At 34.8% G+C, this 72,089-nt stretch overlaps 1 protein-coding gene, 1 long non-coding RNA gene and 1 pseudogene across 3 annotated transcripts; all 3 read left to right on the top strand.

Moving 5' to 3' along the window:
- The first annotated feature begins 13,063 nt into the window (after positions 1 to 13,063).
- On the top strand, positions 13,064 to 33,842 carry LOC120166331 (hexokinase-1-like). 2 transcript variants are annotated; one of them, XM_039175609.1, is made up of 11 exons: positions 13,064 to 13,335; positions 14,242 to 14,392; positions 14,480 to 14,662; positions 15,105 to 15,179; positions 15,304 to 15,459; positions 15,581 to 15,679; positions 15,764 to 15,894; positions 16,293 to 16,374; positions 16,546 to 16,904; positions 28,437 to 28,443; positions 33,832 to 33,842. In XM_039175609.1, exons 1-9 carry the CDS (start codon positions 13,064 to 13,066, stop codon positions 16,891 to 16,893), a joined length of 1,497 nt encoding a protein of 498 aa, XP_039031540.1. In that variant the 3' UTR covers positions 16,894 to 16,904; positions 28,437 to 28,443; positions 33,832 to 33,842. The 2 variants fall into 2 exon arrangements, with proteins under 2 accessions (XP_039031540.1, XP_039031541.1); XM_039175610.1 differs by lacking the exons at positions 28,437 to 28,443; positions 33,832 to 33,842 and having other exon boundaries at positions 16,546 to 16,972.
- On the top strand, positions 17,069 to 52,174 carry LOC120166332 (annotated as a pseudogene).
- A 3,204-nt stretch (positions 52,175 to 55,378) lies between these two features.
- LOC120166277 lies at positions 55,379 to 70,463 on the top strand. Its single transcript, XR_005519911.1, has 4 exons — positions 55,379 to 55,537; positions 59,713 to 59,723; positions 68,978 to 68,983; positions 70,452 to 70,463. It is a non-coding gene; the product is annotated as an uncharacterized LOC120166277 (long non-coding RNA).
- Positions 70,464 to 72,089: the final 1,626 nt, after the last annotated feature.

The following is a 72,089-nucleotide window of genomic DNA, read 5'->3' as shown; positions in this document are numbered from 1 at the left end:
TAGCCATAATTTTTCAGCACCTAGAACCCCTCAACAAAATGGAGTTGTTGAGAGGAAAAATCGAACTTTAAAAGAAATAACTAGAACCATGCTTTGTGAAAACAATTTGCCAAAATATTTTTAGGCGAAAGCCACAAATACCGCTTGTTATGTTATTAATCGAGTAATGATTAGTCCTATTTTAAAGAAAAATCCATATGAACTTTTTAAAACTAAAAAGCCTAACATTAGTTATTTTCATCCTTTTGGATGTAAATGTTTTGTTTTAAACAACGGTAAAGACAATCTTGACAAATTTGATGCTAAAAGTGATTAAGGAATTTTTCTGGGCTATTCCTTAAATTCTAAAGCTTATCGAGTATTTAATAAAAGAACTTTGGTTGTAGAAGAATCTATACATGTTGTTTTCGATGATATTCTCCTTCCGAGAAAGGATTCTTGTTTGAATGATGATGTAGGTGTTATAAATACAAATGATGTTAGACATGACGTTGGAGAACCATCATCAAAGGAAGAAACGAAAGATGAGGAAACCCATGATCCTCTCGAGAATCCAACCATTGAAAAAAGGGAAGTATCTTACCCAAGAGAGTACAATTATGTCAAGGATGGTGAAATTATTGGTGATCCATCCAAAGGGGTAACAATTCGATCTTCTCTTAGAAATATTTGTAATTATGTTGAATTTATCTCATGCATAGAGCCTAAGAATATTAAAGAAGCATTAAAAGATGAACATTGGATTATGGCTATACAAGAAGAGTTAAATCAATTTGAGAGAAGTAAAGTTTGGACATTAGTTAAAAGACCTAGTAATAAATCTACTGTAGGTACTAGATGGGTATTTAGGAATAATCTTGATTAGAGTGGTAATATAGTGAGAAACAAGGCTAGACTTGTTGCTCAAGGGTATACTCAAGAAGAGGGCATAGACTATGATGAAACATACGCTCCTGTAGCTAGGATGGAAGCAATTAGAATGTTATTAGCATTTTCATGCTTTCATGAATTTAAATTATATTAAATGGATGTTAAAAGTGCATTTTTAAATGTTTTTATAAAAGAAGAAGTGTATGTGGAACAACCTCTAGGTTTTGAAGATTTAAAATTTCCAGATCATGTTCTTAAATTGACAAAAGCGCTTTACGGTTTAAAACAAGCTCCTAGAGCTTGGTATGAAAGATTGTCAAACTTTTTAATTGAAAAAGGTTTTTCAAAATGGAAGGCTGACACTATATTGTTTTTAAAGCATAAAGGTAAATATTTATTAGTAGTTCAAATTTATGTTGATAATATAATATTTGGTTCTACTAATGATGTTCTTTGCCAAGAATTTTCTATGCTAATGCAAAGTGAATTCGAGATGAGCATGATGGGGGAGCTCTCATTTTTCTTGGGACTCCAAATCAAGCAAAGAAAAGATGGCATCTCTATCAATCAAGCTAAGTACGTCAAAGACATGCTCAAGAAGTTTGGACTGGAAAATGGGAAACCGCATGACACTCCAATGAGCTCATCAACAAAGCTTGACATAGATGAATGAGGTAAATGTGTGGATGTTAAATTATATAGGTCAATGATTGGTTCTTTGCTTTATCTAACTGCAAGTAGACCAGACATTATGTTTAGTGTTTGCTTATGTGCTAGATTTCAATCATGCCCTAAGGAATCACATTTACTAGTTGTTAATAGAATCTTTAGATGCCTTAAGGACACTCCTAATTTGTGACTTTGGTAGCTTTAGCTTGCATGCCTTCTCTGATGCGGATTATGGAGGATGCAAATTAGATAGGAAAAGCACCTCCGGTACTTGCCAATTCCTTAGAAATATGTTGATTTCTTGGTTTTTAAAGAAACAAAATTGTGTTGCATTATCTACCACTGAAGCGGAATATATTTTAGCCAGTAGTTGTTATGCACAAGTTTTATGGATGAAACAACAACTTTTTGATTATGGAATTAAAGTAGGTACCATTCCTATCAAGTGTGAGAACACTAGTGCTATTTGTCTCACTAAAAATCCCATCCAACACTCTAGAACTAAGCATATTGAAATAAGACATCACTTCATTAGAGACCATGTTGCTAAAGAAGATGTAGTTCTAGAATTTGTTTATACTTTGCATCAATTAGAGAATATCTTTACAAAACCTTTAGACAAAGAAAGATTTTGGACACTTAGCAGAGAATTAGGTTTAACTGACCTATCTTCACTTAGTGTTTAAAATAATTTTAACATTTTTAAGAATAAATGAAAAATGCTTATAATAGTAATTTTTTATTGCATTCATTGCTATTAGTTAGGGGGAGTTTATGTTCTTTGGTGAAAATTAATTTTATGTTCAAATGTTGTTTAAGGATTAATTTGATTGATTGAACATGATTAATTTTCAATATATGAGTTGCCAATACCACTAGAGCTAATTAATTTAGCATTTTTGAGTGTTTAAAATGGATTTTTATCATTTTGTGCTTCATGCATCGATACACTTAACAGTGCATCGATGCATCCCTTTGAATGTGCATCGATACACCATGAAGGTGCACCGATACACGCCTTGAATGTGCATCGATGTACAAGGCCATGCATCGATGCATCCATCGGGTTTTGTTTAAAAAAACCCTGATTCTCTTCTTTGTTTCAAAACCCTCAAAAACACTCCATTGCCGCCTCTCTCTCTCTAAATCTCCATTTGCTCAAAATCAACGAAAATTTGTCAGAATCTTAGAGCTTTTCATCTCTATATCCTTCTACTATCATTAAATCGTGCAACACAACATCTCATTCTCATCAGTCCAAAATTTTCAAGGTATTTTTCTAAAAACTTCTAGTTTATCATATTTTGATATGAGGACTAGTCTTAATTAGTTCTAGGATGAAAATTATATCGGGCATTGATTGTTTGATAATTTCAAACTAGATTTTACAACCAATTTCATCAAAAATTCACAAATTTTCAAAGATTTTTTGAATTTTCGAAATTAAAAAAAATTGAAAATCTGAATTTAATTTTTAAAATTGATGTTTTTGATTTAATTATGTTGTTTTCATGAAAACTATACATATTATGATTTTTCAAAAATTATATTCAAATAGTTTTCAAAACCTTGCCCATTAGGATTCGGTTTAGAGAACCTTGAATTATTGAGGACTTAGTTGAGTTTTGGGATTGATTATTGTGCATACATGTGTTTCAAATTGTAGGTTTCATTCCTTTTCAGATTTATAAATCATGTCTAATCCCAAACGCCCTAGAACTTCATCGAGTCGTTCTCGTTCAAACCAACCTCCTAATCCCGTTCCTCCTCCACCTACATCTCTTATAAGATCCTGTTTTAATATGCCTGAACGTCATAGAGACGACTTGTACTCTAGGTACATAAATTCTTTCCAATCCTATAGAATCCAGGAAGAGCGTATTCCTTCTCTTCAAGCCATGATAGATATTGACTTTGAATACCTTCCGATTCCTAAAACTTGGAAGTTTGATAAAATGTTTCACCTCAAACCTATCGTCTATCATCAGTTAGTCCTCATTTTTTACTCCAATGCGGTATGCATTCAAAACCAAACTCAATGTGGGACTATAGCAATTAGATCATATCTTTTAGGCCAATATATTAATATTGACCCTGAGACTATAGCTTTCCGTTTTGGGTTAGATGAAGAAGGTTTATTTAATGAGAATGAAACTATGGATTATCCTTATGTTCCAAACGCTAGTGTTAGTACTTTACGTTCTCATCACGATCGTTTTCTTCATTTGATGATCTCTTAGTGGTTTAGACCATCCGGAGGTAGGTACTCCACTCTTCGTGCTAGGGATTTATGGTGGATGCACTATCTCAAGAATAAAAACAAAATAAATATGCCCCACATTATATTTATTCAACTAGTGGATATCATAAACATTGTTCCTTCAAAACATGTTGAAACATTAGTTTATGGATGTCTTCTTAGTAACCTTTTTATCAAACTTGGTCTAAACGACTCTCTTGACAATCCAATTCCTCTCTAAAACCCAATCAATCTCATCTCGTTGAAGAAAGCCGATTGGAAACAAGACGAGGTAACCGATCTTTGGGTCTTTGGACCTGATAAGCAAACTCCGGGAGCGAGTTCTTCACGAACTACTCCTAGCTCTTCTCGTGCTCCTCCTCCTCTGGCACCGGCTACTGACGATGATCCATAATTTCAGTAGCTCATGTAAGATATCGACGATCACGTACCAGACGATAAGCCTGTACCGAAACCAACACGACAAGAAGATCAAACGCCACCATATTTTCGATCTTTCTTAGAGTCGTTTGATATGAGGTTTGCCTCAATGGAGTATCAGATTACTGAGTTTCAGCGGGAGATGCATGAACGAATGGACGCTCTCACTCTTGAAGTTCGAGCTCATTATCCTCCTCATCCCGATCCTCCGATGGAGTAGATTTGTTTCCTTTTTATGCTTTCTTGGTTTTCTAAAACTTGGATTGATTTTGATGTTTCAGGATTATTTATTTTGGATCCTTAAATGTTTGAATTTGTCAGGAGTTATGTTTTGGATGCTTGGGTGACTAAACTTATTATATATATTTGGTTTGGTTTTAACTTTATTATTTTGAGCTTAATGTTTCTTAATTTTTGCATCAAATTAGTTCATTATGACCAATTATGCCATTTCACATTTGATTATGAAACTAATGGTTAATCTCTCTTTTGATCTTTGATCTTAGCAGCTTAAGCTATATATATATCAATTGGCTATGTTTTTCAAAACCTTGTTTAAATCGATTTTTATGTCTTTTTGATTTAACAAAAAGGGGGAGAAATGTTAAAGTGTTAAAATGTTTTAAAGGGGAGAAGTGTTAAAGTAAGGGGGAGTAATTTCAAACTTAATTTTTCAAAATTTATTTTCAAAGAAAATCTTAAAATTACACACATGTTTTGTTATATCAAAAAGGGGGAGATTGTTGAAAACATTTTGATGTTTCGATATAACAAATTAAGTATAAATAAATTTTAAGATTTTACAAATGATTTTCTAAGTATATTCGATTTAATTACTCGAATATCAAATTAATACTCCAAGTCTTCAAGATCAATTTCAAACCTTACTAAATGTGTAAAATTGTGTTTTATACTTAATATATTTTTGAAACAATTTTCACAAAGTATTTTGAACCAAAATCAAGCCTAAAATCACTTTTTCATAGTGATGCACCAATCCATGCATCGATGCACCATGGAATAAATTGAACATCGAATGCATTTCATGCACCAATGAACATACTATGCATCGATGCACTCAGAGTTTTATGAAAACATCGAATGCATTTGATGCATCGATGCATCAGCCATGCATCGATGCATCAGCCATGCATCGATGCACTCAGGCTATTTTGAAACATCGAATGCATTTTATACATCGATGCATTCTTAGTGCACCGATGCACTAAGGGTCCAACGGTCAAAATATTTGAATTTTACACTTGATGCACCGATGCACCTAGTGTATGCATCTATGCACTGACGCTCCCAACTGATTTTATTAATTGTTTTCACACTTAAACTGCTATTTTGACTCCACTAACCATCACCAACGTTCAGAATCATTTAAAGGAGTATTTAAACAAGTTCTGAAGTCATTGATCAACAAAAATAAAGAAGAAATCATAGAGAAACAAGAGAGAAAGCATCAAACATCAAGTTTGTGCAATTCAAGCCAAATTTCCTTTCAATATTCATTTTGCTTTCAAGAACACAATTTGTGCTCATTTGTAATTATCTTTGAGTGTTCTTATCTTGTTCTAGAATTGTGAAAACATATTGCCTTGTTAGGTTTTCCTTGTAAGTTTGCAAATTTGTGTATTTCTCTTTGAAAAGGAGTGTGCTCAAGAATTGGGGTATAATTCTTGAGGGAGTTGTAAGGTTACTCTTTGTCCTCAAAAGAAAGAACAAATTAGTGAATTTGTTGGAAAATCCTTAGTGTAGATAGCTAAGGTAATGGACGTAGACTTGGTTGAGAAAGTCGAACCACTCTAAATCGTTGTGAAATTACTTTCAATTTTCTGTAAAAGCTTCCACCAACTTTTTAATTGACAATTCACCCCCTCTTGGCCGATTCCTTCGATCGATTAACTCAACACTATGTGCCTATGTGAAGATGTGAAATGATATAACAGATAATGCCCATGTCATGTGTTATGAGAGATATAGTTAGAGTTGACATGCCAAGAGTCGAGGGTTCTACGTGGTCCTTCAGGACATATTTGTTCTATGTGGTCCTTCGGGGCATAGTGGTCCTTCGGGACATAGTGGTCCTTCGGGACAAATTTCTACGCGCCCCTAGTGGGATATATACGAGCTGTGGAGACAACATTGAGAACAACCTCTATGTACTCACATACCTTCAGTTCTCAAAAGAATACATAGGCTCTAAAGAAATAAATAACTTGCTATGATAATATATGTTCTCTTTTGTGAAATGATATGTGTGTTATTGGACGTATACAAATGATAAGTTGGATATCATATGATAATAGGAATGAAGATAATAATAATGAGTGCATATGTGTAGTTGCAATATGAAGTAATATGTGTAATATATGATAGTAAGAAGGTTAAGTGTATGAATAGATAACTAAGAGGTAGGAATAAAGATAATATGGATAATGATATGAGGTTATTGATAATAATAACAAGATTTGTATAGGTGTACTTTTGATTATATGTAATGTTATATTGTTTTGTGTGATAGTATGGTATGATGTTGTGTTAGATGAGATATATATATACATATATATATACATGAATTTGTTAGTTTACTTTAGGTATTTACATGTCTCACTAAGTCTATGACTTAGCATGTAAGTGTCTTACACGTAGGTGTGGATAAGTCAGAAGATCAAGCTTCGATTCAGCAGAGCAGCATATCTCCGCTCAAAGTTTAGATCAGAAATATTTGTAAAGTATGTTCTGTTATGTAAATTAGTATGTTGGCATGTAAACCAAGTTATTATATATGTACGCTCTGATGGAGTTTGATAATGTTTAAACTTGTTTAGGTAAAATATTAACTTTATAGAAAGGAAGTTTTAAATTTTCTATGGTTTTTATAAAAGTACATGCTTTGACTAGTCAATGTGACACCTCAAATTCGTATCCGGGTCGGATACGGGTTGGGGGTGTTATATTTAATGGTATCATAGCTAAGGTTTAGTCGATTCTAGGCTTAAACCGAAGTTAAAAGTATTTTGAAAAGGTATACATGCCAACATAAAGTGAAAGTTTCTGATCTGATAGAGTCATGAGTATGCTGTCTTCTAATAAAGTTACATGGTTATGTAATAAATGTCTGATCATGAGAGTCGTCGCAGTGAAAGAAGAAGTAATAGACTTGAGGGTAGTAGAATTTCACCTACCCTGGCCAGGCATGGTGAAGATCGAACACCTCCAATAGTACTAATGAGAGATCAAGGGTTATTTTTCGGGACGTTAAACGATGTTCTGTCATGTTTTCAACCCTCTGCGCCATCAGCTCCTCGAATGAATATAGCTAAGGAATTAAAAGGTTTAAGAGCACCTGAGTTTAAGGGTGAAGCTGAGAAAGATCCGGTTGCTGCAGATCTTTGGTTAAACGATGTCAAGATTATGTTGGATGGGCTCCACTGTTCTGATGTGGAGAAATTAGATGGAATAGTTTCTCTGTTAAGGGGTCAAGCTAGAATATAGTGGACAAATGTCACCATGAGATTAAGAAGTGATCAAGTGACTTGGTTATTTTTCTTGGAAGAATTCAAGCATAAGTACATTGGTGACCAATATATTAGATAGATGAAACAAGAATTTCTGAATTTGAAATAAGGGAATTATACAGTGTATGAATATGAATATGAATTTAATAAGTTAAGTCGTTTTGCTGCTGAGCTTATTCTGACTGAGAAGGATGTATGTGATTGGTTTGTGGAGGGTTTGCGCCCTAGGCTAAGAGAGTTGTTTATAGCCTTGAATTTTTCATCTTTTCAAGAAGTGGTTAATCGAGCTAAAGCTCTAGAAATAGCTCAGAGTGAAAGATTTAAAGAACAGAAGGTTCAGAAGTCCAAAAAAATGGGTGCTTCATCGAGTTCTTCGCCATAAAAGAAAAATAGAGAATGAGATTCTCTAACTCAGGATATGTTGGAATTAGATGTTTTTACTGATAGAAGATCAAATTTCAGTCAAGTCAGGCAATGTTCATATTGTGGAAAGAATCATACAGGGGTATGTAGAGTAATCTCAAGAGCTTGTTTTAGATGTGGGGATGTTGGACATTTTATTTGAGATTATCCAGTTATGACTGAGGAGACAGTATGGAGAGAAAGATCTATTGCGGTATCTCAAAGAAATAGAGGTAGAGGTCGTAGAAGAAATCAATCGGAGTCATTCACTCAATATGAGATGCAACTAACTGCACAAGTTTATAATTTAAGGATCGATGAATATGTTGAGGATCCAGAGATTCTTGCAGGTAAATCTCAACATTATGGTAAAATAGTTAGTTTTAATAGATTTGGAAATCAACATAGTAGTTGGTAAGTGGCAATTAGAAAGATAATTGAAATATTTGATTTGAAGCAATAAGTAATGAATTGTTAGAGATAAATAGGATATTGTTTCCAAGTGAATATGTTGTGTTAAGTTTGTATATAGTATGAGTAAAAGAAATATGTATAGAGTAATATATATGAGTATAAGGTTAATAGTAAGGGTAAGATAAGAATTGCTAAGTATTATAAAAGATTGCTTCATCTCATGGTGAAATGAAAATTCGAGGATAAATTTTCTTTAAAGAATGGGAGATTCGTAACATCCTGAAATTCGGGTCAGTGATTAAATGAATTTTTTTTGAAATTTAGGGATCAATTTAAGAAAATTGAAAAGTTCAAGGATTTAAATAGGAATATTTCAGTATTGGATTAAAGGGTTAATATGAAAGGATTATAAGGGTGGTATGGTAATTTAACTTGTAGGATATTTTTTATCTCCATATTTAGGGAGATAACACGATGGAGAGAGGAAAAAGCTCCAGAAGCTTATTTTCTTTCTTTCTTTCTTCTTCATTTCGTGGCTCCATCTCCCAAAGGTAATTTGATTTTAAATGGTTAATTTCTTAAATTTATAGGTTGGGTTGGAGTAATTGGGTATTATATAAGCTTAAAACACCAAGAAGAGAATTAAAAATGAATTTCTATTAAGAGTTTAGAAATGAACTTTTGATATAGAAAAGTTTTTGAAGTTCTAATGATGAATTTGACTTGTCAAGGTTATAATTAAAAAGGTAGAGGTGATAGAAATGAATTTATAACACATGGAAAATTTGATGAAATTCTTTGATCCAAGAATTATTTTTAGTTATGAGAAATGGTGAAGTGTTATAGTGTTATAAGAAGGTTTAAATATGTATATATAAGTTTTAAGGCATAAGAAGGGCTTAACAAGTAAAATTGGGGGTAAAGTGTTGAATTTTCGGGTTGAAAATGACCATTTTGGGCCTAGTGTATCGGTACCTTTGGGAGAGGTATCGATACCTTATGAGTTGAATATGCGTATTTATATGAATGTGTATCGGGACACTGAGGAGTGTATTGATACCCTCAAAACATCGAATGTAATTAGTGTATCGATACATAAGCAGTGTACCGATACACTAGTGAAGGGATGTATCGATACCCTATAGTGCTTATCGATACACTTCAAAGGGAAACTAGAAATGAATCTTTCTTTTAATCCAAGAAATGATAGATTAAAGTATATCAATTGGATACTGATAAGTATTAATACATGATTGTGTAGAAATTGATCGAAAGTAAAGTTCAGATAGGTCGGCAAAGTAAGATACGCAAGAAAAAATAAGATCTTGGTAGTGTTCATTGTGACCAGGTGAGTACATGATATTAAGTGTACGTTATGTTAGGGAATTAAGATTTACGATGAGTCTAATTCCGATATTATGTGATATGAGTACTGAAGCATAAACATGTAGTGATACGGTGCTAGATATATTGTATATGGGTAAATGCATATGTCTAATTGTCGAATGCATCTTTATATTTGAACTATGTAAATGCATGTATATGTGATAATAAGCTATGTGATCATAAGAGATAAGATATATGATAAAATATATATGAAAGTAATATGACTCATATGTGTTCTATTAGAATGTTACATGATATGCTATGTATGTTAAGTGAGAGATGTTTATACATGTTAGTGTAATAAGCTAGGTTAAATGTTATAATTGAATAAAGGGATTGTATGAGAACATGTATATGTGTTAATATATGTTATGAGATAAAAATCATAACTATAAGCTATGTGAAAAAGAAAACAAGTAAAAGTGAATAGTTATATGATACGTGAATGTGAATTACATGGAAATATGCTACATGAAAGTAAACTATGTGCCTATGTGAAGATGTGAAATGATATAACAGATAATGCCCATGTCATGTGTTATGAGAGCTATAGGTATAGTTGGCATGCCAAGAGTCGAGGGTTCTACGTGGTCCTTCGGGACATATTTGTTCTATGTGGTCCTTCGGGATATATTGGTCCTTTGGGACATAGTGGTCCTACGGGACAAATTTCTACGCACCCCTAGTGGGATTTATACGAGCTGTGGTGACAGCATTGTGCACAACCTCTATGTACTCATATACCTTCAGTTCTCAAAAGTATACATGGGCTCTAAAGAAATAAATAACTTGCTATGATAATATGTGTGATCTTTTGTGAAATGATATATGTGTTATTGGGCGTATACAAATGATAAGTTGGATATCATATGATAATAGGAATGAGGATAATAATAATGAGTGCATATGTATAGTTGCAATATGAAGTAATATGTGTAATATATGCTAGTAAGAATGTTAAGTGTAAGAATAGATAACTAAGAGGTAGGAATAAAGATAATATGGATAATGATATGAGGTTATTAATAATAATAACAGGATCTGTATAGGTGTACTTTTCATTATATGTAATGTTATATTGTTTTGTGTGATAGTATGGTATGATGTTGTGTTACATGATATATATATATATATATATATATATATATATATATATATATATATATATATACATATACATGCATTTGTTAGTTTACTTTAGGTATTTACATGTCTCACTAAGTCTATGACTTAGCGTGTAATTGTCTTACACTTAGGTGTGGATAAGTCAGAAGATCAAGCTTCGGTTCAGCAGAGCAACATATCTCCGCTCAAAGTTCAGATCAGAAATATTTGTAAAGTATGTTCTGTTATATAAATTAGTATGTTGGCATGTAAACCAAGTTACTATGAATGTACGCTCTGATGGAGTTTGATAATGGTTAAACTTGTTTAGGTAAAATATTAACTTTATAGAAAGGAAGTTTTAAATTTTCTATGGTTTTTTATACAAGTACATGCTTTGACTAGTCAATGTGACACCTCAGATTCGTATCCGGGTCAGATACGGGTTGGGGGTGTTACACCCTTGATTTTCTCAGGGGTAGGGCATGGTGAGAGTTAGCAACTTTGGTGCCAAAGGTTTGACCATAGAAAGCTTCCATGAACCTTCAGCTTGTCCCGCGGCCAAAGGGCTCCCCATGAACTTGCTACTTCTTCTCAATGTTGTAGGTGATGTCTTTGATAGGTTCCTAAACTCTAGCAATAGAGAAAACAACCTTGAATATCATGCCTTCCTGGCATCCCGTGCTAATGATGGTTTGTCAATTGTACAATTGTTGACACCAAAAGTAGACCTATAGAGTGGTGTTGTCGTGTGTGAATCCGATCGGAGGGTAGTGATGGATACTCGCCTTTTAGGCTGAATGAATTGAGTATTGGATGTTAGAGGTTTGATGGCAATGGAAGAACGCCTTGGTTTCAAAAGGTTTTTTCTATTTGTCTTTGCGGTTTCAGAGTGGTTTTCTTTTTCGTTTGACGATGCTACCATTGACATTCTCGATGTCTTTCTGTTGGTGGCCAAAGGTGATGCCGGGGGTATGAACATTGCTTTCGATAGGCCGAGTGTTTAGAGAGGTGGGAGAAAAAAGAAGAAGAATAAGAAGAAAGAGAAGAAGAAGAACATAGTTAAGGGTAGGTTACATGCCACATCAGCAAAAACTAAAGGAAGGAACCAATGAGACTTTACGGAAAATGAACTAAAAGTTCGATGACTATATTGCAAGTTTTAAATGTTGGGTGACCAAAATGCAAGCACCCTAAAAGTTTGGGGACTATTTATATACTTTACCCTAATTAAAATACAATACTATAAAAGAATACGATAAAGCGAATACACGTAAAATAGGGCTTCCTCGCCCAAATAGAGCGTTAGAATTTTTTTCCTGGTATAGAGCTCTCACCAAATTATTTCCTAAACTATGGTGTTTTCTACAGTATCAAGGCAATGACACATGATAATCCATGCGATTTCATTTTTTTCACTTTGTAGAGAAAAAAAAATTTGGGAGAAGGAGAATTGGGTGAAAACGCGAGATAATCTTAGAGTTTTCTCTAAATTACGGTTAAAAACACCCTAATTTAAAAAATAATTACTTAAATGGACTATTTAAAGAATTTTTTTCTTCAACACATTATCTCAGCCATATACGTTTATCAAAAATAAACACAAACAAAAATGATGTGTAAATCCAGAAAACCAAACCAAAAATGTGCACGTGCAAATCTGCCGATACCGAACCGCTGTCGCTCCTCCGAACTCTCAGAACTGAAGGGCCATTCTCGTAATTTGAAGTCAAACCCACGTCCAGTTTCCCAATGCCTCACTTTTAAATATCTCCTTTTCTTTCTTACGGATGCATCCGCCTCCAGGGTCAAGACAAGATTCCTTTCTCGCAGATTAATAGCCAAATTTAATTTAATTTATATTTCATAAATATATTACCAATCTCTTCGCTTTTCTCAAGAAAGCTGATCCGTTTAATTGCTGAAGTGAACGCTATATAATATAACCCAATTTGTTTTTTTTTTTTCATTTCTGTTTGATTTGTAATTGCGGATTTTAGTCGTTGCTGCGATGGGAAAAGTAGCAGTGGGGGCGGCGGTGGCATGCGCGGCGGCCGTGTGTGCTGCGGCGGCACTTGTGGTGCGTCACAGGATGAAGAGTTCGGGGAAGTGGGCTCAGGCTATATCTATACTGAAAGAGTTCGAGGAGAAATGCGGAACCAATATTTCGAAGCTGAAACAGGTGGCGGATGCTATGACTGTGGAGATGCACGCCGGGCTCGCATCGGAAGGCGGCAGCAAGCTCAAGATGATCATCAGCTATGTTGATAATCTCCCCACTGGGTAAATCAACCAAACGACTCAATGAACTGACTTTTCCCCCTTTCCAAACTTAGCTTCCATTACTTTTGGAACGATCTGTTTCTTTTAAACGTTTCAATTGATTCCATAAAGACGGTCCATTCATTGATTACAGAAGCTAACTAAATTACAATAAGATGCTTTGGAGATTAATGTTTTTTCTGTTTTAATTAAGACGGTAGATCTTATAGTTTTCATAATATTTTATATTTATATTAATTTTTGCGGAATAGAATCAAATGTATATTATAGATGTTTATAAAAATATTTATAAAAAAATCAAATGATAAGTTTTTAAACTCTTATAATTAAGAAATTATACTTTTAAAATAAAAAATAGCTATGAACCTTTTCTTTAGTTATATTAGCATTATCTCGTATCTAATTGTTCAATCTTATGAACTTTATGCTTGATTTGTTCTTCCATTGAAGTGGATGGTTTATCGATTAAGCTTGTGGAGAAATTATTTTTACATAAGACTTTACAGATTGCTGAACCAAGTGTGACGGTGATGGGATTCGAACTTGTTCTTACAAGCTCAAATTCCTGAATCCCAACCACTTGTGCCAACACTCGTTGGCTGCATGTAAGGGGTATATTCCCTTCTATGTTGACTTTATCTTATGATATCTTCAATGTGAAAGAATTTGCTTGATGATCAGTAAATTCTGCTTTAAAATTAACTTTTTCTTTAGATTACAATATTCTAAACCATCTTTATCAACATTCAACTGAAAAGAGGTGGTAATTTTAATAATGGATAACCTTAAACATAATTCTCGACTGTCCATTTTTGCAGGGTTGCCAAAGATTCTAATTTTCTAAATTCTTACTTTGGTAGAAAGCTCAACTAATATCTTTCATTTTTTATGTTTTTAACTTTCCAGTGATGAGAAAGGGCTGTTTTATGCTCTTGATCTTGGTGGCACAAATTTTCGTGTGCTACGTGTACACTTGGGTGGTAAAGAACACCGTGTTGTTAAGCAGGATTTTGAGGAAGTTTCAATTCCTCCACATTTGATGACAGGATCTTCCGATGTGAGACCCTTCTCTATCCGACTTGGTAGTATTTTATCTGCTCTATGATACTTATTCTCTCTGAAAATCTCAATGATGTGATTGCAGGCATTGTTCGATTTTATTGCTTCAGCTCTTGCAAAATTTGTTGCTACAGAGAATGAAGGTTTACATTTTTCACCTGATAAACAAAGGGAGCTGGGGTTTACTTTCTCGTTTCCTGTTCGGCAGACATCAGTATCGTCTGGGACTCTTATAAAATGGACAAAGGGCTTCTCAATAGATGATACAGTTAGTTCTAGTAACCTTGACTCCAGTTCTGCACCATTTTTTAGTAGTTTTGATATTGGGTCGCTAATTTTCTTTATTTCCTTTTGTCCACATTTCATGGAATTTGAACCTCATCCTTGCCATTATTATTCTAATTTTTTCTTTTGCGAGTTGAAGGCATGATGATATTATTTTTCCACTTTTCCTCCTTAAAATCTTAGAATGTTTTGCTACTAGGCTATGTTTGTGCAACTAAGATGTTCACAATTTGTACGGACAGATAAACTTATAGACATTTAACTTTTTAGTGAACAACCTGATCGAGGACAAATTCTTCTTATAGATGGTCTGGATGGCATACAAGTGATATTCAGAATTTTGTATCGCAATGACCCTTTTCTATATATTATCTCTTGGAGTGTCTATTGATGATCTTAATGTTCCTTCCGGATGGTACTTGTAGGTTGGTCAAGATGTTGTTGGAGAATTGACGAAAGCCATGGAAAGGATTGGCCTCGATATGCGTGTGACAGCTTTGGTAAGCCTAATTTGTTTCTACTGTTGGGTGTGCTTTTCTCATTTCTCATAGAGTGATGAGACTGGTTCTTCTACTTGGATGATGGTTTTAGTTTGTGTTCCGAATTCTCTTGTGGAATATGTAGGTAAATGATACGATCGGCACGCTGGCTGGTGGAAGATACAACAACCCAGATGTTGTTGCTGCTGTGATATTGGGTACGGGAACAAATGCAGCTTATGTAGAGCGAGCCCATGCAATTCCCAAGTGGCACGGTCTTCTACCTAAATCAGGGGACATGGTAAGCGGTGTTAAGATATATGCTCTCCACTTCTGTCAAAATCTGATACACACTTGACTCTTAATAGCAACCTAACTATTACCTTGTGTTGAGTTATGAATCGTTTTCTTCGGTTTTGCAGGTAATCAACATGGAGTGGGGTAACTTTCGGTCTTCACACCTTCCAATTACGGAATACGACCAAGCTCTAGATGCTGACAGTCTAAACCCTGGAGAACAGGTCACTTTCTTCAGCCCAAGTTTCTATTTCCGACTTCTTATATTTTTATACTCTAGATGTGACTTTATTAACTACTGTTTCCAGATCTTCGAAAAAATTATCTCTGGTATGTATTTGGGAGAGATTGTACGTAGAGTTCTGTGCAAGATGGCTGAAGAAGCTGCATTTTTTGGTGATACTGTTCCGGCGAAACTGAAAATTCCATTCATACTAAGGTATGTCTTTATTACTTTCACCGGTTAGAATTCACTAGGTGTGCAGTACTGTAATTTTTCCATGTGTTTTGCAATGGAACTTAGATTCATGTAGCTTACTATCTCATCTACACTCAAATATGAGCCTTTGGTTGCAAACGCATCATTGGCTGACTGGTAGACCCTCATACTTGGAAGATAATAACAAGTAGAGCCGTAACCTGACCCAATCTCAGTCTGATCTAATCCAGTTTGGTCACTGAATTTTTGGAAGCTTATATGTATTGGACCATGGTGCTTGTTTGTGTTCAATTTGAATCAGTAATATAATCGTTTACAATATTTAGTATAGCAATCTTCGACTTTTGGATGTGATGAGAACTATGAGATTGCTTAACATTTATTTGTTGATTCCGCAGAACTCCGCACATGTCTGCAATGCATCATGACACTTCTCCGGATCTGAAAATTGTCGCGGCAAATCTAAAGGACACCTTGGAGGTAGAATGCAGTAGATGTTTTACAAATATATAAATTCTATAAATCATTTCCGTCGCTTTGCTTTGAGTTTCTTGAAGGATAGAGATTTTCCATGTGATTTTATCATGTTGATTAACGTCTTTAATAGGGTTTTCTTGTATTTTTGTTATCTTTCCTTTGTTTTGATTTCAGATATCAAATACTTCCCTGAAAATGAGGAAAGTAATTGTTGAGCTATGCGACATTGTTGCTTCTCGTGGTGCCCGCCTATCTGCTGCAGGAATTGTCGGCATCCTCAAGAAAATCGGAAGAGACACTGTGAAAGATGGTGAAAAGCAGAAGTCGGTGGTATCCCTAGATGGTGGTTTGTATGAACACTACACTAAATTCCGAACCTGCATGGAGGACACCCTCGTGGAGTTGCTAGGTGAAGAAGTCTCCGACAACATCATCATCGAGCATTCCAATGATGGCTCCGGCATTGGGTCAGCACTCCTAGCAGCCTCTCACTCGCAATACACTGAGGCTGACGAATCTTAAAGACAGCCAAAGTATATCAAGGTTTTGCAAACTATTGTGATTTTGTATATTTTCAGCTTTTGCAAACTAATTGCTCTGTGCATCTACCAATCCAAGGTTCGTCCCGCCGAATCCTTAAGTTATGCTCATTTGGAGTGTATAATCGGGTAATGGATCAAATATCATGAGTGGTTGTAGCAGGAAGCTGGTGGCTCCAGCTTATCACTCGACTCGATTCATTCACGGTGTTGGACGATCAATATCGTTTTGTGCAAGTACTGGCCTCCTAGATAATAAGGTAGTATAACAAGGGAACACAAATTCCTCTTTTGAGTTTTTGAGGATCGAGAATAAGAAGTAACCTAATATTTTAAATGGTCATTTTTTTCGTCTGAATTATTTGCGTTGATTGAGTTTAGTGGGTGTTGAAATGGTAAACTAGATGTTACAATACCCAATAGTTTGAAAATCAAAATATATATGGACATAGATATTTCTAGCAACGATATTTCCATGGACAGCGGATCAACTAAATACCATGTTGTCGCTTCTAGTAACGATGTTTCAGTTCCTTCCGCTCACCAATTCGATCTCCGTGATGTTATGACAATGCCGGAAAATAGGCATCAAACTGTTGTCCGTTTGGTCTCTTGACATGCCGGTGGTTGATCATTCAACCGGTAATTGCTCGATCTGCATGGTAAGTTTGTTGCAGTCCGAGGGAGCTGCTTCGAGGTGAATTTTGTGTGGCCATGTTCATCACCATGATTAGGGGTGCTTATCGAACGAGTCAATCGCGAGTTGGGCAATACTCGACTCGTGCTCGTTAAAAAATTTTGCTGCTCGAATGGAATTGTTGCTCGTTAAGCTCGTTAAAATTGTTCTCGACTCGTGCTCGTTAAAAAAAGTATTGTTAAACTCAACTTGTTGCTCGTTAAACTTAACTCGTTGCTCATTAACTTCAACTCGTTGCTCGTTAAACTCATTAAAAAAAATTACCTTATTTTTTTTTTAACTAAAACTAAAATTTATTAATACTATATGAGGATATTAGGGTTGGTTTTTTTTGGTATTAAAATAATATTATTAATTAATAATATTTTATTATTTATTAAAAAATAATAGATTAGTTAACTTATTATTTTTTATTTTTTTATTATTTATTAATAAATTAATAATTATTATTTAGATTTATTTTTTGAATGAAATAATTTTGAAGTAATTACTAAAAATATATTTTAAAAAATTAATGAGCTGCTCGCGAACTTAACGAGTCCAGTTAGATTTTATTCGGGTCAGCTCGTTAAAATCTCGAGTCAAACCAACTTGAGTCGAACGTTTACTGAGTTTTGATCGAGTCGAGCTGCTGACCATAGCAATTCTTGCCCCCTTTGCGGCCATGAAATTTCCGCGTACTGGTACGATGCTACGTTTGAAGCATGTTCATTCTATTTTGTTTGTTTTTGCTTTTACATGGTGAGATTAATGCAACATATTGTTTATTCTTTACATTTATATCTTTTATGTTTTAAACTATTTGTATTTGACACACATGTTTAATTACATATGCAAAAATGATGTAAGTGGATATGTGGCATTTGAAATTAGAAAACAAATAATGGATTGATTATTTTGTAAGAATATTTATTGAATTTATCCGTATGATGTTTTGATATGATGGACTCACTTGATTTAATGGTATAAAAAAATTAAATTGATGAATTTTTAAATATAAAAGATTAAATTTATAGAATATATACGGTTTTGAATACAAAAATTATTATTATATCAAATCAAATTAAACATCTATTTCAATTTTAATAATGGATTGTGGATTTTTCTACATGATAAGCCAAGGGATAAGCCAGGAATTCATGGATGCAGTATTTACTCAAAGCAACAACCTTTTTATTTGCCATTAAATGGGAAAAAATGAAACTTTTGAGGAATGAGAAACACAGAGGATACATTCCAGTGCTTGATGAGCTTCTTCACCCTGATAATCAAGTTCATAGTTAGCAATATAGCACCCTAATCCAAAATGATCCGAAGATTGATGGATTAATGATTACACAGGACTACTGAAGTGGTTAACTCAAAATATAAACATAATATTCAGTTTACAAATATGAGGAGCTCCCAAAATACATCCCAACGTTTCAAATAATGTATTTCAAAATAGTGATGAATCAAATACATGAAGGTATATGAATAGTATATTCCCTCTAATAAGCATATCAAGACGTACTCTATTGTTTTGCTAGGTCTGAAAAATTCGCCGTGCGATAAGCTCCTTGATGCTCCTCCTAAGAACCTGCATATGAAAACAAATTCTGAACACTGATACGCCCACTACATGATCATGCTAGTAAATAGAATCATTATCATACAAGTATGCTAAGCTAAATGCACATAATGAGGTAGGTATCATGGTGTGGTTGGAGGGTTTCGCTGTATCTCAAGACACACACCACTCTAGCCTACTTAAAGTGAGATCCAAAATTTCTGCATCGAGAACATACATCGGGCCAACCTACTCCTTGCGAGTACATGAGGCATATGTGCTTGGCCAGCAATTGAAGTGCCTTGCGAACTGATTGGGACATGTCCTGTAACGCCCCATACCCGATCCAAGATACCGAGCCAGATACTTGAGCGTACATTAGGTTTCAATCATGTTGGACGGATCAGGATCCACATTATGCACATTTTACGGAAGCAAACCATTTAAAATTTATTAAACATTCATCGACATGTGACGTTCAATGTAATTAACATGCAATCGAACTTTCAATTAAACATGTAAAAGTTACATTTTAACACATAAGGATAATTTAGTCATTTCACATCACACAACAAATCGACAGTCAATTTACACAATTAAGGTTACCACAAGTTAAACATAATCATAATTGAGCAACACGCAAAATTACAATAGAATTGGACATCAAATGATCACCTAATTGATAATACAAATTTAAGGACTAAAATATAAATATACAAAACTTATGTACCTAACAATAGCATACAATTGACCAGTCCAATATGTAATTAAGTATGTTCAAGAGTGTTTACTTAAATCTTATCAAATTCTGAGATAAGAGTTAAAGTAATTAAGCATATTGATTTTAGGACCAAATTGAACTTATTTAAACATGATGAAGTCAAACAAGACTCACAAACACTTTTGCCCTTTAATGAAAACAATTTCCCAACTTTTCCTCGAATTCACAGAGAAGGGATCGATCCTTTTCCCCGAGGGATCAATCCTATGTTGGATAGAAACTTTGGGATCGATCTTTTAGATCGAGGGATCAGTCCTTTTTAAAAGGGATCGATCATTTTTCTAGAAAAGTGCAGAAGTCACAAGAACATGCATATTTGACTTGATAAACAATCACATAAAAGTAAATATAGACTAGGATCATGCTTGGAAACTATCCAACCACTTCATACAAGTCAAAACAAAGGTGTATCATGCTTCATAACACAAGTTAACACGTTATTCATGGATTTGGCACCAAAAGTCAACAATTGCATAAACTTTCATTTTAAACACAAGTCACCTACTCATTTTTGGCTTTTAAGGTCATATCATGCATCCTAGGAGCCTAAAAAATTTAGTTTACCAAGTTACACTTGCCTACGAACTCCAAACACTTCTCTAAGGACTAAATCAACATTTGAGTATTCATAAGCTTTAGTTAATTTTTTTTTGCATAACATTCTCAAATCAACATATTATACCATCATCAATCTTCAAGTATAAAGCAAGTGTTATAAGTCTAGTCCATACATCAAAAGTCATCAATACCACATATATGCCTAAGTCCCAAACGTCACCCACATTGCCACACTTAGCTTTCCGAAAACACATACACTTCATTGAACCTTTGCCTTTCTTTATCACTCCCGATGCCAAGTCTCTCACCTCCACTCGATTCCATTACTCTGAAAAGTGTTAACAATGAGTGTGAACTATTAAAACCCAATGAATGACAATCATTTGAAGATAATGCGCATAGTCAAGATGAAGCATAACCCTATATGCTCATGTTTAATATGCCCTTACCTCGTCGCACAAGTAACATTTGACTTGCTTAAATGATCAATCATTTACTCTAAATGCACATAATTTCCAGAATTTACCAATGTTACATAATTACTTAGGTCATGGCATTCACAAGCACTCATGCACAATTACCTTCCTTGGAAAAGAACACACAAAACACACATACTTTCATTTTAAGATTAATGACCTTTGTTCAAAACACAACTCACTTATTGGATAAACGGACTCCATACAACTCCTATTTTGTTTACAGACTCACATAGGCCCAAAACCACGAAATACAAAGAAAAGCTCTACGCCCAACCAAACCTTGTATCTTCTCAAAGAAAAGCTCAATGTACCAACCAAACCCCCTATAATCCCGAATCGCATACGCTTATAAAAAACACATAGAGTACTCATTCCTAGGCATGCCTTTCATATCCAAAGGTCCCATTAAGAAAAAATAGCCAATTAATCTGATTCACCAAGAGCGGTTGTCAATGATACATAGTTTTCATATATTGGTTCAAATAAATTTTGAAACACACTTACATACCTACATATATGGATAGTGAGAATGTTCATCTTGTCCAATCACATATTCATATTATACACTTTCGCTTTAAACACACATCAGAATTGGTGATCATGAGCAACTCACATATTCATAATATATATAGATTTTTGGAACTCGCTTTCAAAATCCTATGCATCACTTGCAACACAACACAACACAACACAACACAACACATTCACATTTCACATTCATATTCCCCAATTCCGATATATGAGGCATCGTAAACAATTCAACATAACTCTTATTTCATATTCACATTTTTATATACATGTCATCGCATACAAATTAACATAACTCATATCATCATCAACATCATTATCCAAATCACATAAACATATCAAAATTAATCAAATGCATCAACTAGATAAACCTCAACCTTGAATCATATCCATTTCTAAGAATGAGAGCCATTCACCTTGCTATCTAAAAATAAAAAAACGCTCTCAAACACTCACCAAACGCGAAGCACAAAATATCCCCAACAACTAACACAATAAGGACCTTGAAAAGCAAAATAACATATTACAATCTATTCTAAAATATATAAGAATGCTCTATTTCTAAAGTATAGTGAAAACATTGAAATTACCAAAAATCATACCGAAACGACTCTCTGACACCTCTGATATGATTTTCATAACCTATCCTTTACAATAACTGATAATCAACAACTAAAATCAATATATAATCTAATTAAAATTATATAATTCAACCTTCACAAACCTAAATTCTCGAATTTCCAAAAACACCAAGATTCCACGTTATTTTCAAGAAATCGATATTCAAATCAATAACAACTAAAAATCTCAAAATCAACCTTCTAAAACAACTCATTTGCAATAAGAAAACCTCAAAATCAACTCAAAGAATAAGCATATTAATTAACCCCAAAAATCAATTAAAATCTTTGAAATCTTTTCAATTAAATCAATAATTCCACAAAATCACTGACCCTCGAAGCATGAAAGAAAACCAAGGAGAATATCCTTACCTTTATGAAAATGGATTGAAAAATGAGACCAACAATGAAACTCCATTGTGATCAAGCCTTAAAACAACGAAGAGAAGAAAAGAGAGTCTTTGCGAATTGAAAACAAGATTAAGGAGAGTGAATTTAGAAATCAAGAGGAGAAAAGAAAAGGAATTGATCAGATAGGTTGAGAGAAAATGAGAGAAAATGGAGGAAGTTAAGAGAAGATACAAAATTGTGAAAATAAGAGAAAATGAAGAACACAGGAATGAAAAGAAGTAACTAAGAAAATGTAATTTGGATTAAAATGAATCTAGATTGAATTGTGGTAAAAAGGAGATGTTAAAATACTTTAAGTTTAGGAGGGAAAACTCTAAACATAAGCCTTGGTAAAATTGCTTCATAAACTTTGGACATTATGATAATTTACAAAATGGTCATTAAAATTTTCTATTTATTTCAATCTGGTCACGAAACCAATTAATTTAACTTCCAAAATTAAAATCAAATATATAAAACCACTTAAAACCTTTCCAAAACATTTATCAAACAAAAATACAAATTTTAATCTTTGTTCTTTTTTCTTCTTCTTTTTATCGGAAATCCAAAAATCGACCCCGAAACCAACTTGAACTACCAACCCGATTTTGGGACGTTACATGTCCAGACATTCTAACTAATAAGACGATTGTCATACTACTAAAGTAACTCGGGTGTCATGATTGTTTCTCAGGTGTCACACAAATGGCTAATTTTATGTCGTCCTATCTACACCATTTTTAATTATAATTGAGTCCTTTATTGTTGTTCTCACTTGTAATCTTATTAATGAAGTTTTGATGACCCCTGATCTCTTACCTGAATGCTTGAGTTGAAATGGGTTTCTTACTCAATTTAAAATGGGGGTACTAATACTAACTCCTTTGGTATCGACACGGACCCTTAGGTATTAGTACTAACATGTGGTACCTAAATTGGAGTATCAATACTTGCATACTAGGTATCAATACCACCCTAGGTATCAATACCAAAATTGATTTCATTGTTTGAAAAATTAGCACACTATTGATACCTTGCTTAGAGTATCGATACTCCCAACATGATATCGATACTCCCTTGAGTATCGGTAAAAAAATAGGCTATTATAATTCAAAACCTAAAGGTGGTATCGATACCCTACCTCGAGTATCGATACACGATAATCTAGTATCGATACTTTTAGCCAAAAACACCTTGTTTTTTGCTACAAAAACACTGGTATCGATATTGTTCATCCAAAACCGATTCTCAAACCTAGAAATACCCTGTTTTGAGCACAAAAAATGTGACCTAACATTACACATTTGCCCCATTGATTCCATTAAACAATTTTTAAGTCTTATGTAAGCTTTTAGGGATAATAAAAAGTCATTTTTCATGTTGAATAACTTCATAAAGTAGAATATATCATGAACACTTAGTGACTCACAAGTGGTTTAGAGAGGTTAGAAATGTCTTACCTTAGTCTTAAGCTGTTGAAAAATGTCCTCGAATCAATCAAGAACTAACTTATATTTCCCCTTGGTCTAGAAACTTTCTCCAATCTCTTTCATTAATCATAACAAGGGAAATGAGTTACGAACCTATTTAGGAACTTAGAATAAATCTAAGAACATTTTATAGAACTTAAATCCATAAAAACAAGTTGGAAATCTATAGTTTCTTAAACCCCTATTAAACCTCCACTTAGGGTCACTGTGACTAAAACTTGATTTTAAAGGGTTGAATGAAAGCTAATGGTGAGTAGATTACAACCCTTACCTTGATCTTCCTGTATTAGACTTGCAAGACCATAAAGTTTTAACCTTTGATTAATTCTTGAAAAGGAAGAAGGAGATAACAGAGAAGGAATAAGACAAAGGAAAGTAAGGAAAAAGAGATAAGCTTCAGACGTGATATCACCCCAATTAATGGGAATTCATATAACACACTAATCTGATCTGACCCAAAGATTGAAGGACTAAAGAATTATAATTGACTATCGAAGTGGCTGACCCAAAAATTTTCTTTAAAAGCATTTGTAAGTATCACATAAAAAACCATTCATAGGAGTTATAAAATAAAACATAACATTCAAGTTTACAAAATATAGGGAGCTCCCAATGGTAAGTCTCCAAAATACATAAATTCTGAATAGAGTTATGACTCGAAATAATACAAGGGTTTATCACAACCCATGCCCTCTAAAAAGACTCAAGTTGTACTCTGAACGAAAACTGATTTGGAATATAACTACACGATAGGCTCCTCGTTGATCCCTCTGCTAACCTGCGCACGGAAACAAATTTTGAATGCTGAGCTCACAAGCTAAGTGCAACACTAATAACTATTCTATACTACATGCATTCGTTTCATGAACAGACTGGAAAGTGGAGACATGATCATACAAATTCATTCAAAAACATGCTAAGGTAGGTCTAAGGGTGTGGTCGAAGGAATTTTTTACATCTCAAGACTACACCCTAGCCTACCTACGATACCCTCGGTATCAAAGTGAGATAAACAAATTCTACATCGGAAGTATACACCTAACCAAGTTACTCCGTTGAGACTTTGGGCATCTACGCCCAGTCAAAAATGAAGTGCCTTGGCACTAGCTGAGGTATATCCAGATATTTCTAACAAACAAGGCAATCATCATTGATGAAGTAACTCGGGTGTCCTGGATGTTTCTCGAGCGTCATACAAAGACTAGTTTTATGTTATCCTATTTGATATTATTTCTAGTTGTATTTGCATTTATTAATATTTCACTGTAGTTTTATTTTAGCGACGATATGGTATTATTGGGCTCCTCGAGTCTAAAATATTAATCATTTAGGTTTCGTACCCAAATTTGTACGCTGGTACCGATACTGTGTTATTCACTATCAGTACTGACCCTTGAGTATCAATGCCCACCCTTGGTATAGATACTAAAAAAGGTTATTGGAATATGAGGGAAATAAGTAGTATAAATACTCCTAGCTAGAGTATCGATACCTTTGCATTAGGGTATCGATACTACCATGATTATCTATATCAAAATTTGCTTAGATGTTTTGAAAATGAACCCAATATGATACTCCTACTGAGGGTATTGATACTCTACTTCTCAGTATCGATACTCCGTTGAGTATTGAGACAAAAATTGGCTATTATAATTTGTAAAGTGAACTCAGTATCAATATCCCTCCCTTGAGTATCTAGTATCGATACGTCATGTTCGAGTATCGATACTCCTAACCCAAAACCCTCTTATTTTAGGTTATTAGATGAACAATATCAGTACTGTTCTTCTAATACCGGTACTCAAACCTAGAAATACCTTGTTTAGGCACGAAAATACTACCACGTTTCTCCCAAAAGTCCTACTAAGGTTCCTAAATGTTATTTAAGTCTTATGTGTCTTAAAAGGGGCCATGATAGGTTATTAAACATGTTGAAAAACACCAAACATTGAAATTTTCCATGAACATTCTTGTATGCTTCATAAACTCAACTAACCAACAATGTACACCTAATGAGCTATAAGTGATATAGATAAGTTAGAAATGTGTTACCTTAGTACCTATGCTGTAGAGAACATCACAAACTCAACCAAGCATCAATTTCTCATTGCCTTTGGCCTTGGAGCTCTCACCCACTCCTTTCACTAGACAAAAGTGATGAAATGAATTACTAAACCATCTAGAGACTTAAGTAGGTTAGAAGCATGATTCCTATGCTTTAAAAATGAAATAGGAACACCTTTGAATCTCTAAAACTAAAACACATCTTAAACCCCCACCTAAGGTTTTCCATGGTCAAAACATGTGAAGAAGAGCTTGAAATGAAGATTAAGAGATAGGTACTTCATTTCTTACCTTACAATCTCGGAATGAGGATCAATGGTTAGCAAAGTTATCATCTTTGTTGAATTTAGTGAGAAGGAGAATGAAAGATGAAAGAATGAGAATAAGAGAAAAAAGAGTGGAGAAAAAGAGTGCTTCAGCCGTGACCTCACCAAAAATTAAGGAGAATCAATCATTATTTCAAAAAAGGGATAATTGCTCCTATAATCCTTCCTCTTTTGGCCCAAGATTCAAATTATCTTTTTTAATATCTTTTGGGCCTAACACAATCCCAATTCCACACTCAGTTGGACTAAGGCTTTCTTACAAAGCTAATGGGTTTATCTAAGGCCCTCACGGTTTAGCCCGAACTCCTAACTCAAGATTTAAGGTGTTATAATTTAGTCTTTCAAAAATAAAATTGGTATATTCGCTCCCTTTTTCCATCAATTTTTAATCATAAATAAAAACTACCATTCTTTTAACTACAATTATGCCCAAACTAAGCCCAAACTTATACTAAGGCTTCCTATAAGCTAATGAGTTCATCCAAGGCTCTCTTGTGATATCCCGAAACTCCTAAACAAAGATTTAAGGCGTTACAACTCTTTTCTCCTAGAAAGAAAATTTGTCCTCAAAATTTACCTGGATAAAAGAGATGTGTATAGGGAAGCTGCATATCCTTATCAGTTTCTCATGTTGTTTCCTCAACCCCATGGTTCCTCTATAAAACCTTCACTAGAGGAATACTTTTTTTTCTTTAACTCATTTACATATTTTGTCAAGATCCTTATCAGCTCCTCTTCATAGGTCATGTCTTGACTCGATTTAATCTGCTCTAAGCGTATAATATGTGAATGATCAAAATAGTACCTCCTAAGCATGGACAAATAGAACACATTATGTATAAGCTCAAACTCCGGGTGTAAAACCAACCGGTAAGTTATGGGTCCAACCCTCTAAAGTACCTTGTAACGCCTAATAAAATGTGGGGTTAATTTTTCTTTGTACCCAAACTAAACTACCTTCTTCTATGAGAACACCTTGAGAAACACCTTGTCTCTAACTGAAAATTCAATATCCTTGCATTTCAAGTATGCGTACGACCTCTGTATGTTAGAAGCTTCCTTTAATTGACCTTTAATCAATTGAAGGTTTCTTTGACCAAGTCTAGTCCCATGATCTTTACATCACTGAGCTCTATCCAACAAAGTGGAGTCTTATATTTGCGTCCATATAAAGCATCGTACGGGGCCATCTGAATGTTGGACTAGTGACTGTTGTTATAAGTGATCTCTATTAGTGGCAAGTGGTCATCCGAATGACCCTCTAGGTCTATGATGGTACACCTAAGCATGTCCTCTAAGATATGAATAACACGCTAGGACTAAGCGTCTGTCTAAGGATGGAAAGTTATACTCAAGTGCAGTTTGGTGCCTAGGGATTCAAAAAGAGTTTTCCAAAATCAGGAAGTGAAATGAGTGTCTCTATCTAAAATGATCAAATTTAGAACCCCATACAACCTCATGATCTCTCAGATGTATAACTCTACTAGTCTCTCTAAGGTATAGTCTATCCGAACTAGAAAAAAGTGAGATAACTTGGTCAAATGGTCTAATATGATAAACACATTGTTGTGCCTCTACTGAGTCTTCGATAACTTGGTCACAAAGTCAATGGTTACTCTATCACACTTCTGCTACAATATTTGAATAGACTAAAGTAACTCTGAAAAAACTGGTATTCTGCCTTAACTTGTTGGCACACTAAGAACCTAATAATAAACTCAAACACTTCTCTTTTCATGCCCGACCACCAGGACAACTATCAGAGCTCTTGATACATCTTGTTACTACTCAGATGAACTGAGAGTGGAATACAATGCGCTCTATGGAAGATCCTACTATACAACTGTTTATTTGTGGGTACGCATAAATGGCCCCTAAAGAATTGCACATCTCTATCTTGCAACTCAAAACTCTAAGCCTCGCATAGGAGGATTGTTTCTACACAAGCCCTTAAATGATGTTGAAACTCTGCAACCTCTTGACCTCACCCACTAATATAGGTTTTACTGAAACTTTAACCAATAAAACACCCTCTATATATAAGCTTAAACGTGCCAACAAAGCTCGTAACTCTGGCATCGACTTCCTGCTCAAGATATTAGCCATTGCATTCAACTTTTCTAGGTGGTAGTCTATCATACAGTCGCAATCCTTTAAAAATTCGACCTATCTATATTGTCTCAAGTTCAACTCCTTCTGGGTGAGTAGGTATTTCAAGATCTTTTGATAGGTAAAAATGTGTCACTTCTCACCGAACAAGTAGTGCCTCTAGATTTAGAGCACAAAAACTACCTTCATGAACTCTAAGTCGTGAGTAGGGTAGTTACACTCGTGGGACTTGAGCTGGTGGGATGCATATACCACCATGTTTCATTTCTACACCAGGACGCACCCCAAATAATTCAATGAAGCATCACTGGAAATTGTAAATTCCTTGCACGATTTCGATTGAGTCAAAATAAAATTTTGGGTTAAGGTCACTTTCAATTGTTTAAAGCTCTTCTTTTGCTTCTCGCCCCACACAAAGGGAACTCCCTTCTAAATAAGTTTGGTCATAGGAGCAGCTATCATTGAGAAACCTTTTACAAAGCGATGGTAGTACCCGATAAGACCTAAGAAATATTGTACCTCGATTACATTCTTTGACAATTTCCATTCGAGTACTACTTGAATTTTCTGAGGGTCAATCCTGATGCCATTTTCTACCATGACATGACCCTAAAATGAGACCTCCCAAACTAGGCAAACAAATGTTGCTCTCGAAGTGTCTACAGAACTATGGGGAGGTACTGGTCGTGCTTTTCTTCTGATCATGAGTATGCGAAGATGTCATCTATGAAGACTACCATGAACTGGTCTAGGTACAGGTGGAAAACTTGATTCATCAAGACAAAGAATACCATTGAGGCATTAGTGAGTCTAAACGACATTATGAGGAACTCATAGTGACCATACTTTATCCTAAAGGTCATTTTTTCTACATCGGTATCTTTGAATTTCAACTACTAATACCTCAACTAGATCTTGGAGAATACACACACTCCCCTAAGTTGATCAAATATGTCATATATCCTAGGGAGAGGTGATAACTCCGTAAAAGGTCACATTTTTTTTTTACCTTTTTACTTAAGTTATTGAATGTCTAAAGGCCCATTTAGAACCATATAGATGCATTTAGAAGCATTTAGTTGCATGTGGTGGATTCCGGTTTGCCTTGGCATTTTATTTTTACAAGCGGTGCTGCTTTATGGGAAATGTACTCTTGTCTGATGATGTGCAGGTATTGAAAGATGAAAGCAGGGAAAAGAGGAAAGAAAATACAGTGGCATAAGGAGATTGCTGAGCTAAATGAAAATATCGAGTTCGACTGGCATTTCGAGAACGCAAAAGGTGAAAGAAAATATTTTCTAGCCAGCTGTCCCTAACTCTCTATGCCTTCTTCCTGAGAAATCCACCTCGAAGATACGCCTGGAGGGATCGGCGCTGCAACCGCCGGTCCTGCTGATGATGCCGTCTGACCCTGCAGATCTTATCTGTCCTTGGGCGCCTGCAACGACATTATGCCGGGTCTCAGCCAGCAACCCATGCTAGATCACTGCTATGCTTTGCCCGAATCCCTAGTAAATCAACCATGGTTTTGGGGTTTCCTAGGATGGTTAACACCAAGTCTTAGGGTTAATTTTCCCCTATAAATAGAGGAGGAAGCCACAATGAAGAAGACTTTAGTTTCCCACTGTTTTGAGCTTAAAAAGTTAGAGAGAGAAGGTCTCATATTTCTCCGTCAATCCCACTTGGCGTGGTATTTCTCCTTGATAAGCCGAAGGGAGTGGCGTTCTGAGCATCCGAGAGGAGCCAATTTGCTAGGAGCAGATATTGGTGGCAGAGGGGAGCATTGGGCAGTGCACGTCGAAGGCTTTCTCTCCTCCCCTTAGTCCTTTGCTTTTATATTTTGTTGTTGGGTTGTAAGGAACGAATGAATCTTGCTTTGTGCTTGTTGATTTTGAACCCCACCATGAACTAATCCTATTTGGTGGGAGTTCACTTGGATGTTTAAGTTTTTATTTTAATGAATGGTTGCTGTTTTATGCTTTATTCTGTTTTGTTTATGAGACTTAATGCTTTAAGGTTGTAGGAGCTACGAGAGTAGCCTTTCCTTAGAAGGTGCTTAGGGTTTGAGAGAATGCCTTGGCAAAATATCTTTAGTCTTTGAGAGAAGCTAGGGAGGAACTACACAAACAAGGGGTTCTAGATAGTAACTAGGCCTAATCCACTTTAGAGATAAGGATAGGATTTTATTCGACTAAAAGGAGTTGTGTATAAATGATAGGTTAGATGTTAATACTGTCGCAAAAAGGTATTGCCAAGATATATCCTATTAACTGAACCAATATGGTCACTGCAAGGGCTTACGCCAATCGGTTTTGCCAGGGCATCTTTAATCTGTCGAGTCTCTTACTAGAGATAGCATAGGGCATTTTAGTAGACTCTGTCGGGAAGGGTAAGCTTAGAAGAAACACCATTCAGAGACATAGACTTAGATTTTCCTTGTGACTCCTTCCACTCATTCCCATTGTTGCTTGTCATTTGAGAAAGCTAAAGTCCTATATTTATTAAATCGTATATTTACATTTTATTTTGCCTTGACATTTCCATTTGCTTGCACGTATTACAATTTAATTTGCCACAGCATTTTCAATTACCATCACTCTACCATCATTCCATTTCCACATCAGCTATGCCATTTTGCCACAGCATTCTCATTTGTACATACCATCACTAACTTTACTTAGGTGACAAAGTAAAGTGCCTTGACAAACCTATTTGATTTCCCCAATTCCCTGTGGAGACGATACTCGACTTATCACTTTATTACTTTTTTGATTGTGTATACTTGCACACATATCCACACACATTTATAGTACTCACAAACAGCGGACAAGTTTTTGGCGCCGTTGTCGGGGACTTGGCAACTGGAAGTTAAATTGATTTGTCATAGCATTCTTATTTTACTTGTTCATATTTTCTTTTTAATTAGATTTACTTTTTACTTTCCTTAATTTTATTTAATTGTTTTTCTAGGTACATGACCAGAAGCAACCCTGAAGAGCCATTAGAACCGATTGATCCAGAAATTGAGAGGCTTTTTAGGCAAAGAAGGCACGCTCAACGTGTAAGCATGTACCAAATCAAAAATCAAGGCATTGGTCATGAGGATGATCAGAATGCCGAGGCAAATCCAAATGCTGGGAATACATCCAGGCCTCGTGCTATTCGTGATCACTTAAACCCGATCTTAGATGATTTAAATCCTGGAATAGTGGCCCCAAAAATTCAGGTAGCCCACTTCGAGCTCAAACCTGTCATGTTCAATATGTTGAGTTCTATAGGGAAGTTTGGGGGCATGCCAAATGAAGATGCCAGGCAGTATATTCGTAACTTCTTGGAGGTATGCGATTCTTTTCGCCAGCAAGGGGTGCACGAAGATGTTCTGAAATTGAAGCTTTTTCCGTATTCTCTGCGTGACCGAGCGAGGGTTTGGTTGAGTGGCGTTCCAGCAGGTTCTATGGAGTTGCGGACAGATTTGTGCAAAATTTTTTTACTGCGATATAATCCTCCAAACATGAACACCCAATTAAGGAATGACATTGCTTCATTTCGTCAAGCTGATGACGAGTCGATGTATGAATGTTGGGATTGGTACAAGGCATTGCTTTGCAAGTGCTCAAAGCATGGTTATCAAGATTGGACACAAGTGGTGATGTTCTACAATGGAGTAAATGCACCCACGAGGATGATGCTAGATGCCTTGGCAAATGGGACGTTACTTGACAAATCACCAGCAGAGGCATTTGACATCTTGGATAGGATTGCTACCAATGATTATCAGTTTCCCTCTACTAGGCTTAGATTCGGGCGCAAAACACATGGGACTTTTGAGCTAGATTCTAAAGACAATGTGTCCGCTCAGCTTGCGGCCATTACCAACATGCAAAAGAATTTATAAAGGCCAAGTGAGGTGAGAGAAGTGAAGGCATCCACTTCAGCATGTTTATTATGCCACGACAATCACAATGAGAGTGACTGCCCAACCAATCAAGAATCCATCAACTTTGTGGGCAACTTCAATCGAGGTAACAAGAACCCCTATTCCAACACCTATAATCCTGGATGGCATCAACATCCAAATTTTTCATGGGGAAATCAAGGAATCAGTAGTGCCCATCAGCCAGCTCGGTAGTAAAATTTCAATGACTCCCAGGGCTATCAATCTAATATGCCATGGCATAATTCTAATAAGGGAGGGCCATATTCATCTAATACTAGTTCATTGGAAGCAACAATGCAAGAGTTCATTGTAACAACGAAGACAATGCTGCAAGACCATTCTACCTCCATTAAAAATCAATGATCCCTACTTCAAAGCCATAGTTCGTCACTAAGGGCGCTGGTGAGTCAGGTAGGTCAAATTGTCGCGGCATTACAAGAACGTAGACCAGGACATTTGTCGAGTGGCACTTAAGTCACGAAACCTCATGGTAAAGAGCAATGTAGTGTGCTAACTCTCCGAAGTGGTACACAGATTAATCTTGAAGATAGGTTTGGGGGAACACCGAAGGATGATTCACCCCCTAAGACCAGTCAATTTGATCAAGAGGTGCTAGAAGAAGAACTAGAGGAGGAGGATAAATCAGAAAGTTCATCAAATAAAGAAACTGAAGGGGCAAACAAAAATGCCACGGTAACTTCTGTTCGCACCCCATCAGTACAGGAAGCCAAACACCCGCCTCTTTTTTCGCAAATACTGAAGAAGCACAACGAAGACATCCGGTTTAAAAAGTTTGTTGACATACTGAGTCAACTGCAAATCAATGTCCTTTTTCTAGAAGCAATGGAGAAAATGCCAACATATTCTAAATTTCTTAAGGAAATTGTCACCAAGAAGAGAAAGGTTGAGCAGTACGAAACAATTGCCATGGCAAAAGAATTTTGCTCTTCCTTAAGCAAGCTACAACCAAAAAGACATGATCCGGGTAGCTTTATCATACCGTGTTCGATAGGAGACAAGTTCATTGGGAAAGCATTATGTGACCTGGGTTCAAGTGTAAATTTGATGCCTAAGTCAATATTCGTAAAGCTTGGGATAGGAAATGCGAGACCCACCTCCGTCATCTTACAATTAGCCGATCGTTCACACATGTGTCCAGAGGGGCGAATTGAAGGTGTCATCGTGAAGGTTGACAAGTTTGTTTTTCCTGTTGATTTTCTGATTCTGGACTGTGAGGTCAACGCCACTGCACCCATCATATTGGGGAGACCTTTCCTAGCCACCGGTCGAATTCTTATCGACTGTGAGCGAGGCAAACTAACCATGCGCGTGGCCGATCAACATGTCACCGTTAATGTCTTCCGATCTCTCAAATACATAGATGATTATGAAGAATACCAAAGCATTTTTGAAGTAAATACAGCAGTTGAAAAAGAAGCAGATCAGTTTTGCCGCGACAATTTCATTCAGCTGGATATTGATGAGAAGTTTCTTGAAGAGACTTATAACTTTTCATCTGAGGAACAGCAGGCTAGCTTCCTTAAAGCTAGCCCAGGTACGCACTTTGAACCTTTGAATTTTGAAGAGTTTGTTCCACCCAAGCCCTCATTACAGCATGCACCTACCCTTGAACTTAAGAACTTGCCACAACATCTTAAATATGCTTATCTGGGTAGTAATGAAACTTTGCCTGTGATTATTTCCTCTGCCCTTACTCCTAACCAAGAATCTAGTTTGCTAAGTGTTTTATCACAGCATAAGAAACCGTTAAGATGGACTATGGCAGACCTCAAGGGAATAAGTCCAACAATCTGCATGCACAAAATCCTGCTGAAAGAATGCCACGGCAAATCCATAGAGCCACAGTAAAGATTAAATCCAATCATGAAACAAGTTGTAATAAAAGAGATTCTCAAATGGCTTGACGCTGGAGTAATATACCCTATTTCGGATAGTTCATGGGTAAGTCACGTTCAATGCGTGCTAAAGAAGGGAGGCATGACCGTGGTAACGAGTGAAGACAACGAGTTGATACCGACTCGTACGGTCACCGGGTGGCGAATCTGCATGGACTACTGCAAACTCAACAAGGCCATTAAGAAGGATCACTTCCCTTTCCATTCATCAATCAAATGCTGGATCGACTTGCTGGCAAGGCATATTATTGTTTCTTGGACGGTTACTCGGGGTATAACTAGATTGCCATCGCACCAGAGGACCAAGAGAAGACCACATTCACATGCCCGTATGGCATTTATGCTTTTCGAAGAATGCCTTTTGGACTCTGTAATGCCCCGACAACTTTTCAGCGCTGCATACAAGCCATCTTTTCTGACATGGTTGAGGACTTTCTGGAAATTTTCATGGACGATTTTTCTGTTTCTGGTGACGACTTTCAAAAATGCCTCGGTAATTTGGCAAAGGTACTGAAGCGGTACGAAGAGGCTGACCTTGTGCTAAACTGGGAAAAATGCCATTTCATATTGACAGAAGGCATTGTTCTGGGCCATAAAATATCTGAGAAGAGCATTGAGGTTGATAAAGCCAAGATCGAAGTGATCGAAAAGCTTCCCCCACCAAATTCTGTCAAGGGCATTAGGAGTTTCCTTGGACATGCTGGATTTTATAGGTGATTCATCAAGGATTTCTCCACACTATCCAAGCCCTTGTGTACCCTGCTGCAACATAACCAACCGTTCATGTTTGATCAGAAATGTCATGGCGCATTCAAAGAGCTGAAGCAAAGACTTATCTCTGCGCCGATCGTAGTTCCCTCAGATTGGATGACCCCATTCGAATTAATGTGCGATGCAAGTGATTTTGCCGTGGGAGCTATGCTTGGGCAACGTAGAGGTAAAATCTTTCATGTCATATATTATGCTAGTCATACCTTAAATAATGCACAATTAAATTACATAAACACTGAGAAAGAATTACTTGTCGTGGTATTTGCATTTGACAAGTTTAGGCCATACTTGATAGGTACCAAAGTTATAGTTCACACTGATCATTCAACTATAAAATACCTAGTGAACAAGAAAGATGCCAAGCCTAGACTGATTAGGTGGATATTACTCTTGCAAGAATTCGACTTAGAGTTAATTGATAGGAAAGGTATTGAGAATCAGGTTGCAGACCATTTGTCTAGGCTAGAGAACACTTCAGAATGCCATGACATATTTGATATTAAAGAAGAATTCCCTGACGAGAAAATTTTATATGCCACAGCAATTCCGTGGTACACTGACCTGGTTAAATTTCTTGTTAGTGGTGTTTTTCCTTATGAACTAAACAGCCAGGGTAAAAAGAGGTTTCTTCATGATACCAAGTTCTATTTTTGGGACGAGCCGTACTTATTCAACCAATGTGCTGATCAAATGATTCAACGATGTGTCCCCGAAGAAGAGCAAAGCGATATCTTACACCATTGCCATACATCAACTTGTGGAGGGTATTTTGGAGGTTCGAGGACTACTGCAAAGGTCCTTCAGTCAGGCTTCTATTGGCCATCATTATTTAAAGATGCCCATGCATTTTGCAAAGCGTGTGACAGATGCCAGCGCATTGGAAATATTTCCAGACGCCATGAAATGCCGTTGCAAAATATTCTGGAGATTGAGCTTTTTGATGTTTGGGGCATTGATTTCATGGGACCATTCCCATCTTCTTTGGAGACTTATACATTTTACTTGCGGTGGACTATGTTTCAAAGTGGGTTGAAGCAATTGCTACGCCAAGAAATGACTCTAAGATGGTGTTCAAGTTCCTTCATAAGAACATATTCACTCGCTTTGGAGTCCCTAGAGCCATCGTCAGTGATGAGGGCACTCACTTTGACAACAAGCTGATTGCCAAGGCATTACAGAAATATGGAGTGCGATATAAAATTACCACGGCATATCACCCGCAGACGAATGGACAGGCTGAAGTTTCCAATAGAGAAGTCAAGCAAATCCTTGAGAAGGTGGTGAACCCTCGGAGGAAAGACTGGTCCCCCAAGCTCGATGAAGCATTATGGACGTATCGGACGGCATTTAAAACACCTTTGGGAATGTCTCCCTTTAAGATGGTATATGGAAAAGCCTGCCACCTACCGGTTGAACTAGAACACAAGGCATACTAGGAAATAAAAAATTAAACTTCGACGAGCAACTTGCTGGGGAGAAACGATTGCTCTATCTGAATGAAATGGAGGAGTTTCGAGCGCAAGCATATGAAAATGCCAAGCTCTACAAGGAAAAAACCAAAAAGTGGCACGACATAATGCTTTTTCCACGGCATTTTCATATGGGTCAGAAAGTTCTGTTGTTCAACTCCAGGCTCAAACTCTTCCCAGGCAAATTAAAGTCACATTGGTCAGGACCATTTGAAGTTCACCATGTTTACCCTTATGGCGCTGTTGACATCAAGAAAATGGACGATGGATCCATCTTTAAAGTCAATGGCCAGTGCCTGAAGGCTCACTAGGGAGTCCCACCTGTGCGTGATAAGTCGGCGTTGATGTTGCACGACGTTGATATTGGTCCGGCATCTTAAGGATGCCGTGGCATTTTTAACTCACTTCTGTACATAAAATATTTTTATCTTATCTTTATTTTTAATACTTCTCATTTTAATTAATCATTTTCAATTTATTTTTTGCAAAGGAGATCCCACGCACGAGGAACGTGAAGCGTGTTAAGGAAGATGAGTAAATTTTGGGCGGCAAAACAAAAAAAAAGGAGGGAAATTTTATTTTGACTTTTGACTTAGGAATTGATTTTTAATTTTTTTTTGTCTCTTTCCCACCCCTACCCCACCTTCCTTAACATTTCCCCCCCAAAAAACATTTTCTTTTATCTCCCCTACCCCACGTTTTCACCTTTCACTTTCTATCTTTTTACTTTTACTTTCTATCATTTTCTTCTCCCTTCCATTTGACGAAAACCGCCATTGCCGTTGTAGCTCAAAGCTTGCATCATTCTTTTCTTTTTACTTTTTCACAATGGTTCGTTCACGACCCCCTCCACCACCCTCACCACCACGCTTTGTGGATGAAGCCGCTGAGGAACGGTACCAAACAATCAAGAACCGGTGAGTCTTTTTCGATTTGGGTTTTGTCTTCTCTGAGGAGGAGGATGCCGACTTGGGCAGCGAGGTGCTCGATGTGGTCACTAGGCATAAGTGGAAGAAATTTGCCAAGCACCCTACCGCTGTCAATGCAATATTAGTGAAGGAGTTTTATTCTAACATTACTGAGCCCAATCAGCATACCGTGATGGTTTGCGGTATTTCTATTCGTTTTACTCCTACCGTTATTAACCGATATTTTAAACTGCAGGTTGCTGATGACCACCATGCAAGCTTCGCCCAAGACGCTGACAACGAAACTTACTAAGGCATCCTGTAAGACCTGTGTCTTCCCGATACTCAGTGGAATGGTCAGCAACTGAGATGACAGACCGTGGATAGGGATAGACTGCTCCCCCATGTAAATTTGTGGAATCATTTCATGAAGCACAAGCTTATACTAACCTCCCACAATACAACCGTGTCGTGCCAGCGGATGCTTTTGCTACACTCAATCATTTCCGGACGAACCATCGATGTAGGGAAGATTATCGTGGAACAGGCTCATCTATGCTTGAAGCGACCGGCCAATGCCTTAGTATTCCCAAATATCATCACTATTTTATGTCGGAAAAAGAAGGTTTGAGAAGAAATGTTTGATGAGATTTTGTCGGGCATTGCTGGACTCAATAAAGCAAAAATCCCTCTATTGTTGGGCTGCAAGGAAGCCAAAGGAAAGGAACGCGAGACAACCACATCTCGCGCTGCACCATCTCCACATGTCAGGGCAAATTCAAACACCTTAGAGCATGCAGTCCAACGCACTCAAGAGCATGTCGAGAAGCTGTCCGACAAATTGATGGTCTATTTTGCCTATGCCAAATGACGAGATGCATTTCTCACCAGCGCCTTGATGGAGTTCCTCCCGCACACTAACTTTACCATTCCTACCTTTCCTGTCGTGCTTGTGCCACCGAATAAAGATGCCGAGGCATCTGCAGAAGTACCTCACCCTGCTCCAACGGCTGCTCAACACTCATCTAGTAAAGACAGTCACCAGCCAGCTACGGCAGAAGAGCCCGTCGATCCTGATCCAATCCATGAAGTGTCACCCGATGTAGACAGAGAAGCCAACCTCCAACTCACTAATCTCCCAGAACCCGCACAAATTGTTGAACCTTTGGCGGCTGAACATCCTGATATGCCATAATCGACCGCACCAATGGAAGCCGAGAATCCTACCGTACCACAGCTCACTGAGTCAACCGAGGAGTCACAATCCGAGATGCCACGACAAGCTCCCTTGCGTAGGAGCAGACGTCACCTTAGGAAGGCATCTCAGCGTAAGGAACTCCCACTCCCAGTTGTTCCCGAAGGACCTAGCACTCCTCCAGCCGCACATGCGTCTGACTCTGAACATTCCAGCCCCGACAAACTCTGCAAGCGCACTCGCCGCACAACCACTGTACCACTACCATAAAGCCAAGGTACCTTGCATTGCATTGCATTTATAGCTTGTAGTTTTCATTTTCCTTAGATTTAGTAAGCATTGGGGACAATGCTTCTCTCAGGTTTGGGGGAAGTAGGGTTCTCTCATCACTGCATGATACTAGTAGTAAAATAAATATGCCATGACATTAGTAATTGATGAATACTTTTATGGAATTAGTTAAGGATGCCCGATGATGATGAATTCTGGATGACCAGGATACAATGTTCATGACTGGTTGAGGATGATAGGACTAACTCTAGAACTTGCTTCTTTGAAACCCTTGAATACACGATTGTATGCTTTCCATGCTTGAGAAACTTAGAAATTTTTTTTATAAGAAAATTCTTAAATTGTCGTGTCATAAAAATTTGACTACTGAAACCCCACAGTTATATGTCTAAAAAATATTGAAAAATGAATAAAGTATGAATAAATGCCTTAGCATATCTGTAGAGGGACACTCCACTATGCCATGGCATATGAGTGAATGAAATATGTCATGGGATGACTCTACCTGACTTGCTAGGGGGTGGAAGGTATGCTCCCTTTCACCTAGAGTGTGGGATGGTAGAGTGATGGGCAGACTCCCCTCTTAGCAGATTTAATAAAAGAAAAGAAAGGCAAGGTGGGAGTAGATTTTAAAAATGTCATGGCAAATTGAGAAAGCTTGCTTAGAAATTTTGTAGGTTTGTTAAGCATGGACACACAAAGAGTTTTATTCTAGGGGGAAGTGCTTGAATTCTCAAACCTATTCTAACTTATTGAAGCCAAATGCTGAGGGCTGAAATTTTATTCCGTAAAACTATTTTGCTTCTGAACTTGTCATGGTATTTTTGTTTTTCTATTATTATCCATTACTTGAGGACAAGCAATAGCTTAAGTTTGGGGGTGTGATAACTCCGTAAAAGGTCACATTTTTACACCTTTTTACTTAAGTTATTGAATGTCTAAAGGCCCATTTAGAACCATATAGATGCATTTAGTTGCATGTGGTGGATTCCGGTTTGCCGTGGCATTTTAGTTTTACAAGCGGTGCTGTTTTTTGGGAAAGGTACTTGTCTGATGATTTGCAGGTATTGAAAGCTGAAAGCAGGGAAAAGAGGAAAGGAAATACCGTGGCATAAGGAGATTGCTGAGCTAAATGAAAATCCCGAGTTCGACTAGCAATTCGAGAACGTAAAAGGTGAAAGAAGATATTTTCTAGCCAGCTGTCCCCAACTCTATGTGCCCTCTGCCAGAGAAATCCACCTCGAAGATACGCCTTGAGGTATCGGTGCTGCAACCACCGGTCCTACTGATGACGCCGTCTGACCCTGCAGATCTTATCTGTCCTTGGGCACCTGCAACAGGATTATGTCGGGTCTCAGCCAGCAACCCAGGCTGGATCACTACTATGCTTTGTCCGACTCTCTAGTAAATTAACCATGGTTTTGGGGTTTCCTAGGATGGTTAACACAAAGTCTTAGGGATAATTTTCCCCTATAAATAGAGGAGGAATGCACAATGAAGAAGACTTTAGCTCCCCACCGTTTTAAGCTTAAAAAGTTAGAGAGAGAAGGTCTTATATTTCTCCGTCAATCCCACTTGCCCTGGAATTTCTCCTTGACAAGCCGAAGGGAGTGGCGTTCTGAGAATCCGAGAGGAGCCAATTCGCTAGGAGCAGATCTTGGTGGCCGAGGGGAGCATTGTGTAGTTCACGTCGAAGGCTTTCTCTCCTCCCCTTAGTCCTTTGCTTTTATATTTTATTGTTGGGTTATAAGGAACAAATGAATCTTGCTTTGTGCTTGTTGATTTCGAACCCCACCATGAACTAATCCTATTTGGTGGGAATTCACTTGGATGTTTAAGTTTTTATTTTAATGAATGGTTTTTGTTTTATGTTTTATTTTGTTTTGTTTGTGAGACTTAATGCTTTAAGGTTGTAGGAGCTACGAGAGTAGCCTTTCCTTAGAAGGTGCTTAGGGTTTGAGAGAATGCCTTGGCAAAATATCTTTAGTCTTTGAGAGAAGCTAGGGAGGAACAACACAAACAAGGGGTTCTAGATAGTAACTAGGCCTAATCCATTTTAGAGATAAGGATAGGATTTCATTCGACTAAAAGGAGTTGTGTATAAACGATAGGTTAGATGTTAATACTGCCGCAAAAAGGTATTGCCGAGACATATCCTATTAAGTGAACCAATAGGGTCACTGCAAGGGCTTACGCCAATCGGTTTTGCCAGGGCATCTTTAATCTGTCGAGTCCCTTACTAGAGATAGCATAGGGCATTTCAGTAGACTCTGTCGGGCAGGGAAAGCTTAGAAGAAACACCATTCAGAGACATAGACTTAGATTTTCCTTGTGACTCATTCCACTCATTCCCATTGCTGCTTGTCATTTGAGAAAGCTAAAGTCCTATATTTATTAAATCGTATATTTACATTTTATTTTGCCTTGACATTTCCATTTGCTTGCACGTATTACAATTTAATTTGCCACATCATTTTCAATTACCATCACTCTACCAGCATTCCATTTCCACATCAGCTATTCCATTTTGCCACAACATTCTCATTTATACATACCATCACTAACTTTACTTAGGTGACAAAGTAAAGTGCCTTGACAAACCTATTTGATTTCCCCAATTCCCTGTGGAGACGATACTCGACTTATCACTTTATTACTTGTTCGATTGTGTATACTTGCACACATATCCGCACCCATTTATAGTACTCACAAACAACGGACAAGAGGGTATCAGTTCTTGATGGTTAACTTGTTTAGTTATCGGTAGTTGATACATAATCTTATCAAACCATCTTTCTTATTAAAAAAAAGGATTGAGACTCCATATGGAGAAATTTTTGGCCAAATGAAAATTTTCTCTAGCAACTCTTGGATTTTGGGTTTTAAATCCTTTAGATCTATTGGTGCCATACAGTATGGAGCAATGGACATTAGAGTAGTTGGGTGGTAACACCTAACAACTATTTAGGAAAAAAGTCAAGAAATCCTCGAATGGTTCAGATATCTTAGAGCGTCGAAAGTGTGATTCGAGTGGCGACCATGTACGACAAGAAGGCTTTACAACCCAGTCGATCATCCTTTGGGTTCTAACGTTCGAAAAGATCCTTGTACATCATGATTTTTCACTAGTCATCACTATCTTGGTTACATCAACCTTTCTGAGCTTGAGCTTCCTAGCTTTGTATCTCAAACTATCATCGTGCTCTGAAAGTTAATCCATGCCTAAAATCATGTTAAACTCCCAAAATGAAAACTCCATTAAATTGAATAAGAAAGTCCGACCTTGGATACCTACTAGACATCTACAATGGATCTTGTCCACAAGGACATCTAACCCTAGAGGACTAGACACTCAGACTCCTATCTCTAAGTCCTTGGATTGAATATTTCTTTCTCGAACTAGGTCGTAACAAATATAAAAATGTGTGGATCATAGGTCTACTAAAGTAGTAACTAGAATTTAGAATATTGTAAAGATACATGAGATCACATCAGCTACATCACATTCCTCCTGAGCCATAACTACATACTGTCGTGAGGCTACTCTCGACTTAGAACTGACTACTGACCTAGATGTCCCTTGCTAAACTCTCCAGAAGCGATGTTACCACCCCTTGAAGGTCCTCAACCTCGTTGAATTAATTGTGTTGATGTTTGGGTCATTGTTGGGGCTACACCATGTGCCTCAAGGCAGTATCAGATGAAGTGATCTACAAACCACATCCGTAGCATCCTCTAGTCCCATGCTAACATGATCTAGGGTGTCTCTTACCATAGGAAGGGCTCCCAAAACTCCTTATTCGATCTTTGATCTTTACCTATGCATGAAAATCTTCACATGTTAAGTATACACTTAGCGAGGCAATCATAGCTATACTCGATACAATATAATACATATATATATATATATATATATAATAAATAACAATACTCAATGCATTATGATAAATTTACCTGCATTTTAGTTATGTTACCATATATTAACATGATATAAACCACATATAAAATTTCTTACTAATATACTTGTCATTCATTCCAAAAGCTTATAAGCTTGTTCACATGTTTATCATACATTAACAAATAAACTATAGCCCAAATATAAGCCTACGAGGACCCTGAGTACACGAGTAAAAAATGCTCCAAAATGCTAATACACATAAGGTCATGCCCATCATAATACACATAAGGTTGTGCCTACCATATTCACTAAGTGTCTTTTATATACTCATAGTGATAAATCAAATATGCAGTTTACTGCTAGACTCTATGGAATACCAACTATATCACTGTCCCTCAATGATATACTTGGGCATATAGTATATAATTATTTCATCCATGACAATGTATATCAACATAATTCAACATTAGGCAATTCATACCCGAAATAACATTCATGATAAACACATGCATTTATATTCAAATTTTGACATATTTAGAAAATCCCAAATATGTTATAAATGACATCAATACCATGCCAATATAAACAAGCTAGATTCATCGCAAGTCTTTCTAATAATGTATGAAGCATGCATGTATCATGTTATATATGTATTGCACTTACTTTAAAACTTTTATACAAGTAAAAATATAATAGATTTGACTCATCTCAAACCTTTAAAATAACATATAACATAAAGTTAACATAAAATGTATTATCTACCACTTATTTCCCTAGTGTAGCAGCTTGCACTACCCTTAAATATTTATTATTTTGTATTAATATACACACTAGAATTATATTCCATTTATTCCCTTAGAAACTAGATTTGAATACAAATCTAACTATATAAATCACTCTTTCTAGTTCAACTTGTATAATTTATAGTGAATTTTCTAATACAACTTACGAAATTTGTTTTGAGCAAAACCTGTTGTCATGTTTTCTGACCTATCATCGATAAAAAATTTACATCTTCTAGTATACACTTTGACATCATTATCTTTTTGTTTTAAACGAAACTATATTGACATAGGAAAACAACGATAAAAGAATTACCTTCTATTTCTTTTATAGAATTTATGGTGATTTTCTAAATCTACTGTCAGGATCATAAAGTCTAGGTAGATTCCATTATTTTGCATCTTTAGCTTATCCACTAATTCTATTAGTCTTCTATGCACAAGTTTAATCTAAATGCATTAATAAAAAATTCACATAATTTTCAAGAGTCACTTATTACCATAGTAACTCAATCACTAACTCATCGCAAGTCAATGTTTACATTTAATATAAATACACCATAAACATGCAATCACCTCGACACTTTAAACATCAACCAAAATGTAGTTTTCTCAAAAGCTTTATAAGGTTTTGTTCATTCTTTTTTTTTCACTTTATCCCAATTGAACTTAGATGGTTCACACACTTCAAATACAAAACAACTAAAGAAAAGACATATGTTAGAATCTATTCTAACCATGCGTACAAATAGAAAGAATTCTCTAAAAATTCTTTCTACGCTCAATCAAAACTAATTATACTTCTTACACTTCAAATTAACCTTGAATACCAAAATTTCACTAAAACCTTATTTTATCTCTCTTAAGGTTTCAAGGACTAAATTAGGGCTTCTATATTTCAATTCCAAATTTAATAATTTTACTATCAAAATGAAGCTTAGAAGATGGAAAACAACATGAACACTTCAATTTCACCAGAACCTTAAACCCCTAATTAAAAACCCTAATAGCCAAATGTATCATGGTGTGTTCACACTTGAATTCTTACTTCAAACAACATCCTAAGGCTTTTACAACATTTAATCCTTCATGATAAACATCGGAACAAGCTTGAATAATTTTTTTCTTAATTTTCTCTTCATGGCCTAACATTTTATATCAACTTATCCTTGAAATTCATCTTGATTCAAGCATGAAAAAACTATATAAGAAATTAATCATTCAATTCCATGACTTAATCCAATTTAATCTTTATCTCTTCCAATTTTGTAGCCCATACTAACCAAAACAATAAATTAATGGCACCAAATTGAAGAGAACTCAAATAACAACAAAATTGTATTTCATGTCTTAATCCTAAATCCAACTCCTAAAGCTTGAAAATCAATGTAAAACATACATTTCCATTATTGAAACCTCACATTCATGACAAAGAAAAGATGAGAAAGTTTTCTTGAATTTTCTTTTTCTTTTCTTTTAGGCCACTTGTGTTCTTTTAAATAAAATGAATTTAAAAAGAACGTTACCCTTAAAATCCAATGCCCACCCTTATTCCAGATGTTAAATTCTTCATCCAATGGCTAAGATTAATCCATTGAGTTAGTAGTTACCAACTTTTCCCTTGTAAAATTCCATAATTACTATCTTGCCATTTTCCATCCAACGACTTAGATTTAACATGAATATTCAACTTAAATCCAATGGTCCATATTAAATTTTTTATATTTTAAATTATGTAAATTACATTATTAACCTTGCATTATCATCCTTCAAAATATCTCAATTATTCGATTCGATTCGATTGTTCGAATTTTTGTTGGACTTTATCATTTTATAACTTTTAATACAAACTTCATATGAAAAATTCGAGTGACACGAAAACATCATTCTTACAAGTAAAATATTCATTTATGGGAAAAAATATATATTTGGAAAAATTATCATTCTGATCCCTAAGCTTTTTCTAAATTTATACTTTAGCCATAAAAATTTTAATTTATTCATTTTGGTCACTAACCAAAATTTTAGGGTAGTATAGGTAGGCTGAATGAGATGGGGCCCTAACTGCCGCACTAAAACTCGCCCCTGAAACTATTGATAGAGGCCTCATATAGAAATCAGATCTACCCTCTCAGTCTGAACTCTATTTAGGTCTCACAAACTAACCTAATGAGGTCTCTACGAGTTTGGAGAATATCTAGCCCTCTTAGCTAATGACTATGAAGGTCTAGAGGGATCAAGAGCTCTCTTACTTTTCTCTGTTGACTCGCCATACAATCTGGCTCCCATGCCCAAGACTCTCTCGATCACCTTCAACGATGAGTCAACTTAAAAATTACCCTCGGTGGATCGATGACTAAATGGGTGAGGATGTCGAGATGGTGGCATTCCTTGAACCTTCTTTAGTAGTGGTATTCAAATGTCATCAAATTTGGTACATACCGACTCAGTCGAAGGAACCCCCTCTCATACTCAAACATAGACAACTCTCCCTAAGTCAGATATAGGAATTGATCTTTCAAGTTGTCAGTGTGAGCCTCTCCTATATACGTCTGGAAGAACTCATCCAAGAAGTGCTCCCATATGGGTTTCCCATGATTCATGGCCAACTCCATGGTCTCCCACCAGTCTATAGTGTCACCCTTCAACATGGCAATGCCACACTATAGCTTACTCTTTGGGTAAGATGCATCTGACGAAGTTTCTAAGGGGTCTCTCTCAACCACTGATCGAATGCTATCAATTCAACATCTCCAAAGCTAAAAAGGTCTATAGTATTATACCTCTAGATTATATTAAATAAGGACTCTTGTGATGTAACTACGAGAGGGGCTGACGGTTCTAGCTGGGTAGGTGATGCGACTGGTGTCCTAGGTATGGCTATAACTATGTGTCTAAGTGTCACCATCAAATCCTGAAAGAATGTCTCCTCGTCGAGCCCCACGTCTCTTGGAATATCATACTCTAATTATAAGACAAAATCTTCATTAGTATCGCCACTAGGGAGGCACGACAAATAACTAGGTGATACACTGATTTTTCTGAATTTTAGAAATAATATTCTAGAGGAATGTACTCATATCGACATTCACTACTCTAACCTGCATGTTCTAGGAACGACTGAACCTAACACTCTTATACCTTTAAATGTAACAATCTATCTAATACGATTTGAATATCAATGGATTAACACGATACAAGGGGCCACCGAGGTGGATAACCCAAAACATTGTATAATAGTATTCATTAAAGTTATAAACTATAAACATAGTATTCAGTTTAAAAATATGGGAAGCTCCCAAAATATGTCCCAACATTTCAAATAGAGTATTTCAAAATACAGTGACGACTCAAATACATGAAGGTTTATAAATAGTACATGCCCTCTAATAAATAAATCAAGACATACTCTACTGCTTTACTCGGTCTGGAAAATTCTTTGTGTGATAAACTCCTCGAGGCTCATCCTAAGAACCTACGTATGAAAACAAATTCCAAACATTGATCTCACAAACTCAATGTCACACTAATAATATAACTATACTACATGCATCCACTACACGATCATCCAGTAAACAAAAACATTAACATACAAGTACGATAAGCTAAATGTACATACTGAGGTAGGCATCATGTTGTGGTCGGAGGTTTTCGCTGCATCTCGGGACACATACCCTACTAGTCTACTTAAGGTGACATCCATAATTTTTGCATTGGAAACATAAACCTAACCAACCTACTAGTTACGATTACATAGTGCATCTGTGCCCGGCCAACAACTGAAGTACCTTACGCATTGATTGGGACATGTTCAAATATTCTAACAAACAACATGATCATCATACTGCTAAAATAACTCAGATGTCCTAACTGTTTCCCGAGTGTCACATAAATAGTCAATTTTATGCCATCCTACATACATCATTTCTAATTGTAATTGCATCCTTTATTGTTGTTATCACTTGTTATCTTATTAATGAAGTTTTGATGACCCCTGATCCCCCTACCCGAATGCTTAAGTTGAAATGGGGTTCTTACCCAATTCAAGATGAGGGTACTGATACCGAGTCCTTTGATATTGATATTGAACTTTGGGTATCGGTACTAACCTGTGGTGCTGATATCAAAATAGGCTACTATAATTCAAAATCTAAAGGTGGTATCGATACCCCACCTCAAGTATCGATACTCTTGGAACAGTATCGATACACAATAAACTGGTATGGATACTTTCAGCTAAAAACACCTTGTTTTAGGCTCCATGCAACGTCCTCTATCCAATCTAGACGAAAACCATATCGAGGATGTTATCGAAAAATTTAAACTGAAATGAAACAATTAAAAAACATAGATAATATAAAATTTCAATCATCAAACAAACTCAAGCATCAAAATTCTAATCGAAATAATCACGAAGCGACATAAAAACAAAATGAAAATCGGATTTGGTGAAAACATGGATCATAGATGTTAACATAAGTTAACCCAAAATGAAATAACATGGAGCTAATATAATATTAACTTGAAATCATTAAAATCGATTCAAATATTCACCAATCCAATCACATGATTGATAATATCATCTCATAGAGAATTATTAACAATTTATAACTTGGATTTATACTTAAAGGTTATATTCAAAACTTATGAAAATCCAATAACAACCCTAAATTTTAAAACTATGAGAATATTTCACTTATACAGACATTACCACAAAATAAATACACAACCATATTTTAATGATTACTATCAAATTAGATCGTTTCATAGTGTTATCTTCTTAAAGGTTGAAATTGAAACTTTTCAAAGACTTAGGGACTTAATCTGAATTAACCAAAATATGATCTTAAAACAAAAATGATATTCTTAAACATAAAAAGTATTAGTAAGCCATTATTAACCCTAATAAAATAATTAGGGATTTTAGGGATTAATTATTAATCTTTCAAAAGTTTGGGGACTAAACCGGTAGTTATATAAAGGTCAAAGATTTGTCTTAAAATCATATCAACTTCATATTTCATTTAACACATAATTCACATTCTCATAATTTTGATTCCAATAAAAAAATTAGGTTGCCACTGGAAATTTGGTTTCTATGTGAAAAATCAGGTTGCCACCTAAAATATGGGTTCTATATGAAAAATAAGGTTGCAACCTAAAACTGGTTCCCAAATTGATTTTCTGGTTTTCCAATAAACTTACACCAATTTAAAAAAACTTATTACTCATCAATTTGCATTTATCAACCAACACACAATCAAATACATGCTTCTTCATAATAACAATTTCATGCCAACATGATTATGCCAACTACCATATATTTTACATACAAATCATCATTTAGCATGATCATTTCATAACCATTAAAAATATTATCTTATCTATAATAGGAACATATCCAAACCAATCAACACATCAAACATATTATCATGATCATAATCATAATCATCTAGAGTAATTTCGAACTTAACACACCAAACCATAACATGCTTATAATCTTTCATGAAACTTATCATAGGCATATTTATGCAATATGAGATGATTGTACATACCTGAGAGCTTAATAGCATGCTTGTAAAGACTTATCCTTTAACAACAAGCCCTTACGGGACTCAATCATAACCGATATACACATATACACCTAAACAAGACTTTTAAAATTTGAACTAATTAACATACAACCTTAGCTACTTATTAATTACACAACAAGTCATATGTCACCATATAAGAGTTTAAACACAAAGAAATTACATTGTTTACTCGGGAAGTAACTTGCAACGTCCAAAATACAATCAGCGAGCTATTGAAACTTATTTCCTTAAATGGTAAAACAAATAGAGTGTAAGCTTATATAGCTTAGTGAGGTAGTTAACATAACACAAATAAAATGAACATAACATATTAGATTTTCCTTAATATGCTTGAATGGAAAATGACACAATGAACACATCATAAGAAGTAAATTCATGGCATGCACAAATAGAATAATTGACAATATGCGATTTTCATGAAAATAACTTATATCATAAACTTAGCAACTTGTAGCTTAGGTTACTAAAAATCATAAACAATTCATCAATGAACTTTCTTTTCATAGTATCATAGTCATATTTATTCATTAACATGGCCGATTGACTTTCATAGCAAGATTTATATCATATAAAGTCATTATTAGGCCTATTGGATTATAAGTACGGATACACTAATCCTGAACCAAACCATCGACAAATATTAGAGAATGATTTATCCCTCTAAACTGTAGCCAATGACCAATGACACATCCCTGCTACTATCGCCAAATAAGGATCGTAATCTAACCTTATCATGAGTCCAAATGGACTCTATGGAATGCTAATTGTGTCCAAATTTACTTAACATCCAAGGGCATATTCTCTCTCTTCTTTTCATTTTTTTCCACGTGAAGCCACTCCAAAGGTATAAAATGCCTTTCTTTCTTTTTTATTACAAATGAAAATAGCTTATAAAAAATTCTTATTTGATGACACATATATGATGTGTCACCAACTTAAGGAATTTGGATAAATTAAGACTTAGATCCTTTAACAAACATGAACATAAAAGGGTTTCCAACTTTTCTCACATTCCATATTTAAACATATTTATTCGAAAACTTTATTCAAGTATAATAATAAAAATAAAAATTTATCGATTATAAAAATCAAGAAATTACTAGACCGGTTTATGGGGTGTTATAGTTCATCCAATACCGATACTCAAACCCAAAAATGCATTGTTTTGAGCATGAAAATGTGACCTAACACTACCTATTTGCCCCATTAAGGCCATTAAACAATGTTTAAGTCTTATGTAAGATTTTAGGGAACATAAAGAGTCAGTTTTCATGTTGAATAACTTCATAAACTATAATCTAATAAGAACATGCTAATAAGAACATGCTCATATGCTCCATGAACTCATGCAAGCAAACTAAGAACACTTAGTGACTCACATGTGGTATAAAGAGGTTAGAAATGTGTTACATTAGTCTTAAGTTAAACATCCTCAAATCAACTAAGAACCAACTTCTCTTTGCCCTTGATCTTGAAATTTTCTCCAATCTCTTTCATTAATCATAACAAGGGAAATAAGTTACTAACCCATTTAGGAACTTAGAATAAATCTAAGAATACTTCCTAGAACTTAAATCCATTAAAAACGGATTGAAAATCTATAGTTTCTTAAACCTCCACTTAGGGTCACTATGACTAAAACTTGATTTTAATGGCTTGAATGGAAGCTAATGATGAGTAGATTACAACCCTTACCTTGGTGTTCTCGGATTAGGCTCGCAAGACCAAAAAGTTTCAACCTTTGATCAATTCTTGGAGAGAGAGAATGAGATGAATGATAAGGAAGAAGATAAAGGAAAGTAGGGTAAAAGAGGGAAGCTTGAGAAGTTATATCATCCCAATTAATGAGAATTCAGTCTTTCAAAATAAAATTGGTATAAACGCTCCCTTGGTCCCTCAATTTTTAAGCTTAAATCAAAACTACACTTTTTAAACTCCAATTGGGCCAAGCCAAGCCCAAACTTGGACTAAGGCTTTCTATAAGCTAATGAGTTCATCTAAGGCCCTCTCAGGTTAGCCCGAAACTCTTGACCTAGAATTTAGGGCGTTAAAAGCAAATCCTTTCTTCTTAGTTATTACATTATTTTAGAACTATAATTTTTGTTTTACCTTTAATATTTGATCATTGTTGAAAGGGTTTAATTGAAGTATTGAGCTTTTATTTCACTGTTGGGGTAGTAGGACACCACAAAGTAGGGTATTACATAGTTGTTGAAGTACCCAAAGATGATCTCGACATGGAGAAGTCGTTTTACGGGCCAAATGTTTAGCCTGGAGATGGTAAACTATATCAAAATTTGTAGATCAATTATCTTGCAAGATCATGTTTAAAGAAATTTTCTTTTGAAGATGTTTTGCCTAGATGGAGGCATATTATGGAAAATTTCCATCACGAGGCATTGTAAGTTATATAGATAATATGTGATTAGGTCACCAACTGGCCATACATGTTTTTATGATAAACATGTGTGAAGAATATCAACTAATGAGATTTTGTTTTTGTTCATTATGTGCAATTAGGGAGGTGGCCAAAGCGGTTGCAAGGATCATAGCGCTTGCACTCGACCTCAAGGTTGATTTTTTCGGTAAGCCTGAGATAATCGGGAACTCTATTGCCACCTTACGGTTATTACACTATGAAGGTCGAAGATCGTGAAACTTCATTACTTTGATTTCCGTGTCTGTGCACAGTTGATATATAACTCTTAAATCTTGTATGCTTTTCAGGTCAAGTTTTTGATCCCTCGAAATGAATATAAAACTGGTGCATATTCAGAAAATGGATTGATTACACTCTTGGCAACAGATGATATGATGGGTCTGCAACTATGAGTGTTGTAGTAACATATGATTATACCATAGTTATACTCTGTATTTCACTAGTTAACAAAAATATATTGTGGTTCTTGTTGGAAAATTATGATAAATTAGAAAATTTGAGGCATATTTTCTAAGAGTAAAGATGGAAATTCAAATGATAACTTTGCGGATTCATTTTCTACTCCATAAGATCTTTACAATGACATCTCATATGCTCAAAACAGTTGAGTGATGAATGAGAAATTGATGCTCAAAGTAAGGTACATGTGAATTGTGTTTTGTAAGGAAAATGGGAAAAACCCATATCCCACATTGGTGGGATATTAAGCAAGGAAATGATTTATATACACAAACCAACTTACTAGTCATTGAATGACTTGGATTGAAATTGTGCATCGCGTGCAGGCGTAAGGGGTGTAAATTGAAGCCCGCCGAGCCCTTCAAGGTTGGGGGTGCACCCGTATAATGTGGGCGACGCTAAAGTCCATACTGATAGGGCACTTTTGGGGTTTAAGAATATTTTACGCACTACTAATTAAATATTTTCCTTGAATGTGACATATCTTTTTTAATATTTTGAATTAAAAAGGATATTATATGATTTCCTTTTTAATCCGAATATTAATTTGGTATGACTTGCATTTCACATCTATATTATAATTAAGGCAATATTAATTTATTATTTCTAATTTTAGTCGGATACTAATTAATAGCCATGATATATTATTTCCAATTTTTTAATATATTAAAACACTATAAATACTGCGTAAATCAACTAAATTTTACACAACCAAAAATCTTTTATTTTCCCTATTTTCGGTGATATTCTACATGATTCATTGTATCCAATGTATTCTACATATAAAGCAGAAAACAAATTGTGGGAGGCATTGGACCATAAATATCAATCAGAAGATGTTAAACCTAAAAAGTTTTTAGGTGCCAAATTATTGAAGTATGCTTTGGTTAATTCCAAACTAATTGTAAAACAAGTGGAGGAATTCCGAATGATTATTAACAAAATTCTCGATGAGAATATCGTCATAAGTGAATCATTCCAAGTGGCAACTATTATTGAGAAACTACCTCCCTGATGGAATGACTCTAAGAATTACTTGAAACATAAGAGGAAGGAAATGACCATAGAAGAACTTATTGTCAGACTTCGCAATACAGATGAAAATATAGTTAATTCTAAAAAGCTCAACAAAGAATCCTTTAAGGAGGCTACGACAAATATGGTTGAAGTTAAGCACTTCAAGAAGGAAAAACATCCCAATAATAGGTCAAAGATAAAACCTAAAACTGGCATTTCCAAGAAGGAAAAGTTCCAGGGAAAGTGCTACAACTATGGAAAGATGGGGCCCAAGTCTACTGAATGCAAACAACTAAAGAAAGTCAAAGCTCGCGAGGCAAATGATGTGGAAGGAATTGTCAAAAAGTGGAAGACTTGGATCTATGAGTTGTGATCTCTAAAGTCAACTTGGTTGACTCTAACCCAAGAGAATGGTGGCTTGATACTGGATCCATGTGTCATATCTGTTGCAACAAGGATTCTTTTTCTAAGTTGATATCCTGCGACAATGGGGAGAAGCTTTACATGGGAAATGTTGTGACTTTCGAAATCAAGGGGAATGGTATTGTGGTCTTGAAGATGACATTTGGAAAAGAACTCAAGTTGTAGAGTGTATTGTATGTTCCTAACATACGAAAAAAATATTGTATCTGGAACACTCTTAAGTGTTAATGGCTTTAGGATTGTGCTTGAATCCCAAAAGATGATTTTTTTTCTAGGGGGAATGTTTGTGGAAAAAGGGTTTGTATCCAATGATATGTGGAAACTAAATACAATCTCTGTAAAAGCTAAAATAATGAATAAGAATATCGTTTCTTCTTCCGTTTATATGATTGAGTCATTTAATTTATAGTATGGTATGCTTGGACATGTTAATTATGATACCTTAATTAGGTTGATTAATTCGGAACATATCCCTTTGATTTATATAAATTATAAACATAAATGTGAAACATGTGTTAAGGCAAAATTAACAAGATCTTCATTTTAAACAGTTGAAAAAAACACTGAACCTCTTGATCTAATACATAGCGACGTTTGTGACTTAAAAATTGTACAAACAAAGGGAGTGAATAAATATTTTATTACCTTCATGGATGATAGCATGAAGTACTACTATGTCTATTTTCTTAAAAGAAAAGATGAAGCTAAAGAGAAATTTAAACTCTATAAGCAAGAATCAAAAGCCAACTTAGTAAAAAGAGTAAGATGGTAAGAATTGACAGTGGTGGTGAATATGTTGAACCATTTGGTGATTTTTTTACAACATGGTATTATTCATGAAATAACTCCACCCTATTCTTCTCAATCTAATGGAGTAGTCGAACAAAAAAATTGGACTCTAAAAGAAATGATGAACACTTTGTTAGGAAGTTCTAGGTTATCTGAAACATGTGGGGGAAGTTGTTCTTTCAGGAAATTACCTTTTAAACAAGGTAGCCCAAATGAAAAATGACAAGACACTATATGAGTTATGGAAATGCTGAAAACCTTCATACAAACACTTAAAAATGTGGGATTATCTTACCAAGGTAATGGTCTCATTACCAAAACAAATGAAAATATGTCCTAAAATTGTGGATTGCATTTTCATTGGCTATGCAAAACATAACAATGCATATTGGTTTCTTTCGTATGAATTAAAGAATCTGAGATTCATAAGAACTCAATAATGGAATCAAATAATGCATCATTCTTTAAAGATGAGTTCCCTTACAAGTCTAGGATGGTTGATCATAGTTCAATAAAAATGAACTTTAGAGACTAACAATGAAGACAATCCAAATGATCAACATGAGACTAAAACTGAAATAGAGCCAAAAAGAGAAAAATTGGCTAAAGTGGAAAGATCATTTGGATCAGATTTCCTAAATTTTATACCAAAGGTTGAACCTAAAACGTACCACGATGATATACAGTCTTCGGAAAACACCTTATGGAAGAAATCCGTCAAAAGATAGATCGATTCCATCATGAAAAATCACACATGAGAATTAGTGGATCTTCCTCTAGGAATGAAACCACAAAGTTCAAAATGGATTTTTAAACGGAAAATGAAAGTTGATGGAACAATTGACAAGTGTAAGGCCAAATTGGTAACTGAAGGTTACCGAAAAAATGAAGGCCTTGATTATTTTGATACATAATATCATGTATCATGAATAATATCCATTAGAATGGTACTTGCAATTTCTTCTATGCAAAATCTATAAGTACATAAAATGGATGTTAAAATTGCTTTTCTAAATGGAGATCTCGATGAAGAAATATACATGGAACAACCCAAGGGTCATGTAGTTTCAGGTCAAGAAAGAAAAGTATGTAGATTGGTGAAGTCTTTGTGTGGACTTAAACAAGCACTAAAACAATAGAATGAGAAGTTTAATAATGCCATGATGACAAATGACTTAAAGATAAACGAATGTGATAAGTGTGTAAATGTCAAAAACATAAACATAAGATATATGATTCTATGTTTATAAGATGATGGCATAATCATTGTTTGAAGTAACAATGAAATGGTAAAATGTACCAAAGATATTTTAAAATTCAAGATTTAACATGAAGAATATGGGATTAACCAACACGATTTTAGGCATCCAAATTAAAAGGTCATTTGAATGTCTCATATTGACTCAATCACACTATGTGGATAAGGTTCTTGAGAAATTTAACAAGGATGATTCTGGTATAGCCAGAACTCCAATAGATTCTTGTTAATTTGTCTAAAAACAGTGATGAAAATGTTCACCAAGTGGAATATGAAAGGGTTATAGGCAGTCTAATGTATCTTATGAGATATACTAGATTGGACATTATTTTTACAGTAAGTAGTTTAAGCAGATTTATAAGTAATCCAGGAAAAGACATCTAGAAAGCAATAAAAATGATATTGAGATATCTCAGATATACTCGAGATTACAAATTGTATTATTCCTAAGAACCTGACATTCTTGAAGAATACTCTGATTCCAGGTGGATATAAGATATTTAAGATCCTAAAAGTAAAAGTGGATACGTATTCACTTTGAGAAGAGAATTTGTGTCATGGAAATTTTGTAGCTCTAGATAAATCTAGAGAGGAAACAAAGTGGCTTCGATATTTTCTTGAGGGCATACCTATATAGCTGAAACATGTTCTCACAATATGCATATACTGTGACAACCAAACAACAATTGCTAGAGCACATAACTACATGTACAATGGTAAATCGAGACATATGCATCATCGACACAATATCGTTAGACAATTGATCTCAAATGGAGTTATCTCTATTGATTTTTTAAGATCAAAGAATAACATCGCGGATTCTTTAACCAAAGGGTTAAATCAAGATTAAGTTGAGAAAACATCTAAGGGAATGGGACTAAAGCCCATGAAAATCAAAAGGTGTTATGTGAAGGAAAACCCTACTTTGTTCACTAGAGGTCCCTAAATCTAGGTTTAAAAGGATTACCTAATTACATAAAACATGTACGGTCACTGTGGGAGTTTGCAAATCCCAAGTCCGTTCCTATTAAGTAAAACAATGATTAAAGTGGTATAAGCTAAGCAAGGCTTTTAATTACCATTGTGTGGTCTGATGTGTCGAGAAATGTAAGTAAACAATGTGAGAGTGAAGTGAGGTCGCTTCAAGGAGACTATAGGGCATAGTTCTTTGAAACTGTTACATAAGCAAGCAATGTTTACGGCTATATGGACATGCTCATGAGAACTAATATACTTGTCAGAAAGACAATTGTGTGAAGTATATCATTTACACAAACGGAAGAACAGATCAAGGACACCACATCTATTGATGAGCCAGTAAAGTAAATATACTATACAACTATCATTCGTGGGGTCTATCACAACATTAAGTTAAAAGTTTTTGATAAAATCATCAATTTCATTCATGTGGGGGATTGTCGAAAAATTGTGATAATTTGGAAACTTTTAGGTATATTTTATAAGAGTAAAGATAGAGATTCGAATAATGAATTTACTGATTCATATTCTACTCCATGAGATATTTACAATGGTATCACGTATGCTTAAAATGGTTTAGTGATGAATGAGAAATTGATGCTCAAAGCAAGGTACATGTGAATTGTGTTTTGTAAGGAAAATGGGAAAAGTTCATATCTCACATTGGTGGGATATCAAGCAAGGAAATGGTTTATATACACAAACCAACCTACTAGTCATTTAATGAATTGTGTTGGAACTGTGCCTCGCGAGAAGGTGTATGCGCCCTCGTATGGCGTGGGTGACAAGAATATCCATACCGGTAGGGCCCTCTAGGGGCCTACGGATATTTTTCCCACTACTAATTAAATATTTTCCTTGAATGTGGTATATCTTTTTGAATATTCTAAATGAAAAATGATATTATATGATTTCCTTTCTAATTAAAATATTAATTGAGTATGACTTGTAGTTCACTTTTATATTCTAATTAAGGTGTTATTAATTGATTATTTCAGATTTTATTCGGATAATAATAAATAGCCACAATATATTATTTCAAATTTTCTCCTATGTGAAAATACTATAAATATTGTGTAAACCAACTAGGTTTTACACAACCAAAAATCTTTTATTTTCTCTGTTTTTAGTGATATTCCCTAACAAGAAAAATGTTTGTGATCTCGCAAGTTTTGCTACTTTATGTTGATCATATCATTTTTGTATCCTGGGAGACAGATGACCAAGATATCTCAAGCAGTAAGAAGTGACCGAAAATCTATCTTAAGGAAACTGCGTAATTGCAGGTATCAACTCGTACCAATTACTACTCGAGTTATGTACTCTTAACTGTATCTCTTTTCCTTTACTAATAAAATTTTATTTTATTTTATTTTCGTCTCGGATTGTGTAACAATCTTAAGAAAAAATCTTATTCTTTTACCTTTCTAAAACAAATTTGAGATAATTCAGAAAAACTTATGGAAATCAAAGCAACACATTTGTTTCAAGAATTATCCTAACGTTTTAACGAGTTTGCTTAAAATGGAGAAACCTATTGAACAGAAATTGTCGGTGTAGTAACATTGGTTACTAATTTTGGTTTTGTTTCTTTTACAGAACAATGGAATCAACAAATTCCAATGGGTTACCCAGCTTGGATATGAGAATGATGGTTCTAGTTCATAATCAAAATCCGAATGTGAATCAATTGACAGTGGCAATTAACCACAGTGAAACACCATTGAAATTTTGAAGGGAATTTTTCAAAATATGGCAGTAAAAGATGTGGTTCTATCTGACCACGGTAAACTATGAAAAGTTCTTGAAGGAAGATCCTCATGCTTTTAAAGAATAAGAAGGTAAATGAGAGGTAGATAATATCACCGCCTTTAACATGGTTAAAGCTTGGAAACACTTTGACTTCATATGAAGGAATTATATCCTAAATTGTCTACATTATTCATTGTATCCAGTGTATTATACGTATGAAACGACAAGGAAATTGTGGGAGGAATTGGACCATAAATATCAATCCGAAGATATTGGAGCTAAAAAGTTTTTAGTTGACAAATTCTTGAAGTATGATATGGTTTATTCCAAACCAGTAGTAAAACAAGTGGAGGAATTTCAACTGATTATTAACGAAATTCTCGTTGAGAATATGTTAATAAGCTAATCATTCTAACTGGCAGCTATTATTGAGAAGCTACCTCCCGGATTGAATGACTTCAAGAATTTCCTGAAGCATAACAGTAATGAATTGACCATGGAAGAACTTATTGTTAGACTTCGCATCAAAAAGAACAATAGAGTTAATGCCAAAAAGCTCAACAAAGAACCTTTCAAGCCAAATCTGGGACCTAAATTTTGAATTTTCAAGAAAGAAAAGTTCCATGGAAAGTTCTACAACTGTGGAAAGACGGGGCACAAGTCTACTGAATGCAAAAGACCAAAGAAAGTCAAAGCTCACGAGGCAAATGTTGTAGAAGGAATTGTGAAGGATGTGGAGAACTTGGATATATGTGTTGTGATCTCTGAAGTCAACTTTGTTGACTCTAAACCAAGGGAATGGTTACTTGGTACTGGAGCCATACGTCAAATCTATTGCAACAAGGATTCATTTTCTAAGTTGATATCCTGCGAAAATGGGGAGAAACTCTACATGGGCAATGTTATGAAATCGAATTAATCAATCGAACCAAATTAGTTCAGTTAATTTGGCCGTTCATCGAATTAGTTCAATCGGGGAACGATTAATTTTTTTTCAATATTCGGTTAACGATTAATTTGGTTCGAAATCGGTTAATTAACTAAATTAACGAATTATTCAAATTAACCAAAAATATTTATTATTAAATATATTATATATATTAAATCCATATTTCAAGTTCAAAACCATTCAGAATTAAGATCTATTATTTTTTAACCACACTAAATTCATTAAATTATCAATACCTAATTAAATTTTAACCCAAATAAAAAATATCTTTATTATAACCATATTAATCTAATTAAAAATATATAAAATTTTTGGTTAACCGACTGAAATAAAGTTTGGTTCGGTTAAATATTTTAAAAAAAATTGGTTCGGTTAACAGTTAAAGAAAAAAATTTGGTTAATTTGGGTAATGGTCATTCGGTTCGGTCAATGGACAAATTAACCGTTTGAACAACACTAAAAAGGGTTTTGGGGTACTTAAATATGAGGGACTCGTTTTTCGTACCCCTAGAGTTTCGAAGTGTAGTTCAGTTTGATCATCTCTTGTAATTGAGCTTTTAAATTTCAATTTAATCCCTCTTATTTATTTTATTTTATTTTAAATTTATGCCCTAATATTTTTTGTAGAATTTGTTCTTTTTTATTTTTATATTTATCATATCTTTATCCTAACATTTATTTTATTTTTTAAGGATAATAATAAATTTTCAAATAATAGTCAAAGGTAAATAATTCGAATCAAACTTAAATTTTATTTTTTTAAAAAAAATTTAATTTTTGCGATTAAGACAATTGGGTAATCAATTGGTACCGAAAGGATGACTCGAGGGTGCTCGTCCTTCCTCGATCATAAACGACTCATGAATCCGACAAATCTCTAGTAAGATGTAGATCCAGTAAACAGTAAGTTCGAGGTGTTCGGTCCACCTATTTAAAAAAGCGATCGGTGGTGACTCTATCACACAATTCAAGTCAAAATACGAACCTGAAACCACCCGAAGGATCGTTGCAACACTTTTCGCATTCCCTGTAGTTTTGAAGCATAATTCGATTTGGTCACCTGTTGTAATTTTGCCACTGAATTTTCTTTTACATGCAATTTGGTCCTTTTTTATATACTTTATTTTTTATTCTAAATTGATACAATGACTTTTTTGTTTTGAAAATGTTTTAATTCTTTTTTTCTTTTTTTCTTTTTATACTTATTTTATCCTAACATTGATTTTTTAAGGAACTCATTAAATTTCAAAGTAATCTTCAAAAGTAAACAATTAGTATTGAACTTAAATTTTAATTTTTTATTTAAATTTTAAAATTTCCGCGATTAAGAAAATTGGGTAATCGAATGGTACCGAAAGGGCGACTCAAGGATGATCATCCTTTCTCAGTCGTAAACGACTCCCGAATTTAACAAACGTCTCGTAAGACAGAGATCCGGTAAATGGTAAGTTTGAGGTGTATGATCCACCTAAATCAAAAATGATCGATGGTGACTCCATCATTCCAAGTCGAAGCACGAATCTGAGACCACATAGAGGACCGTTGCGACAAGAATAATAAGAGTAAAAGAGAGAGATCGTTTACCTACAGGAGATGGTCGTCGATCATGGAGCAAGGAGTTAAGGGGTCTATGGTTTTCTAAAATGTTTAGGTTTCAAATTAGGTTATTTTGTGGATAAACGAGAGAAATGAGAAGCTAGGTTCGATTTAGGCTAGTTGTGAGACAATCGGTCGCCTTTGGTGGCGGTTGGAGTGAGTACAACGCCAATCTATAGCGGAGATGAGTTCTAAGTGGGTTATATCAAAGAAGGAGAATAGGGTTAGAGAGTTGAGATATGATTTCTCAGTTCTAAGGCTTTCTTAGGTAGTGAGAAGTAGTCGAAATGGAATGCGATCACTATAGTACGATGATAGTCGGCGAAAAGTTTGATAGCTTAGGGTTTTCTATAAGGCAATTGTGAGTGAGGGAAAGGAGAGTTTAGAGTAGATGAGTTTTTAGGGTTAGGTTAAAAAAACCAAAAAAAAAAGAACCTTTATATCTCACATGTTTTAAAACAAAATGGGCAAATCAGTTTTTAGTCCCCTAACTCTCACGTGTTTTTACATTCTGGTCACTAGGGTTTATTTTTGGGTTAACTCTCTTTTAGTCCTGGAACTTTAGTCGTGTTTTATCATTTTAGTCCTAATCTTTATTTTATTATTTTATTTCGAATTTTGCATTGTTTCTCTTGTATTGTTTTATTTCAGTCACTATTTTATATACACTTTTTGAACCTGTCTTTTTATTTTTATTACATTTTAATCCATGTTCTAACAATATTATTAATTTATAATTTACTAACCTATAACTTATTCATTACCGACTTACTAACCTTATAATTTAGTAACCACTAACTTTCAACTTATTAACTGCTAACTTCTAATTTTTATTCGATTTGTTAATTTTTGTTACTTACGTTTCTTTGGCGGTGGCGAAGGAAAGTCGGCAAATGGGAACATTGTTGGAAGATTTATGCTAATTTTTCAGGGTTCTTTTCGGATATAATGGCAGATTTTGCAGCTTTAAAAGAAGGAAATGGTGGGTTTTGTTTAACAGTATGAGTAGAGAAGATAGATTTGGGGATTGCTAGTTTTGAGTTCCTGAAGATGGAAGCCATTGCTGATGTTAAAAAATGAAGCTTGAAAAAACTGGGAGAGGGATTAGGGTTTTAGTATCTCTCCTAGAAAAGGTAAGAGAAATTTCTAATATGAGCATTTAACTCGAAGTAATACAAAAACTACTCTTTTCGGGGCGTATTTTAAGTTTGGCCCATTGGAAGTTTGCATGCTAGGGTCGAAATCCGTATAAACACATTAAAATGTAAAAATAAAAGTAAAAATAAAAATAAGTTAAATACCATTTTGTCACTCAACTATACTTTTATCAAATATTATGATCATCTAAATTTTTTTATTATCATGATTTTTTTATTTTAAGTTATGCCTTTAAATTTCCAAAATTTACATTTCAGTCCCTAAAATTCCAGTCTTTTCTTAATTTTCCTAATTTTGTTAATTTAAGTTTTACATTCTGTTTTTGTGCATTTTAGTCCTTTATTTGATGTGTTTCAATTTTAGATCCTTATTTTAGATTCTTTTCAATTTAGTCCTAGAATCTTGATTTTAGATTGAACCCTTAGTTTTATATTTATTTTAATTTAATCCCTGAACTTTTTAATTTATAGGAATATTCGATTTGGCCCTCGCCTTAATGCCCAATGGTCCATTTCGATTATTCGAGTCAATAATTGGTTAAAATCAATTATGATTAATATTACATTCTTCATTTTAGGCTTAATTTAACTTTATTCCTCTAATTTAGGGGAATATTCGATTTGGCTCTCACCTTAATAACTGAGGGTCCATTTCGATTATTCGATTTAACAATTGGTTAAAATCAATTATGACTAATATTAAAGCCTAAATTTTTTAGCTCTAGTCCTCTAGGTTCTTTAAATTTTATTATTTGACACTTTAACTTAGACAAAAACCTTAATTAACCCATTTAGTATAATTAAATTCAATAAATTGATTGTTTGGTTGCACATCTCAATTTCAAAAAAAGACAATGTTCATTTATTAGGAGGTTAATAGTGTACCTTCCACATTATGCCCGAGGTGACCAATGTTGATTCCCAAAGTAAATCAACATCCTTTTCAAAACCCTACATCATAATTTCTAAATCATCAAGGCAATGCTTGTTTATAAGGATTGAAAATGAAGCTTCCGCTAGTGTCTGAGGGTGGTTGTTATTGGTCTTGGTAAATTAACATCGTCTTCAAAATTTGCATACATAATGAATTTTAAATTAAAAAAAATTCTAAACTCGAAGTTTCCAATTTTAAAATATAGGGTAATTGACTAAGTATCAATTTTGGGTGCTACGGCGTGCTAATTCTTCTTCATGCGTAACTGATTCATAAACCTGATTTCTTATTTTCGCATACCAAAATTTGATATTTTTTATAAAATAAAAATATTTTATTAAAATTGTCCAATTTTAAGTGTTTCAATCGCACCTTAAAAATGATTGGTGGCGACTCTCATATTTTCATTAAAAATCCTTCTAAAAACCCCGTCGTCGTAACTAATTGACTTTTCTCCTGAAAGGCCGACTGCAACAGAAATAATCGAAGAAAATATTAGAGAACAATGGTGTCGAAGATGGTACGATATAAAAATGAAATTTTTAGAGTTTTAAAGTTGTTTTGGAAGATTATGAAATGAAATAAAACTAAAAAATAAAACCCAAATAACATTGACAAAAAAAAAAGCAGAGCAATTTGAAAATGCTAAATGATATACGTGATATACTAGAGTGAAAATGGTGTAATAAGCCAACACTAACTTTTATGTTGCCTCAAATGCGACGGTGAAACAAACGAAGACTAAGAAACAAGTACAAACTTAGCGCTTACAAATATTGGGATACATGTTGTAATCACCATTTTTACCTTCCCTATCCAGCAACCAACGACAGCTGCCTCTCCACGTTGCAGCTACAAACAGCCTCCAGCAAGCTGGGACAGCAGCCCCTCCACGTCCCAGTTCCAGTGGCTTCCATCACCTCCTTTGGCCAGTGACTCACCGGGTTATCCTCCTTTAACCGGTCCAAAGGGTGTACGAAAAAGCCTATAAAAAGCCCCCATAAATGAAGCAAAGGGGAGGGGGCAGAGCAATCAAACAAAAAAACTAATAAAATAGAGTGAAGATACCGAGCAACTTACCTTCGTCGGAGCATCCAAATCACCGAAAAACCACCAAAAAACCGAAGGTAAAAACTTAGATCTACGGAGTTTGGGGGTTTTTAGAACAAGAGGAAGTCGGAATCGGATTTAGAAATAAAAGAGAATTTTTTTTGGGTAATTTTGTAAAATTCAGGCCACCGTGGACGGTGGCTGGCGACGGTGACCGGCCGATCACCGGTATTCCTCCGGTGAGGGAGCTCTAGAGAGAAGCTAGAGCTTCTCTCTCTAAGAGAGATAAGCAAATGGAGAGAAATGATAATTTAGGCCTATTTTGCCCTATTTATACCCTTACCAAAACGACGTAGTTTTGGTGAGGGCCTCTGTGTAATTTCCCGGATGGGAAAACCATACACATTATCCTCCTGATTTTATAGACTTATATTTTAGTCACTAAATTAAGTTTTAGAGCATTTTAATTTTGTTCCTGAATTTTATTTTATTATATTTTAGTCCTTTCCAGTAATTATGTAATTTAGGGTAAATAATATATTTAGCCCCTGTAACTTTATTAATTTTTAATTCAATCCCGAATAATTAATATAAGATAAATCATACTGTTAATACTTAGTTTTTATAATATTTTAAATTAGAGATTTTAATTTTAATATGTTATAATTTTTTCCTTAATTTTAATACTTTCATTTATTTTACAAGTTTTATTATCGTTTATTTTATAATATAATTTTTTTTTATTTATTTTAATCGTTATTTATTTATTTTTATATGTTTATATATTAATTATTATTGATTATTATTATGTATCATATAATATATATAATAATAATATTTATTTACTTATTTTTATATTTTATATATATTAATAAAAATCCTATTTAAAATTTTAATTTTATATAAATTACTTTTAAGAAAAATAATCATATTTTAATATTATTTTTTAATATTAAGAAATGGGATGTCTTAAAGCACCTAGAAGTCCTTTTCTGATATTCTTAAATAAATAAATATCATATTTTTATAAATTATATATATATTAATTTATTTTAATTATTTTTAGAAAGATGTTATTTTAATATTTATTTTTAAGAAAAGAGCTGTCTTAAGGCACCTAGAAGTCATTTTCTGATATTTCTAAATAAATAAATATTTTATTTATAAATATATATAAATTAATAGATTTTCTTAAAAATTATAGTAATAAATTTGAGATAACAGAATTATAAATTAAATATATTTGAATTCTTAAATTCTATTATTAGAGACAATTTATAATTAAAAAGTACCAATTTTGGGCGTTGTAGGGGTGCTAATCCTTCCCTAAACGTAACCGACCACGAATCCCTTTTTATTATTAAAAAGAACAAATTTTTGGTTAAAACGCAAACTAGTTTATCTTTTAAATGATGTTTTCTTAAAAACTCTTTTAAAAGATGATTTTTTAGGTATTCGACCTACCTGACCCAAAAGGCCGATGGCGACTCTAAAAATATTTTTTAAAATAAAAATCATTAATTTATTCGTATTACTTTTCCCGCCAAGTAAAATTTCGTGCCCGGACGAAAATCGGTTACGACAGCTTGGCGACTCCGCTGGGGACTGTCAAACTTTAAAATTAATTATAAATTGTCTCTATTAATTAGAAATTAAAAATTCATTTATTTAATTTTTAATTCTTTTCTTTCAAATTTTTATTACTTATGATTTTCATAATATTCATTATATTTTTATTTTTTATTTTTACTTTATTTTCAGATATTAAATTTTATTATTTATTGTCTGTCAAATGTTTGAATATTTCTTCTCACACACAACACTTGCATTGCATAACATAAGCTTTCTAATCAAGTTTGTCCCTTTTAAGTGGGAGTGAAAGCGACGTCTTCGTGAGAATTTATTCTCCGTGTCAGACCTAGCAAGTAACTTTCGGGGTGCATATGCTCTATGTCTTCGTGAGAATTTATTCTCCGTGTCAGGCATAGAGAAATATGTCCCCTCGAATTGAACTCGATCCGCTTAAGTCTGTAATGGACTAGGATTGAGGGTTGACAGCCCAAGGGGGCATCAACAAGGACAGTTCGAGTACCTTTACTCCTAGAACTGAAAACCTGTATATAATAAACCCTAGAAACTCTCCCGATCTGAAACCATGCCGAAATTTTGTCAGTAGGTATACACAAAGGAGAAATAAGCTCTAGCTTTTAATTTATTTTATTTCCTTTTCTTTTTCCTGAATAAATGCATGCGAACTAGAAATCATGCGGTTAGGTTAAACTTTCCAAACAAAGCATGGAACTAGAAAGCATGAGGTTAAGATTTATACCTTGATAGATAGATTTTTTTTCCATTAGTTGGTACTAACTATTCTATTTTTTCTTATTTTTTTCATGCATGTTACATTGCTCTAATCTGTTCATATTGATTTCTTTTGTTTGCATTGCATGATCATGGCATAACCAAAAGGTGTTTACTGGAAAAACTGTTCATCATATTGGAAAGAAATTGTAAATGGACAAAAACTTTTATGATCAAACAAAATATGATGCGGCCAAGGAAAGACATCCTGAAGAAACTACGAGGATCGAGGGAAGTTCTGTACATAGAGAACCGGTTATATTAATACCAAAATTATTACACAAAGATCCTACCAGATTGATACCAAAAGCAGTCTACAGTAAGAGTATCAGTCGGGACATTCAGAGTAGTGGAGGTTTTTATGAAGCTCAAGCATGTTATTTGAAGGACTTGAATGACCAAAACAAGAAATTGAGCACAGAAATGAAAACCATGCATGAAGATTTTCAGAAGATCAGTCAAGCCTTTCGAAATGCTGGTATAGGAAACACCCCAGAAAAGTGGATCACAGGGGTCACCAAGCTGAAAAAGAAATGCAACATATATGAAGATCTTATTCAAGAACTTCTTAGACAGAAAGGATATCTTACAAGGGAAAATGAGCAACTCCGAGAAGTGACACAGAAGATGAAAGAGAATGTCATGGAAGAAGTTGCAGTCCACACAAGCAATATGGTTCTTAAATGATAGATTTAGCTGACTTTATAAGGAGATGAAGCAGACTGAAGACTCAACTTTTGAGCATGAATGGAAACCAAATGGGCTTTGGAGAAGTTAGAAGTGAAAGATATCCCTATATGTAAAGTTTTGTTTGATGTACCGAAACTTTTATGTTCAATGAAATCTGTTCTAAGATTATCACTCTTGAGTAACACCTTTTCATATATACATTTGCATTTTGCATCCTTGCATTTTTCATTTTGTATTTATACTTTTATGTTTCCTTTTGTATTGTACAATTTATATTTTTATTGTTACATTCACATATTTACATTTGTATTTACATTTTGTATTTTTACGTTTATATTTTCATTTTTGCATTTGCATCTTTGCATAATTACATTTTATTTTAAACTATTTTTCATGCATTTAATCATGACAACGTGGAATAATTCGTGGAGAATTCCATGACAGAATTTTTGAAATCAAAGTGGAGCTAACTTGGTCTTCCTAAAGAAGGATAATAGCCATGAATGAGATTTTTGCAAGAATTGGTAGAATTGAGAAACTGCAAGAGCAAATTATCAAGACTCAACAAGAGATGATTGAACAAGCAAAAAAATTCCAAGTTGATTCAAAAGAACAAATGACCAAACTGCTGGACATGATGAATGATATGATCCATGGAGAGAAACCAGAAGATCCTGCTGCGAAGGCTATGAATGAGGTTCTGAATGATAATGACGAGTTCGACATGATAGTGTCTGATGATCAAGAACCTATTAGTGAGTATGGTAATTCAAGACAGCCTCAAGATTTGGTCCCAAGAGACATTGATGAATTAATGGTGAATGAAGAATCAATGAAAGAAAGAAGTTTTGTTGTAAGACATAAGCTTTACCCAAAGAAGAGGAGCATAAAAAAGGGTCAAAGGCTGATCAATGAGAAAAAGAATGTTCAGGATTTTCAATTTCCTCCCTTCCACTTTTCGGGTGAAAAATTACATTAAAAAATGCTCTCAGCTGGATTAACTACTCCACGCTATGTTCAGCCACAGTGGCTTCCAAATGAAAAGTGGACCTATAAGGAGGTTCCGTGGATATACGACATTGAAACTCTAAATTGTTCAGCTAAGGTTCCTAGTAACCTTGAAGGAAATTTCCAAGATCCCTTAGAGCAAGCAATTCAAAAGTGCAAGGTAAAAGAAGGGGTTAAAATTTGATACTCAGAAATCATTGCCTCGACGGAGACTAATGTGATTAAATCTTGCAAAGAATATGGAGTGCAAGAAAATGAAAAAGAAAATAGAAGCAAAAAAGTTCCCATGGATGTAATCCGAGATTGGTCCATAGGTTTAAAAATAAACTGGGAAGATGCGACCATGAAAACATCTCAAACACCTATATCAGACTTCCTGAGGACAGAGGGAACTTTGGGCAGTGTAGAGAACTTGACAAATACTACGCCCATCACAGCTGCAATATGTGTTCAAAACCAGGATAAGGCTATTGTCACCAATGAGAATTGTTTTGAGCCCAACTTCCAACTGATAAACGAGGAGATGAGATCTGAACAAAAAGTTGCTAAGAAAGAAGTAGAAACTGGTGCGTTTGAGGAATCATCCAAACAAGCCCAGATAAGAGAAATGATCAAGAAATGGGGTACAAATGAGGACAATGACCCTGATCCTATTACATACCCAACTTTAGAGGATTAATGATGCATAAACAAGTGGAAGTGTTATCTACCACTGTAGTACTTTCTATTTTCAGCATCTTGTTTGAACTTGTTTTTTTTTTTGTTTCTTTTCTCCGCTTTTGTGCAATAAATAAATGTGTGTTGCTTTTATGGTTATGAGCAAGGAATCAAGTTTTAACCTTGAGATTATTGAGTATCAAGTAGATTAAATATTCTTTTAATTTTTCAAGAGTTATAGATCTTTGGCAAGTGGTAAAATTATATCTTCCATATCCCATCCAACGCCAATTACTTGATCCTTACTAAAACCAAATTTTGACCGTACATTTATCTAATACTCTGAAGAAATGTCTCTACCTGTTTTTGAGACACCAACTCTAGATGTTTACCTTCTCGGATAGAGTTGGTTGGTTTATGATATTACCCCTTCCACCATATATATGATCTCAAAAGTCACACATTTAACCTTCCAAATACAATGCCATCATAAAAAAAACCTCAAAAGAACCAAACTTTCAGTTATCCGTGAATTTTCCTGCAAGAAGAGATGAGATGAAGCATCATGGACCAACTTATCGAAGATAATTTCCAGTGATTGGGACATACAAGTGATGATTGAAATAAATATATCATGCACATTTTTTCATGTAAATAAAGTTATCTTGAAATTCATCCCCCTGTGGATACCTCTTTTTACAAAGGTTTCTGTGTATGAGATGATGAACGACATTGTTTCATTTATCCATATATATATATATATATATATATATATATATATATATATATATATCCTTTATTGTCCCCATTTGAGCCTGAATGATTTTTCTTCTAATTCAACCCTAACCAAGGATCACCCTCCACATTGGGGGGTAAAGTGAAGGATATTTTCCCACAAGAATAAAGATTGTCAATACAGTTTTATTACGAAGACAAGTTTCCATGAAGTCAAGAAAGTTTTGAACTACAAGGTATGTCAAATACAGAGTGCTTGAAGATCAATCCAATCAAGAATAATGGAAAATCTCGAAAATGCAAAAGGAAAAGGAGGTGATCAAAGCAATTAAAGTATTATACTCATCCAGCAAAGAAAGAAGAAGGAAAAAAGAAAAAAAGGAAAAAAAACAAACAAAAACGAAAAGGAAAAAAAGAAAAAAAGAAAAAAGAAAAAAAAAAAGAAAAAAAGAAAAATTGAATCAAGATGGTTGACTTATTGAGCCTCAAGTTACAAGGTTGATCAAGTACAAATAAGAAGAGCAAGAAATGCTGGAAATATGAGAAAATGGAAATGAATCCAAAATTTGGCAGTCTAGAGGGATCCAAATGATGGAAAAATTCCCAACAAAGCAGATCCAAGTTAAGCAAGGCAAGGTGAAGGCATCAGAATGAATTGATCCTTGGTTTGATTACCTATAAACACTTATTTGGGCCTTTTTATCCCTTTCTTTCGTAACCATAAGCCAAGGCCTACGTTACGTACCTGAAAAGTCCATTCTAATCATACATGGATTTCTAAGTGAAAGAGAATATCTTCAGATTTCGTTCCGCCTCTCAAGATTGATTTTTATTTGTAAAAATTGGTTTTTAAAATCTTTAATGCATGATATGAAAAATGATAAAAGGGGGGGTCCAAGATGTAAATTGTTAAATAACATCTTGAAACCAAAGGAGGATTCAAGTTGAAAACCTGAAAAGGCGGCTCGAATATTAAATGGTGCAACAACGACATAAGAGACGATCTTAAGCTCTTAATGAAGCACTTCACATCTCAAAGATGTTCCTGAGAGTCAGACACAAGAAATATCTCTACGAGATGAGCATAACAACGAGAAGTATCTCTACAAGATAAGCATAACAATCATTTCTTCAAGTTAACCCAAAGAGACATATATGTTGGACTAACCTGAGAGACATTACTTTACCAGAATCCACCTACACCTTAAATCAGTTAATAGTTTTGACACTTGCCATAGGACTATGATTTTTGAATGAGTTAAAAGAGTAGTTGATTTATTTGATATTTATTAATTTCATGTCTTATGATTTCATTCTATTGTGAACCTGTGATAGGTAACATTTTACAAAATTCTTTCATTCTTCGATAAAGAAAGGAGAAAAAACGTTTTCAAACAGGACAGTCTCAAATGAGGAAAGTCCTTGAAGCAATTATTGCTTATTCTACCTCTGTTGAAGAAAAAGAATGAACGAGACCAGAATGATGAAACATTTCACTTTCTTGAAAGCAAGTGGTCCAAGAAGCCAGAAAGTCTGGAGAATTGAACTTGTGGCGCTCTCCGGTGACATCATTAGCAATCCATTAGGAAAGATTATCGCTTATTTCATGCTGAGGGCGATAAGCATCACCAAACAAATTATTTTCCCCAGCCATCAATCCATGTTTTTGGCAGATTACATCACAGAGATATAATTCCCAGTAAGATGTATTATGGGAATGAACAAGTCACTACCTGCACTCTGGTTATACTGTGATGCTAGCTCAAGTCTTGATACATCATTGCTGCCTCTTCCATGATGATCAATTTCCTTGACAAGATTATATCCATTATGTCTTTCAGAAGATTGCTGAACTTGAAATTGAGAACATATGGCACAGAATAGGACATTGAAACAGATTCTACACTTATAAGCCATTCATATGGGTGAACATTGGTTACAGGATTCCAAAAGTTGAGATAACCAGTCTTACCGTCAACCAAACCTTTCCATGGTTCAGGAAGAGTGAGATATTACAGTGCATATTTTGAAGCAACAAAAAAGACAGTCATTGTAGCAGTAATTGCAAGAAAAAGCACCAACAAAAATCTTCTAGTTCATCTCAATGAGGTTTATTTCTTCCAGTAAGGTTGTTACACTGGATGCCATCGACGACAAGGTTGAATTCGCCAAATCTACTCATCAATTGCTCCAACTGATCATTATGTTCTTGCACATCTGTTTTCAAATGTATGCCAAGACAGTAGAAGACAACTTCTGCATCACTGATCATAGAAATAAGAGACAGGACATTGATACTACCATGGAACATGTCTCTAGTAGATTCTACTCATCGTGTATAGTTTTTAGGGAAACCTAGAAGCATTTCTACCTCATCAGATTTAAGCGGAACAGCTTTATGCCTTCCAATTCATACCGGATTCCATTTTTGGCACTCATATAGAACATACTTTTGGACACTCAAAGATGACTCATCGTCATAAGCTTCAAGAGCCTTAAGGATCCTTTCTGTCAATTTGGCACTTCCTGTACATGTTTGTAAACAGTTCAACTTTGTTCTTGAAGCCCAGGAAG

This window comes from Hibiscus syriacus, unplaced genomic scaffold (genome assembly GCF_006381635.1).
Source record: "Hibiscus syriacus cultivar Baekdansim isolate YM2019G1 unplaced genomic scaffold, ASM638163v2 tig00111634_pilon, whole genome shotgun sequence".
In the NCBI taxonomy this organism is placed as follows: domain Eukaryota; kingdom Viridiplantae; phylum Streptophyta; class Magnoliopsida; order Malvales; family Malvaceae; genus Hibiscus; species Hibiscus syriacus.
This window is presented reverse-complemented; position numbering and strand designations above follow the sequence as displayed.

Bases quoted from the DNA above. Each gene is read 5' to 3' on its own strand.
- LOC120166331 (XM_039175609.1), top strand. From the start codon at position 13,064: ATGGGAAAAGTAGCAGTGGGGGCGGCGGTGGCATGCGCGGCGGCCGTG. The intron at 13,336-14,241 runs GTAAATCAACCA...TTAACTTTCCAG, and splicing joins GTTGATAATCTCCCCACTGG to TGATGAGAAAGGGCTGTTTT. The intron at 16,375-16,545 runs GTAGAATGCAGT...TTTTGATTTCAG, and splicing joins ATCTAAAGGACACCTTGGAG to ATATCAAATACTTCCCTGAA.